Source organism: Triturus cristatus, chromosome 4_1 (assembly GCF_964204655.1).
Source record: "Triturus cristatus chromosome 4_1, aTriCri1.1, whole genome shotgun sequence".
NCBI classification, from domain to species: Eukaryota; Metazoa; Chordata; class Amphibia; order Caudata; family Salamandridae; genus Triturus; species Triturus cristatus.
The window spans coordinates 969,977,582-970,049,670 of record NC_140585.1 but is presented as its reverse complement, the minus strand read 5'-3'; positions in this window follow the sequence as shown (position 1 = coordinate 970,049,670).

The window sequence follows — 72,089 nt, the reverse complement described above, 5'->3', positions numbered from 1 at the left end:
AGGTTCACCCCTGAACTTTTTGCTTTTTATTGGTGACTTGGTGTGGTGATTCTTGGTTTCTGCGCACTTTCCCTGTGTCCCAGAGGAAAGTGCGTGCGCATTCTGAGTGCATGTGGTGAGATAGGCCTGCCCTCCCATAGGAATGCATGGGGAATGTATGTGTCCCTAGTAGTTCCTGATGCGTGGGGTGTGCATGCCCGAGTTTGATATGTGCGGACTCGGGTGATCGAATGCTGCGCGATGATGTGTGTGGCGTGCATGTACCTAGTGTGGAAGTGCCACTTCTAGAAGTGGGCACTTCGGTGTGCAGTATGAAATGTGTGGCTTGTCTGGCGATTGGCTGGTGGAGGTCATGTGACGGGCTAGGGATTCCCCAGAGTAAGGAGGAGTCACCCAGTGGTGAATGGGGAGTTTAGCATACTGATGGCTGGGGAGGAGTACACCTGGGTCCTGAATAGGACAGGGCTTTCCCCACACAATGCTGGCTCCGGCCCCTGTGGTGCGTCTGATGACCCTGGCCTGTCCAGTGAATAGGGAGAGGGGCTGAGCAAAACGAAAGTGCTCAGGAACCTGTTGTAACTGGTTCGCCCCTTCCCGGCACCTTCGGACAAAGAGTTTTACTGTAGAAAAAGGGGCTGTGTCCCCTTACAATTTGTTCTCTTCCAGGATCCTAGCTGAGGGGGGCTGCTGCTGCTGCTGGAGGCCAGGAGGAACTGCCACTTGGGACTGCCTTCCTGCCCTGGAGGGCCCAGTGAGCTGGCCCCTGGCCCAGCCTTGCCCCCTGCCTACCTTCCTAGAGACTTTGCTGGACTTTGTACTTGTTCTCCTCTAAGCGCTGGGAGCGCTTTGTTTGTGTCCCTAAAGCGCCTGGAAGCGCTTTTCTTTCATTTATAGCGCTAGGAGCGCTTTGGTTGTGGCCAGCAGCGCGGAGCTGCGATTATTAGCGAGGGAACCCCGACGTAGGGATTCCCTGCTATTTTGCCGTGCTTGCGGGTGCCTACCCCGCTTATTTGTTTATTTTACGGCGGGAGGCCACCCCGCCGTACATCTGCTATCACGAGGGAGCCTACCCCTCTTATTGCCGAGATTTAGAAATTACCGTAGCGGCCCGGTTCTCAAACCGGAAGTCAGGCAACGTCTCGTAGGACGTGGGCGGAGCCTCGGCCTGCAACGGAAGTCCAGGCGGGAGCCCACTCTGCACTGGACGACTTCCTGAAGGAGCGCAAGAAGAGGCCGCCGGGGAAGAGAGAGAGAGACCCCGAGGAGCGGGAGCTCTCTAGTACCGGCCGCCCTGACTCCGACACGTCCTGTGAGCCTGGAGCCTCGGAGTCTCCACGAGAAGCGTCGCCTTCTTCCCGGTGAGTGGGGCTCTGGCCGGTAGGGTATACAAAGCAGCCTAGGTGGTTGCTGAGCGCGGGTGCGCTCCGAGGGCCCACCTGTTACGAAGAGCCGGCGAGGCTCCAACGCGCCCCCCCCAGCTATTTCAGAGCCTGCAAGGCTCAGGGGGGGCCTCAGCGCCCGTAAAGATTCCCCAGAGTCCAGAGGGACTCTGACGACGGGGACAGTGGTTCCGAGCCCACGAGGCTCCAACGAGGCCAGCAGTGGTTGCGCAGAGCGCTCAGAGCGCTCCAACGTCGGGGGCATTTCTTTGGCACTCAGAGCGGCCCCGGAAGGCAGCGGGCCGCTCCCACGCATACGGGGGCATTTCTTTTGTGATTGAGTGGCCCCAGATGGCAGCGGGCCACTCCCACCTTGCCCCACAGAGTTGTTTAGAGCCTGCGAGGCTCAGGGGGCCACAAGTGTGACATATTTAGAATCCAGGAGAGGCTCCAACCCCTGCCATATTTGTTTAGGAAGGCACAGTGGTGCCCCAGCATTTCACCAGTTGCCCAGCACTTAGTGGGCAACTGCTACGTGTAGGTTGTGCTTTGTGCGCCCTGGTTTGCGCAGCCTGCGCAGGCGCGCCCTGACTTTGCTGGACACAGGGCCTCCTTGCCCCTTCAAGGCCAGTTGGCCTAGGGACTGCCACAGGTTGTGGCTAATGTGAGTTTGGCGCTATTCTTGTCCTGCACCCCTGACTGTATTTTATGCATCATGTGTTTTCCTTTCCTACACCTCTGAATGTGATGCATCATGTGTAATGTGCGTTTACCCCTACAGGTATTGTGATACTTAGGTGGTTGTTTTCTCCCTAGTACAGGTGGTGCTAGTGAGGTCCTGATTCCCTGCGCAATATTTTCCTAAGGTGGTTAGAGTTGCGTAGGTGGTACTTACCTGATACCAGTAGTTACTGGTTGTGTGCTACATTTGCTATTTTGTACTACAGTATTATTCCTATGTTCTAAGAGTGCTAATTCCTGACAGTGGTCCATGTGGCCCTGTCCCCTGTATATATAATCCCTTGTAAATTCTGCCCGTGCCTGTTGGCACATTGTAAAGTGTGTGTGTTTTTATCTAATGTGTTTTGATATATAACAAAGGTTATTTTTATATAATACCTTGTGTGGAGTTTCCTTTGTGGTGGGCCTTGGGTGTTGTTGCTGGGTGCGCGCGCAAACGCTTTACACATTGCCTCAGAGATAAGCCTGACTGCTCGTGCCAAGCTACCAACGGGGTGAGCAGGGGTTATCTTTGGCGTGTACCTTCCTTGCCCTGACTAGAGTGGTGGTTTCTGCCTGGCTTTGGCGCAAGCCCTAGCCAACCAGAAATCCCATTTCTAACACCAGTTGTAACAGCTAGTGCAGCGTTGTCGCGGGAGAATTCCTGTTACCCATTTGAGATACCTATGTCCCTGCCAAGGTGTTTTCTCTGTTCTCGAGAGAATGGGAGTCAAGATAGTGTTGCAGCGGTGCCCATATGTCCTTTGGGTGTGCTTGTGCAGGCATAAACTCCCAATAATCAGACAGCTGATTGTGGCAAAACGCTGCATCTCTGAGCCATTCAATTACTCTCGGGCTGCACTTGCGGCCCCAACAAATCTTCACTCTTCGCTTTGCGAGCAAGAGCAGCATTGCCACCATCTTCCTGTGTTCTACAGACACTCTGCGTACATATCCTAAGAGGGCCACCAAAGGTGAGCGCTCAAGTCTACAGTCAGTCATTGCATCCAACGCATCAAAGGTGCCTTCCCAAAACCTCGCTACCTCCGGACACTCCCAGGCAAGGTGGGAGAAGGAGGCCTCTGGCGCTCTGCAACGCCCACACCATGCATCCTCACATAACCCAATTCTTCTCATCCACGCCGAGGGTTCTATACAACAGATGGAGAAAAAATTATTGGGGGGTCCAGGGAGGCCCCCCAGCCCCGGGGACAGCTACCCCCGGGGCTAGAAAATAAATAGGGTGGGGGGGCTGAACGGCCCCCCCCAAGCCCTGGGGACCAACACCCCCGGGGCTTTATTTATTGAGGGAGGGGGGCTGCGTGGCCCCCCTCCTGGAGCCCTCGTGGGTCCTGGGGACCGCCAATCCCCAGGGCCAGCTCCTACAGTGTCCTGGGGTGCCCACCCCCAGGACACTGTTGTTCGCTATGAGAGGGCAGGAGTCTCCCACCCTCCCATAGCAAACTTCGTTTGGATTTTGAAAGAGAGAGCAGGGAAACCTGCTCTCTCTTTCAAAATCCAAACCATATTGCTTTTCCACACGGGGAGCTGCATGTCAGCAGCTTCCCAAGTGGAAAAGCAATGGCGGCTCCCGAAGGACGTGGGGAGCCGGCTGGGACCGTGGGGGCGTTGGGGCTATTAGTCATAGGGGCTATTTTTTTTTACGGTAAAATCCTAACGCGGTGCACGATTTCTCCCGCATAGGGTGCGCGGTTCCTATCGCGTTGGGTGCGCGACTCCAAGCAATAGTTGAAAAAAATAATAATAACAATGTATTAAAAATATAGTTTAAAAAATATTTTAAAAAATAATAAAAATATAGAGGTAAAAAAAGTTTACAAATATTTTTTAAAAAAATTCCATTAAAAACATGTAATATTTATTACTTTTTAAAGAAATGTGTCAAAAAAATAACCCCGTTATAGTTAGTTCAGCTAACTATAACTCGCGCCCCCGCAATGCACTGCTGATGACGTCACATATTACATCACTCATGACATGGTCAGTGACATCACTGATGACATCACTGATGACATCTCAAATGACATCACTGATGACCTCATCCATGTGATAATTTGATGCATCTTCTCACAACCTAATATAACCTTTGATACACCCACTCTAAATTACATGCTGCCATTCTCAAAACCATAGACACTCCAACACCAATAAGTACATACGCACTCACTGATTCTTAGGTCTACACACCCATCCACTCACTCACCCGTACAGTCACTCATACTTATGGTCACTCAGTACAGGACTATCATATGCACTCATACACTTATATAGACACTCACACACCGTCACTCATCCATAGAGGTACTCACACACCTACTCAGTCATGCAAATAATTAATCACACTGCCATTTACTCACCTATACAGTTATGAACACACTAGCTCAATTACTCATACAAATACTAGCACAATCTTACGCTCTTATACAATCAATGATACCAGCACACACTCATCCATACAGCCACTCTCACAATCACACACTCTCACGTATAGCCATTTCTGTACTCCAACACACATATATACTGCCGTTCACATATGTGCTAAATCACACATGTACTAATGAAATATAGATTCACTCACTAACACAACCATACACACACTCAGCCACCCATACAGTCCATCACAGATCTAGTCTTGAAGCCATGTGAATCACCCACTCACATATCTATGCACAGAGTCAAACACACACCACCCACACAAACACTCAGGCACCCATACAGATACTCAGGCAACCCATCTATAACCCATATAGACAATCATGTAGCAATTTGCAAACCCATACAGCAACTTACACACCAGCAGACAGACGGATACAGACATTCACACAGTTTAGTCACTAACCCATGCATTCAGTAAGATATGTTTAATCACTCACTTACACAGTCAGTCACGCACCTACAAAATCATCCATTCACACACTTATACACCCACTCATTCTTCAATATGCCTTTCCCTATGTATAATAAACATATTTAAACTTTATAGAAACACACAGACACTGGATGATGCCATCAGTGATGTCATCAGTGATGTCACTGACCATATCATGAGTGATGTAAGATGTGACGTCATCAGCAGTGCATTGCGGGGGCGCGAGTTATAGTTAGCTGAACTAACTATAACGTAGGAATTTCAATGGTTTTGTACGAGGGAAATGTCCAGCTAACTATAACGCCCCTGAAACCTATGTTTTTTCAGTGAATATATATATATATATATATGTATAGATATATATACATTATTATTTTTTTTCAGTGAAAAACCAAAGGTTAAAGTAATGTTATAGTTCTTCTGGGACTGAAACTCATGGTGACCCCTTTGAGCTTGCAGGGGAAGCAGTTTTTACACCTGAATTGGCCTTTGCTCCCGTGGCACTGTCTTTGCTATCTCTGTTTTAAAGGATGATGAAGTAGCGGCAGAATCAGAAAGTAAACAGAACTCTAGGAATTTAATGTCTATGATTTCCACTGCTTGCCCTTCCAATAGCCCCTCAATAGCAAATAGTTCCTTGAGGGGCTAAAGTTGGGATGAAGGGGCAACCATCTGCTGTCATTGGTGGTAAACATGCGCGCTATGTACTTCATTACGTACTTCAAGTGGTACTTTTATAAATCAATGAACATACCAAGCTGTATAATACCCCCCTTTACTCTTGGAGCCCCGACTCTTTACGACTACAGTTAATTTTTAAAACCTTTTGTTTCAGTGGGTTAAATGGCCTCATGTCTGTTGTTTCACCTGCTCACAATTTACTGGCATGAAGAAGAGAATTTTTTGCTAAGTTTTGCAAGTTACTAATGTTACAAACAGAAATAAAATAGAAAAAGAGCATCAGCATTGAATTGCCTGTTTAGGCTTGATGAGTCCGGCTAAGGTTTAAAACATGTGTGCAGCAGAACGTATAATGCTGCCAGTGGTTTTCATATGCCCTGGTACCGTAATCACTCCCCCCATAGTTGCGAATTCTCGCTGTTTTCAGTTCATATCACATTTTTTATTTCTAAAACTCACTGGCACTTTTTCTATTTCATTTGTAAGTTAACAATTCTGCACCGGTGTGGTTCTTATCTGACTGGCAGCAGATGCCCTATTTCCTACTTCTCACATTTTCCTATCTCCGCTTGGATTAAAGGACTTTTTTAACTTTGCTCGTGTCACTACTTTTTTGTACTCCGGAATGACAATTTAACACTACATTTAACCTCATGGTTATATTATTCTTCGGCGCTGTTTGTGACAAATGCAGCTACAGGATCCGTGGAATGATGAAAGATGAGAGGCATTCATCCAAGGCTTTCAATAAATCAAGCATCACATCAAATCTAGCTAAACACTTCACAGGACAAAGCACAATACTAATGCAACCCAGATCCTAAAAGAATTCAGTGACAGAAAAATGTATCCGTTAACCCTTTTACTGCTGTTTGCGCACCTCTGTGCTGGAGCTTTTTCCCAAAATATCAGCAGAGTGTTGTTCAAACACGTATGGCTCTATGGACACTTGGTGCACCCATACAAACAATACGTTTTTGTCACATCCATGGCTATGTATTGTTGCAAGCCCTGATCCAATATCTTCTTGCAGCCTGAATATGTAATGAGAAATGTGGAGATATTTTCATTTTTTTTTTAATGGTTTCATCTATTGTTGCATTTCTCGAATGGAAAAAAAAGTCCTGAGACTCTAATGAAGAAAATGTACCCAAGAGTGTCTGAAGTCGGGCAACTAAATATGTGTAGATTTAGCTAGGAAATGTAGTCTGCACAATCAATTATGTAGTAGTAGAGCAGATTCTGAAATTGTTGCAAAATCACTGTTTAAGGTGCACTGTTTATTTGATGACAGTTATCGAAGTCAGGGCTACATAGTTGTTTTCTAACTATTAACTTCCTTGGGAAAGTATTGGTGCAATCCAGACCTCCTTTGCCCTGATAGGCTGGCCGGAAGAACATTCTGAACATGGTGTTTGTTCAACTTTTAGAGGTTTTTTCTAAAAATATGGTAGTCCTCTCCTGTCTCCCACATACAAAAACAGATCCCTTCCAAGTTACCCCCAGCTCTGTGTCTCCTTAGCTTGGGGGTACCAGACATATATGGGTTGTCCATGGCTTCAGACATCTTTCCTGCAAGGGGTAAACTGGATGCAGTGCATTTTAGAAATTTGGGAAGCAGGCGCAAGCAAAATGCCGGTTTAGGGTATCTTTAATTTGGTCACAGATATCCAATTTGTTGGGATTTATGGAAACATACCACAAACATATATGTTTAACATCTATACATCCCATTTTTTTTTAGCACTGAGTACCAGACCTTCCTTACCCTGACTGGCTGGCCGAGAGATTACACTGAACATGATGATTGTCAGATTTTTAGCACTATTTTCTAAACCATGGTAATTTCCCCCAATTTCTTTTTAGTAGGAACATATCAATGCAAATCTATGTTCCTACTATTACAAGTCTGGAGCGAGGGAGTACCATACGTATATGGGTGTTCTCTGGGTTCAGGGTGTCCACAAAGGCTAAACTGAATGTACTGCAATTTGGAAAGCAGCTACAAGTGAAATACTGGTTTAGGGTACCTGTCTTTTGGCCGCTGGTGGCTCACATGGACTTTATGGCAACATACAGCAACCTCATAATTTTGATATCTATTTATCATAAGGTTTTCACTGCTGGGTGCCATATTAGCCTTGCCCTGATTGGTTTGCCAGAACAATGCATGGTACAATATATTTCTCAGATCTTTAACATATTTTTCTAAGATCAAATTGTTTCTTCAAACTTAGTAGTTTCCTTCAGCCTTCCTCCCATAGGAACATATCCATCCTAAGGCGTGCCCCAAATCTATGTTCCCCTAGGTCTCCTGAGTGTGGATTTTCAGACATTGGTGTGATTTTTAATTGATTTGATCAGGGATCCCCACTCTAGACAGAAGGGAATGTTTTGATGGGGGAGATTCCGTTGAGGATATCTGCAGTATTTGGGTACAAATCAGCTGGCACCCATGGGAATCTACCAAGCCCAGGCATTTCTGAAAACTAGAGACACAGGTGAATCCATTGTGATGTGGCCTACATAAGTCTCAACATGTTTTATTATCCAGAATCTCAAGCAAGTTTCAAACTATGCTTAAAAAATCAAAATATCTTTCCTTTTCTGTGACCGAAAACTCTATAACTTCCAGCAATTGGGAAAAGCCCTATGATTCAATATTCCTACACTCTTGCCAATATAAAAATGGTACTACACATGTGTGGGTGGGCCTATTTCATAGGATAAGAATATGCTAAATTTCTCACCATCTGAAGACCAGATTGACACTACAATGACTTCACATGGTGACATATTTGTCCCGTTCCTGTCAATTAGGGTAAGCCTATCCACACGTCAAGTAGTGTTTTTGTTGGAGGACATGTGGGAACAATTGTTTTAGGCTAAGGAAAATCAAAATAGTGTTTGGCTTCTGACTGAGCCACATACATACAGCTTCTCCTTTTCCAATGGTATTTCTTGTACAGAGGAGTATTGTAAGATGAGACAGCATACTGCAGCTGAATCGGGAACCAAGGAGTAGAAAGAGAGGAACTAGGGACAATCCTTGTCCTCCTCTTCCAATCCCCATCTCCTAGCTTTTTCTTCTATTGGTGTTATGATATGTGTGTTAGATTATAAGGGGGAGGAGTTGGGCTCCAACACTCTACCTCAGCTTTCTCCCTTGCATGAAAAATGTGACTATAACTAGTGGGATGGCTAGAGAGGAGCTGAAGGCACTATTACATAACCTTAGCCCCTCCTATAGCCCGGTCCAACAACTCAATCCTTGGATGGACCTTGGTGTGGCTAAGGAATCTCTCCAAGGCCCTTCAGATATGTGTGTGACATCACTAGTGTTGTCACACACATATTATTGAGGGGCCCAAAAATGTGCACTTAGCAGCTTCTTTAGGGAGTTAACTGGTGCCTAGAAAGGATCGGGCATCAGCAGCTCCTTCGCCTAGGCCACGGAGGGAACAAAAACACTCTTAAAAAATGGCTTCTGTAGACAGGGTGAGGCTTTGGTATCCATTGGTATATAAATATGTATATATATGTTCACTGGGCTATATATATATATATATATAAATATATGCTCACTGGGCCTTCTCTCCTGGGGCACCCAAATGCCATAGGATGGGGGCTGCAGAGGGAACACCAGGGCCCCTGTGGCCCCAGTCACCTCCCCTCATGGTGCAGGAGCCAGCATTGCTCCCACCAGGAGGTAGCAGCTTCTATGTTTGCTCGCTCTCGGTGGGAGCATTATGGGGTTTGTTACCCTGCCCGCACAAGCAATTGCAAGGAAACAGAAAACAAGTCTTCTCCCAGCCGGCTGGAGCAGACAAAGGGGCCTATTACAAGTCTGGCAGTCCGAGGACCGCCAGACTTGTGGTGGCGTGGCGGTGGTGGTTTTGCGACTGCCCCATTATGACCCTAGTGGTCGTACTGCCTTGAAACCGCCAATTCCGCCAGGGAACTGCCATTCCCTGATGGTGGTGCAGCCATCCAGAGCCACCTACATGCTTGGTGGGACCGCTGCGGCCTTGCTAGGCATATTCCGACTTTCATCACTATCACTGTTTTCATGGAGGTCTTTCCTCCATGAAAAGAGTGGAAGTGAGGAAAGAAAGGGGGCCTTGCAGGGCCCCCTTGTGCCTTGCATCTGGTGATGCACAGAGGGGGCACAACATCTGTCCCCCTGTGTGCATTCACAGACGTTCCAGCATGGCATGGACTTTTCAGTCCATGCTGTGCTGGAACTTCCTTTGACGTTCCCATTGGGGAGCCTATTTTATAGGCACCACATGGGTATGCCAAAGGGAAAGCCATGCTTGGTGGGACCGCTGCGGCCTTGCTAGGCATATTCCGACTTTCATCACTATCACTGTTTTCATGGAGGTCTTTCCTCCATGAAAAGAGTGGAAGTGAGGAAAGAAAGGGGGCCTTGCAGGGCCCCCTTGTGCCTTGCATCTGGTGATGCACAGAGGGGGCACAACATCTGTCCCCCTGTGTGCATTCACAGACGTTCCAGCATGGCATGGACTTTTCAGTCCATGCTGTGCTGGAACTTCCTTTGACGTTCCCATTGGGGAGCCTATTTTATAGGCACCACATGGGTATGCCAAAGGAAAAGCCAGCCAATGACTTAAAAAGTCATAATAGGGCGGGCGGTCTCTACACAGGTTTGGTGGTGCGGCGGTGGGGCAGCCCTGCCGCTGCACTGTCAAACTCGTAATAGGGCCCTCAGGGTTTGCTCCCATTTGGCAGGAGATATAAAAATGCTCCTGCAAGGTGGGAGCAAACATGATTCCCTGCCCGTGTTAGTGAGGGCCGAGAAACTACTGTGCCCTGGAGGTGGGCTCCCCTGGACACAGCAAGTGAGCTGGCCATGGGGATAGGGTTCCTCAGGGGCCTTTAAGGGATCAGGGAGGGTGCCGTGTGGCCCATCTCCCTTTTCATTGAAGTGACAGCCCTCAGGAATGGGGTCCCTAGGGCCTTTTTAAGGCTCTGGGATGGGAGCCCTGCAGCCCCTGCCCTTTATTTGTGAATATGTTCCCAGGCCAAGGGTTTCATTGGGTCTCTATATAGTTGGGGAGGGGGGCTGTGCTCCCCCTCTCCTTGATTAATACATTTGGCCATAGGGGTGTGGCCCCATGGCCAAAAACGACTCAAGAAGGACGTCTTCATGCCTCCATCTTCTTCAATAATATATACAACCCTGGGGGATTGGGTTCCCAAAGGCCCAAAATGGACTCAGGGAAGGGGTCCCTACTCAGGCCCCCCTCTCCATATATTTAAAAAAAATGGCATCTGACTTTTTTGTTTTTTCCGTGATCCCACAGTAAAAACAGTGATTTTTTTTATTTTGGCCCCAAGGGTGGTCCTTCTTGGTCCTCCCCCGACAGGGCCTGCGGCATAAATTATCTCCCCTCAATCACCAATACAGCGACTCACACAGTCACACCCACACTGATACAGACAGTCACAGAGCCGCTCAGATGACATATATTTGAATCAGTATCACTCATTAGTGCAATACACTCACTGGATGATGTCATCAGTGATGTCACTGACCATGTCATGAGTGATGTAATATGTGAGGTCATAAGCAGTGCATGGTGGGGGTGTTAGTTATAGTTAGCTCATGTAACTATAACTGCCTATAACTGCTGAATTTCAATTGTTTTGTACGAGTGAAATCTGAGCCTAACATTAACGTTCCTGTAAACCTAGTTTTTTCAGTGAATTTCTAATTTAAAAAAAAATTCTATCTCATAACTATAAAATTCATCTGTGTTTTCAGCGAATTTCTAAAGTTTTTTAATGTTATTTCATAACTATAAATCCACTGTAACCTTTGTTTTGTTTTAGAGTTTTTTATATTTTATTTCCTAACAGTAACTTCAAACCTTTGAGAGGTCAGTGAGTGGGTGTGTGAGTGGCTGTATGGGTCTATAAGTCAGTGTGTGAATGGTTTTGTAGGTGTGTGAGTGGGTGTGTGAGTAGCTGTATGGGTCTGTGAGTGGGTGCACGAGTAGCTGTGTGGGTCTGTGGATGGTTTTGTGAGTGGCTGTTTGGGTGTGTGAGTGGGTGTGTGAGTGGTTATGTGGGTGTTTGAGTGGGTGTGTGAGTGGCTGTATGAGTCAGTGAGTGGGTGTTAGTGGTTTTGTGGGTGTGTGAGTGGGTGTATGAGTGGCTGTATGGGTACCTGAGTGGGTGTGTGAGTGGCTGTATGGGCCCGTGAGTGTATGTTTGAGTGGCTAAATGGGTGTGGGAGTGGGTGTCTGAGTGGCTGTGTGGATGTGTCAGTAGCTGTGTGAGTGACTGGGCCAGAACTGAACCCCAACTGCCCCTTTACCCATCTAGTGTCCACAGCTTTGCAGAAAAGGTCTGCTGAAGTTCAGTACTTTCTACAGGTTAATTAGTAAGTGCTGCCTCATTAGGTAATAACTAGTTATATTCTACATTACAGCTGCATAAAGGACCATGAGGTAATGTCTCCAGTGATTGTGTGTGCATGTAATTTCAGCAATGTGATTGTTCCCCAAGCATCTTCATCTACAAATCTGCGATAACAAGAATTCTTGTCAAGAGCAGACACAGAGACTACAAAAAGGTGACTCTCCATATTATCAACTAAATAGGGAGGGGGCGCAAGCCCCCCTCCATGGGCCAATTTCAGCCCCATTCCCCGGAACCCGGCCTCTTGATCCTGGGTGCCCTGGAGCCCACCCAAGGCACCCTGTTTGCAGCTTTAGGGACTGTGGGGAAAGCCTTAATACCCCAGCGGTCCCTTCAGTCTCCCTGCCTCCAGCGGGAGCCGGCATTGCTCCCGCACACAGGGAGCAGCCAATAAATCTGCTCCTTGCATGTTGGAGCAATCCATTCATCATTTTGTTTTCCTGACCGCTGTCAAGCGGGCATGAAAACAGATGAAAAGTCTGCTCCCAGCGAGCCGGAGGAGTTTTTCTGCTTCAGCCCTCTGGGAGCAGACTTACTGTTTGCTCTCGCTTGGCAGGAGCTGTGAAAGTTCCTGCCAAGTGAGAGCAAAGAGCTATGTCCCAGGGATTGGCACCCTGGGACATAGGGAGCCGGCCCTGGGATGTGACGGTCCACAGGGCGATTAATGGCCCCAGAAGGGGGCTGCACTGTGCGCTTCCTTTGCTATTACAGGGTCTGCCCAGAGGAAGTGGTGGTCTTCGGAGCCAGAAATGGCCTGGGATGGGTCCAGGTGGCCCCTTTTTGTATGATCAGTCTGGCTCCCAGGAAGCATTTACATGCTTGCGGCTTTGCCTCAGGCAGGTGGCAGTCCCAGGGGCCATACATTTCCTGAGGAGGGGGCCCCCACCTCCATTTTACTATATTGGCCATGCCCCAGGGATATAAGCTATGGAGAGAGGGGCCATGTGTGACACCTCTCCAAAATATATATTATAATATGCCCAGGGACTTGGTCCACCCGGGGGCTAAAATACAAACAAGTGAAGGAGACTGTGCTTGTTATTTTTTTTAAATCTGTGCAAATCCATCCTGATTTTTTCAGCCAGAAGAAAAAACACTTTTGGGCCAGGTGGGGTCCCTGGGTGACCCAAGCACCAGGCCCAGGGGATCAGGGTATTCCTACCCTGCCCTCTCTTCTTTTTTTAATGTTTTTGTTTGGGACTCAGCTGAGTCCAAGTCCCAAGGTGACTGCCAACACATCTTGATTGAAGTGTTGACGGGCTATCAGATCTTCGTACGAAATCAGAGGGTCTGCGCCTCTAGCTATACAAATATGGTTTTCCTTTAATATCTCAAAAAGTACTAAATGGATTCCCACCAAATAGCAAAAATGGCTCTTTCTGGACCAAGAGATAGCTTTCTGCCAAATTTGGTGTAATTCCATTCAGCGGTTTGGGCTGTAGTCATGTCTAAAATCTCTATGGAAATAAACATAGGAAATACACTTTTTACCCCCTCTTTGTCTCAGGCCCCACTTGACAGATCATCCTGAACTTTCCATGCACAACTAGAAAGAGGACAGCACGTTATTTTTTTAGAAAAGTTTGTGAAGATTCGTCCAAACTGTGGCAAAATTATAAGAAAGTCAAACAATGCTTACCCTATGGAAACTGGGTATGAACTATAACTACCTACCGGCGACCGCCAGTAGGCAAAAAGGAAAAAAAAAATGAAAAAAATATATATGTATATATATAAATATATATATGAAAGAACCAAAATCCTGGCTCCCCAAGTGCTCCGCGGAAAAAACAGGGGCGGACCACAGCGCATTCCTCAAGGTGAATTTAATGCAGATAAATTATATAGAAACAGCACCCAATATACCCAGACAAGTGTCCAGCCTGACGCGTTTCAACCACGTAGCAGCTGTCTTGCTCACGTGATGTCATCAGTGATGTCATTTGAGATGTCACCAGTTATGTCATGTGTGATGTAATATGAGACGTCTTCAGCAGTGCATTGCGGGGGTGCGAGTTATAGTTAGCTCTACCAACTATAACGGCCGGATTTCTCTGGAGTGAAATGTCCAACTAACTATAACGTCAATGAAACCTATGGTTTTTTTCAGGGAATTTCTAAGGTTTTTTACATGCTAATTTCTAACTATAATGTCCCTGAAACCTATGGCTCCTTTCATTTTTTGAAGAAACAAGCTCCGCGTGAGTTACGAGGCTAAAGTTATTTGTGATCTATTTCACGATTTCCACCGATGGTATATCCACGGCCAGCGACGCTGCTTTAAATTTATATTTCCAGAACGATCTTGATTAAGTGCCTTTCACTCCCACCGCTTGTGGAGCCTTGCAGCCCCATTGTCTTCGATGTCAAGCCAGTACCTAATAGGTTCCAATCTTTCTAAATGGTGCCCCTCTCCCCCACCGTCATCATTGTCCTGAAGAAGACCCCATCAGTAAGGACCTAATCAACCTACCTGGGTTAAGGGGTCGAAACGTCGACATATAACCTATACCAGTACCATCAATAGCGCATTTTGCACTGTGTTTGTTCTTACGTACATGGTTACTCAAACGACTGTATATCCAATGAATGTATTTCTGTTTGATTATGTGGCATAGAATAGTATGCCCAACAATTGAATTGTGATATTGTCAAAATTTGATGTCTCTTGCCCCCTTTTTTCTCACTCATATCACTTCCCCCCCCCCCTTTTTGGGCACCTTGTTTTGTTGTACTTTGCATAATTATTGTAGATTTATTCCTAAAAAGAAATTATACTTTTGCTAAGTGTGATTAAATAACACTTTGGCATCACTTTATTGCTCAATTTTTGATGTTGCTTTTTGATATTGCTTTATAAGTACATATGCTCTGGGACCTTCCCTCTATACTGTCCCACAACTTACATTGAAGCATGATTTATTAATTGCAGAGAGAATTGTACTCTATGTCCTCGGATTTTGTCAAGAGGAAGTGACAAAAAGTATTCCTCGATGTCTGTGCTGACTACTGCCTTCGATCTACACTGCGGACAGCAGGGCTCACAATTCAGATCAAGTTGCGATTGCAGATGACGCAGTCCAGTAGGCAACAGACATTGCTACCAGTGCAGAACTCCCGGACCATGAATCATCGCTGGCTGTGCACACACTGAATGCTTGTGATGCCCCTTTCTCAGTGCACCACAACTCATGGACCCTTTATGATAGAATCTTTTGTGTATTACTTCAGAGCTGCTGCTTCTACCTCGGTGCATCACAAGTCACGGACCCTTTACGATAGAATCTTTTGTGTATTATTTCACATCTGGTGCTCCTACCTTAGTGTAGCACAAGTCATAGACCCTTTATGATTGAATCTCTATGTGTGATCTGATAATTACTGTTGTACTTGTTGCCAGCACTAATCATTCCCTGAGGGCTGGCTTACACTCACCCCACTAGCATCCAGCACAGACGTCACTGGACATGTGACCCTGGTAATAATAAGGAGCCGAGCGCACGTGCCCGTACCCAGTTCCACTATCTATCTAACTGTGTACGTGTGTTCATTATGCATGCATGATTCTGCCCCTGGGCCCTGCCACATTACATTGTGCTGTGGCCAGCGCACACAACCATGTTACCTCTGGCAGTGGGGAAAACTTCAGTTATGTAACTTTGTCTCGGTCATTGTATAAGTACAAAGGTAGAGACTGGATCATTAGAGTACTGCAAGGAGAGTGTATAGTAAATTTATTAGTGCTTGGGGATTGGCGGACTGATTGGATAAGTACATATGTTGGTGGAGCCTAACCCACGAGCTTGGCTAATTGGGTGCCCTCCATGGGCCAAAAACTGAAATTTGGGCTTTGCAGGGCCCTGTATTGCTCCAGCTGCAAAACTGCACTGAATGTGCAATAAACATTCATATCCACACAGATATGTCATGTGCATGATCTTTCATGTGTGGAAGTATGGATGAATGTAGGGTCAGTGATTCCCCCTACCTTTCATGTTGTTGAGGAAATATGAATTTTTATGGTCAATTATGTCCCCTATCTTAGACCCCAACGGCTCCATGTACATGCTACAAGTACATGTATGTTCCCTCCACTTCAAGCTATGAAGACGCAAATACATATGTGTCCAACGTCAACATGTCCTCTTTCAGATCCGCAATGAATGGGTCGAATATTCCGTTCCTAAGTATGCCTTGCCACCGTCTTTATATGGTATACTTTTCACGTTTTCCAGCTCTGGCAAGGTAGGCCCTGAATTCTGCCATCGAGCTTTTCCTGTTTCTGCCTCTGAATGCTCCAGCCTGGACCTGTATCTGTATCCATGACCTTTGTCTTACTTCCTGCGCGGCTAACGGTGCCCGGCCCGGCCTGTTGCCTGCCAAGACTGTATTCAGCCTTCAAGTTATCTGCTCCGCTCCTCGAGAAATGCATTCCTGTCTAGTAGTTTAGGTAAACATCCTTCCAGCTACAGAGCAAAGGGCCCGGCCTTACTGTCTCCGTGCAAGTAATTCATGGCTTCTGTTGCCATGGTAGGCCCATGCCCCTCGCATCTCATGTAGACACGTAGACGCTTATACACGCACTAGTAGTCAGTATAGGATAGCCTCTGCCTGAGAGACCTTTCCTTCCAGATAATACAGTTCCTTAAACACAAGATATTAGATACGATTTGGGATTAGGTTGTTCTGACATCCCAGACTTCTGTCTCCTCATGTAGGGCTAAATGTCAAGTCCCCTTCACCCTCCAGTTACACGTCAATCACACGTCATGCTACTGTGCGCGCATATTTGGCAAGTATTTCTGCTGACTTTGCAGGATTCTCTTATGAATCCACCCACTTGTGTCATCATCATAATGACGTTTCTAGTACATGCCCTCATGCACGCCTATTGTAACGCCTTTTCATTACGTATGTGTATTCTTATCTCTCTTTCTCAGCTGTCACGCCTTCTGCATATGTCTTCACTGTAATGCATTTACTATATATATGACAACCTGTCAATAAAGTATTGCTTCTATCCCTTCCCGAACCTTAGTGGTGACGGAACCCGATTGCCTGGTTCGAACCAATTCCTTTGTAAGGAATAAACCCATTTTAAAAAACCTCAAATGCCACGGATTCCTCCTCTTATTTTTACTGAGTTATTCTTATAGAATTTTACCGCATAAATTAAGTCTAGGTAATTAAATTTACCTCATAATTGGCGCCCGAACAGGGACACCTCTCACACCCCACGCGCCGGAGGTGCGTTGCAGACCCGGTCTCCTGCCACAGCCGGACGGACAACTACGCGTACCCGCAGGATTTCCTGTATCTCCCTCAGGCCAACGGGGGCGACTGAGGCTGCGATCAACACCCAGACGAGGCGGTGAGGAGTGCGGAGAATCCCGACCAGAGCCTAGCTGAGAGAGCAAGATCCGAGGTATACAGAGGCCCACCAGATTCCGAAGTTCCGAAGTATCTAAGTCACGAGTCGAGTCCAGTCCAGTTTGGTCTAGTCCAGTCCAGACTTCCGAGGCCTTCTGTTCCGTTCCGTGCTTCCCGGTGAGTACCGTTGCTGGGGACGCATCTAGACGTGCACATTGGTTTGTGCCGGTCAAGACGGGTTTGGGTACACAGACCTGGTCTGCACTGTTTCAGCAGTGTATCTGTGCTGTTTAGCAGTACATCTAGCATTATGCAGTTAACTAGTTTTATTCTAATTATTATTGTTCGTTCTAAAATGTTTTGATATGTTTTAAATGTCGTGGTATGAGTGATTGTTCGATCTTCATTACTGTGTTTATTGTATTAATTGTGTTCAAGTCCGAGTAAGAACCAAGTAGCAAGGTTCAAGATGCCGTTATTCTCGAAATTAAGACAGATAAAAACTAGAAAAGGGATACTCGAGGAAGCTGTTCCCATTCCACTTAGGGACACTCCAGGGTACTGTATGTATCATAAGCATGGTCTAGATGCCGTATTATATCTCGAATTGTGGGTAGACTACACCAAGGATTTAGCAGAGAATCAGAGATGGCCCACTACTGGGACATGGGATGCAGATTGCATCATGAGAGTAGAAGAAGCATTATGGAAAAAGAAAGCCAGACAATCACAGAAAGATGCCATTGAATTATGGCGTAAAGAATCGCATAGACGCACAGAGAAAGCGCTCAGAAAAGAAGAGAAAAGTTGGGAGGATTCAGACAAAGCCCGAAAAAATATATTAATTGAGGAAGGTATCCGAGTAAAAGCAGAACAAGTAGACAGACAATGAAACACTCTTATGAATGGTATGTATCCTCTTCTGGCCGAGGGCTTACCTAAGGCCACCCTGGAAGTACCGAAAGATCTGCCACCTCCATTGCTTCCGACTAAAGTGCACCCCAAGACTGCAAAGGACATTTTCCTTTCTTCCTATTTAGACGATGTAGCCCCCGAATATGTTAATGCTCCGCCGCCACGTACACCACCTGCAAATGGTGCTCGACCCCGAGAAAATCTGTCCCCGCTTCTGCAGCAACATACTCCTCCGTCCGTCCAAAACCTTCCGCCCGTTCCTCCACTTCTTCCTGCATCTATTCTTCCTACCTTACACCCAACGAATCCTTTTGGACCTAGCACCTCAGGAGGTGCGACAGGAAGTTTTCATACGCCGCCATCAGTGCATCGATTGACTTATAGGGATCTAGCAGACCAACGTACACCTCAAACAGCGAACTATGACATACTTAAAGAACCTCTTACAGATTGTAGATATGATCCAGTACCAGGTAAAGACGACAGAATGATGCTGTCATCAGTGCGTCTACGACGAGTTGCGAACTATTTAATGATATTACCAGGAATGATTGAACATCTAGACAAAATATATCGCTTTGTCCAAACAGGGCAAGGTCCTGAAAGTATTGGCGAGGCCATGGCCTACCAGAAAGTGGACACGCAGAAATTGTTGTTACGCTTCTTTATAAACTGCCTGATAAGACACAGAGATAGGCCAGGTGTAGACGTGGAAGAAATGAGAGCCCTTAACAAATGGGGCCAGAATATAGCAGACGGAAAACATGATAAACAGAATAGTATAGAAAGTATGTACCGAAGGATCAGGAAAAAAGTAGAACAAATATGTGAAAAAGAACAGCCTGAAAGAGAAACAGATGCAGATAAAACCGAGTCCTCAGGGGATGAGGAACAACTAGAAATGACAACAGGACAATTACAATTACCAGCTAGAGAAACGATAGCTTATGTAGGAAAAGGAAGATCCTTCAATAATCCAATACGTCCGAAACGTCCAGAAAGTAAGAGAATCTTTCAAGCAGCTATGTCAAACCCAAGGACCCCTGAACATTTGTTTCAGGCTACTGATAAAATACTTCAAGAACGAATGGGGTACCATGTACTCGATTCTATGGATGAACAAGAATTGGCCAGGTCAGCAGTACAATGGGCTGACAGCTCTGATAAATATAGTGATGACGCGCTAGTACATACGTTTTTGAATCTCTCACCAGACGAACAGCGCTTAGCTGGTATATACATGATACAACATCTCCTTATATTATATAAAGGCCAACACTCCGATCCTGGTCCCCTACCTGATATACTGATAGAACTACTCATGAATAAATGGAGAGGTCTAGGTACCGATCTAATTAAAGTAATTCTAGAATATCGACACAGATATAGTGCCTTTTTGTGTCCAGAACATGATCCAGCTCCCTCCATGGAAAGAAAAACGTATTACATAGACAGACAGAATCCCTTACGCGAAGTACACCCAGTTAGAAATGATGATAATACTTTTAGACGCGTGTTTGTGTACACGCCTATAACTAAAATAGAACTATTGGAAATGAAAAAATTAGTGCCCAGCCATGACAGAGATCCAGCAGGTTTTCACCGTGAAATAAAAGACATGTTACTCATGGGTGATTATACCTATCCGGACATTATGAAAATATTGAAAGTATTATTGCCTGCCGGTATTTACGAGAAACTCAAAGAAAAAGAGTGGGAGGTGGGAGAACAAAAGATTGATTGGACAGCATTAGAAAACGAAGAAAATGCCCGAACTGCAGGCGTAGGGCTTGGAGACAAAACTAAAGCATTACCAGGATTATTAGTACAAGTATTGCCACGTTTATTAACTACGAAAAAGGAAGACTGGGGAGCAATCTCAGCTTGCAAACAGAAACCCGATGAAGACACTAGTGATTTTTATTCCCGATTTGAAAAATGTTTTGGTATTATTAGCGGCCTGAAAGCAAGTAGTGATTCATATCCACATCTTTTTGTAACGAAACTAGTCGAAAATTCCTTGCCTCAGGTTAAGAACAGAGTATTGAAAGTAGAGAGCTCTTGGCAAGCTAATACCCCGTCACACATGTTACAGTACCACCAGAATAGAATTAGAGAAGAACAAGAACACGAACAAAGACGTATGAAAGACACGAAAATGAAAATGCTCGTCGCCCAGTCAGTTCCGGCTGACAGTCATAAAAAGGGTGCGACACAGTCCAGTAATTCAGCGGTTCCCGTTAAAGGGACATGCAACTATTGTAAACAGCCAGGTCATTATATAAACGATTGTGCAGTTCTGAAACATAATATCTCTACGGGTAAAACCAAGGAGAGACCACGTCCGCCTAGACAGGATCAGATCCAACAACAAGTACCTCAGAATGTACAGCCTATGCAAGCTGCACAACAGATCGTAGCGGTACCACAGTCACAGCCTATTGCCGCAACACAAAACACGACACAACAGATGTACCAGTATGCACAAAATGACTATCCAGATTATCAGCGATACACATGAAATAGCCTAGAGAGGGAAGTTGGCTTACCCCTTATTGAGGTTCCCGTAGATCAAGAGGGTCCTTATGTACATAGTCAAGTATTAGGGAAAGACAGAAAGTTTTTAATTGATACAGGGGCAAGCAGAACAACTATAAGTCACGACGAGGTTCCAGGGGCACCCCTCTCAGGCTCACAAAATGTTTCCCTTGGATTTTCAGGACAACCTATTGTTAATGAAGTATCTCAACCTCTGCCTCTTGCAGTTGGTCCGTTGACACGGACTACAGATCTATTGCTTACAAAATCATGCCCAGAAAACTTGTTAGGTATAAAGACACTGAAAGCTCTAGGAGCTGTAATATGTTGTTCCCCGGAGGGGGTACGACTATTTTTGCGTGACTTCAAAGGTCACTATGTATTTAGAGACATGGATCACCGGTTACAGAATGTCCCTGCACATTTATGGGCACAAGGCCCTACTGATGTAGGTTGTATGCACATTACACCATATCGAGTCACACTCAAAGCAGGAGTGGTATTACCACAAATTCGACAATACAAGTTACCTCCAGATGCTGTAGTGGCTTTGCTGCAAATCATTGACGAGCTCATTGCACAAGGAGTGGTTGTGGAAACCGACTCTAATGTGTGTAATTCTCCTATAATTCCGGTTCTTAAACGAACTGATCCAAAAGCACCCCCAGTTTATCGATTAATTATTGATCTGCGCGAATTGAATAAATGCATTGTACCACAATATCCCGTGGTTCCAGATATCTCTTCATTATTGACAGCTATTGATTCAGAAGCAACGTTCTTTACTGTAATTGACCTCAAGAACGCCTTCTTTAGCGTCCCAATCGATCCGGAAAGCCAATATTTGTTCGGATTTAGTTTAAATGGACGAAGCTTCAAATTTGCACGCGCACCTCAAGGATTTACAGAAAGCCCCAGCATCTACAGCCAAGCACTGAAAAGACAACTTGACAGTATCCACATGCCTGTTAACACTGCACTGCTTCAGTATGTCGATGATCTGCTGATCACCGCCCGAAGCGAACCCGAATGTGAAAAAGCATCACTGACGGTTTTACATTTTCTGGCTGACAAGGGGCACAAGGTGTCCCCTTCGAAGCTGCAATTCTGTGTCCAGCAAGTTGTGTACCTTGGGCACCTGCTGTCCAAGGGGGGAAGACAGCTCACACCTGACCGCATCCAGTTAATTGTAAACATGCCACCACCCAAGACACAAAAGGAGGTGCGGGCCTTCATAGGTCTCACTTCGTACTGTAGACAATGGATTCCCCAGTATGCATTTTTAGTAAAGCCACTCATTCAGTTGACAACCCAGGAGGCAGCGACTTCGACTGTCCTCCCTTGGACTCAGGCACATACACAAGCTTTTGAAGACTTAAAGAAAGCCTTATGTCAAGCACCTGTTTTAGCGACACCATGTTACAGTAAGCCTTTTACACTCTTCGTTACAGAACGCGAAGGTACTGCCTTGTCAGTACTCACTCAGGAACAAGCAGGTTCACACAAGCCGTGTACTTACTTTTCCAGCACATTAGATCCAGTAGCTCAGGCTCTGCCTACATGCCTGAAATCAGTCGCAGCGACAGCTTTAGCAATCAGACAAAGCGATTCCATAGTATTAGGACATCAATTGACAGTGCAAGTTCCACACTCCGTGGAAGTTCTTTTAAACCGAACTCAGACTCAGCACTTGACTATAGCACGACTGACAGGTTACGAATTAACATTGTTTCAGCCACACATAGAAATCAGACGCTGCAGTACATTAAATCCTGCCACACTTTTGCCATTAAGTGGAACAGACCCACTGGCACATGATTGTATTGAAGTCATTACTATTACGACAAAACCCAGACAAGACTTGACAGATGTTCCATTATCGGATCCAGACCTGACACTTTATGTGGATGGTTCATGCATGAGAACAAGTACAGGAGAATTAGTGGCCGCTTACGCAGTCACGACAGACACCGAAGTTATTGAAACGAACTGTATTGATACATTATCAGCTCAAGCAGCAGAGCTCATCGCTCTGACACAAGCCTGTATTCAAGCCAAAAATAAGAGAGTTAACATATACACAGATTCACGTTATGCATTCGGAGTTGTACACGACTTCGGAGTCCTTTGGCGAGAGAGAGGTTATTTGACTTCTCACGGTGCCAACATTCAACACGGTCCCCTCATTCAAGCTCTGTTAGATGCAATACATCTGCCTACTTCGATATCTATCATGAAGTGCAAGGCCCATACAAAAGTCACCGATATCATTTCCCAGGGTAACGACCTAGCAGACCGAACAGCTAAGCAAACAGTACAGAATAGAACTCATGCAACTGACTTGACAAAGACAATAGTTCCGACACCGACACACTGCATGACAGTTAGGGATCCCGCCCTTGATGTAATTGACATACAGACACATGCTACACCAGAGGAAACCAAGAAATGGACTGAACTAGGAGGGATCCAAACAGATCAGGGATGGATGACGAAGGGAAAATCTACATGGTTTCTCCCCGACTCAATGGTTCAAGTTATCATTAACACAATACATAGTCCAGCACATCTAGGAGAGAAAGCTATGTTAGACAGTATTCAAAACATTTGGTTTAATAAACACTTACGAGCTGCAGCCAAACAGAAAGTCCGTACTTGTATGATTTGTTGTCAGTTCAACCCAGGTAAAGGCGTACCTGTAGAGCAAGGTGGATTTCAACCTCCTGATCACCCTTTTGAAGTCCTCCAGATGGATTATATCCAGATGGAACGATGTCGAGGATTCAAATATGTCCTCGTAGTTGTATGCGCTCTTTCCCGTTGGACAGAAGCATATCCCGTCTCAGATTACACTGCCCCGACCACTGCCAAGCAGCTGGTTCGTGAATTCTTCCCACGGTATGGTTTGCCCCGTATCGTGTACTCAGATAATGGCCAACCGTTCTCATCCGAGCTGATGAAACACATTTCACTCCTGTTAGGTTATCAATGGAAATTTCACTGTGTCCGGCATCCCGAGGCAGCAGGTCTCGTGGAACGTCATAACCAGACTCTGAAAATTCGACTTTCTAAAATCTGTAGAGAGAAAGGCGTCGACTGGATAGTAGCCTTACCAGTTGCACTCTTTTACATGAGAATGATAGCACATTCTCGAACAGGGCTATCCCCGTACGAGGTGGTCTTCGGTAGGCCACCAAATATGTGGGGGACGCCTATACCTCGTAAAATCACTGATGTTGATTGTAATATGCTGACAGATTACCTTGCTTCCTTGATGTCTGCACTACAATCTTGCCGTTCACAGGTAGCTGCAGCCTTTCCCGACAACACCGAGGTGAAGCCCCATGAAGTGGTTCCCGGAGATTTTGTTTTCATAAGAAATTTCGACAGGAGGAGCCCGTTGGAGCCTCGCTGGCAAACGCCGAAATTAGTACTCCTGACCACGAGGACAGCAGTGAAGGTCGAGGGTCGCAAGGGTTGGCTACACTCGAGCCATATCAAGAAATTTCATGGACTACCTTCTGATTTGAACTCTCAGCCTTGCCCCCCTCCACAGACTGATTCAAAACTCCCCCTGGTCGAGAACACTGCTTCCCAAGACTATAAACTGAAACTAAGGTCTAGCAAGTCAGACAATTTGATTGTTTAAGTCCTCTTCTAGGTGAATCGGTTGAATTAGTCTCTGACATGTATCCTCTAGACCGAAATCGAGAGAGAGATAGACAGAAACAGCTCAAGAAACGTGCATATTGTAAATCACTTCATAGTCACTGTATAGTGACATTGTTGATTATGTTTTTCCTAAATCTTCTGATTATTGCTGCAAGTATACTGTTGCACATATACTATCCTATTTTCAAGCGTGCTCATTCTGCTTACAATGATACTGCCGAACATTCTTTTAGCGAATTACCTTCACATGAGTTGCCCTATAGACTTGCGCTGCGCAACAACACATTCATTAGTATGTTACATCACTCCCATCAGGCCAGCAATGCTACAAATTGTTGGATATGTGGCCGACTCCCTCCCTATCAGAAATACAAGGGAGTTCTGCCCCTCTTTCCGTATCCATTCACACATAATGGTTCCTGTGGCGCATGGTTTAGTTTGATTAATTCTTTAGATTCAAATACTGTAGTTTACCAGAGCAACTGGGTATGGGGAAACCTGAACTTAGTTTTGCTTAAAGCCTGTTACCCTAACAAGGAGGGACTTCCCAAAAGGACAGGAACTGACCTAGAAAATGAAGTATATGGATTAGGTAATTTTACACTCAACCTCATGATTCTGAATGTTGAATCTGAAACTACACCAGTCTTGCCTGCTATGTCCGTATTACCAGTCAAAGGTGAATTATGTGTAAGAAAGAATGGTTCAGTACACCTGGGTCATAGTAAATGTACTACTGTGATCGAATTCAGTGATAAAGGCAAGTCTACATTTAGAGCTTCCCGTCATTCCTACTTCATTTGTGGTCATACCGCATATATACGCTTACCTCTAGATTGGGATGGTACCTGTTACATTGCATTCCTTCTGCCACCTGTTTTCCTAGCCCCTCCTGACTACCACAGAAATACCCATCTAGTACACAATAGACCTCAGAGAGATCTCCCGATTGTCGACTACACTGAAACAGCATGGGAACAATATACAGACTTCAATAAAGGTCTCTTTCCCTACATAGGTGTTGTCTCTAATAGTAAACTGATACGTAGATTAACCAGAACCCTTGAAGCAGTAGTGAATGAAACTACCTCTGCCCTAGGCAACTTAACAGAGGAGCAGTCTGCGATGCGGATTGTTGTTCTCCAAAATCGTCTTGTCCTTGACGTCATCCTGGCCGATAGGGGCGGAGCCTGTAGAGTCATCGGATCAAGTTGTTGTGTTTTCATTCCAGAAAACGCGCCATCCGTATATAAAGCCATAACTCGTCTTCATAAGATTGCAAGCCAGATACATCAGAATCCAGGCACCTGGACATGGTCCGGTTGGTTCTGGAGCGTGTTGTCAGCCTGGGGATGGAAAGTCCTATCCTTCCTAGGTATTGGCCTTCTCATAGTATTCAGTTGCTGCCTGTGTCTACAATGTGGACCAGCGATTTGCGGCCTGTGTGCCACGTCATGTATTCCACGTTCGAGTTCTAGTTCAAAATCCCGGAAGAAGAAAGAAGAGCAAATGATGTTACATGAACAAATTGATGGATTCCTGAGGATCGATATCTCATGAAGGGTCCGTAGGGGACAAGGAGGGAATGAGGAAATATGAATTTTTATGGTCAATTATGTCCCCTATCTTAGACCCCAACGGCTCCATGTACATGCTACAAGTACATGTATGTTCCCTCCACTTCAAGCTATGAAGACGCAAATACATATGTGTCCAACGTCAACATGTCCTCTTTCAGATCCGCCATGAATGGGTCGAATATTCCGTTCCTAAGTATGCCTTGCCACCGTCTTTATATGGTATACTTTTCACGTTTTCCAGCTCTGGCAAGGTAGGCCCTGAATTCTGCCATCGAGCTTTTCCTGTTTCTGCCTCTGAATGCTCCAGCCTGGACCTGTATCTGTATCCATGACCTTTGTCTTACTTCCTGCGCGGCTAACGGTGCCCGGCCCGGCCTGTTGCCTGCCAAGACTGTATTCAGCCTTCAAGTTATCTGCTCCGCTCCTCGAGAAATGCATTCCTGTCTAGTAGTTTAGGTAAACATCCTTCCAGCTACAGAGCAAAGGGCCCGGCCTTACTGTCTCCGTGCAAGTAATTCATGGCTTCTGTTGCCATGGTAGGCCCATGCCCCTCGCATCTCATGTAGACACGTAGACGCTTATACACGCACTAGTAGTCAGTATAGGATAGCCTCTGCCTGAGAGACCTTTCCTTCCAGATAATACAGTTCCTTAAACACAAGATATTAGATACGATTTGGGATTAGGTTGTTCTGACATCCCAGACTTCTGTCTCCTCATGTAGGGCTAAATGTCAAGTCCCCTTCACCCTCCAGTTACACGTCAATCACACGTCATGCTACTGTGCGCGCATATTTGGCAAGTATTTCTGCTGACTTTGCAGGATTCTCTTATGAATCCACCCACTTGTGTCATCATCATAATGACGTTTCTAGTACATGCCCTCATGCACGCCTATTGTAACGCCTTTTCATTACGTATGTGTATTCTTATCTCTCTTTCTCAGCTGTCACGCCTTCTGCATATGTCTTCACTGTAATGCATTTACTATATATATGACAACCTGTCAATAAAGTATTGCTTCTATCCCTTCCCGAACCTTAGTGGTGACGGAACCCGATTGCCTGGTTCGAACCAATTCCTTTGTAAGGAATAAACCCATTTTAAAAAACCTCAAATGCCACGGATTCTGCCTCTTATTTTTACTGAGTTATTCTTATTGAATTTTACCGCATAAATTAAGTCTAGGTAATTAAATTTACCTGTGTTGGCCATGTTGTGGGACTTGGGTCACAAGGTGACACATTGGTGCTTGCAGCCCGCGTGGCGGCAGCACTATAACAGGAAAACCCGCATCAGTTGATTCCTCATACAGCCCAGGACGGAACCACACCCATAGCTACGGATTCATTGTTCACAGCCTCACGCAGGACTGGCATACACCAGGACAGACCACTCCGCTTACAGGAACGGATGACAATGCTACATGGCCCAGGTTTTCATTGTACTAATCTGCTGGTCACAGGTCTAGTTCTCAATATGCCACAGCCAGTCCCTCACGGCTGCTTTACACCCACACCACACCCATCAAGCACAGGCGTCACTGGACACGTGACCCTGACAATAAAAAGGGCCGGGTGCACGTGCTGGAGGCCATTTCCATTCTCTCCCATCAATTGAAGTACACAGAGTTGGTAGCAGCGAAGGCACTTTGCCCGACACGGCCCTCACGCAACATGGCGATAACTTGAGTTCCACTGAGTTTGTGCCACCAGAGCTGAGCGGGTGTGCAGCCTGCGACGATGCGTGGCCTGGATACACCATCCTGGCAATCAAGACCCGATTTGAATTGTGAGCTCAGCTGGACCGCGTGTACGCCAAAGGCAGCTGGATGTACAGACATGACTGCTCGGTGAGGTGCAGCGGCATGCGCTGGGGGCCTGTGCCACGGAATCCAGCTACAGATGAGGAGGTTGCTTCGGCATGTGGTGAGCCCTCTTACACACACGCCGGTGGCGGAAGGTGAGTGGACAGGCTTGTTTGCGCGGCGGCGGGCAGTTATCTCTGGGCAGTGGGAGTGGATGGTGTGCAGCAGCCTGGGTGCGCAGGGGGCAGACACCTCTGGGTGGTGGGAGTGGATGGTGTGCAGTAGCCTGGGTGCGCAGGGGCAGGCAGACATCTCTGGGTGGCGGGAGTGGATATGGTGCAGCAGCCTTGGTGTGCAGGGGCTGGACAGCGATGAAGGCGTGTGCAGTTGTATGTACTCTACCATTACTAATTCTATGCTATGTTTCAGATGAGTGAGCTTGAGGGCTGCAGTATGTCCTGGCACGTGGTTGGAGACACACCGGTGGCGGAAAGGTGAGTTGTGAGGGTTTTGTCTGGAGTGTCGGCACTCACTTTCCCTCTCTATCTCTTCCTTTCTCTCTCACTCTTTCTTTTTTTCTCTCGCTCTTCCTTTCTCTCACACTGTTTCTCTCTTTCTCTCTCTCTTTCTTCCTTTCTCTCTCACTCTTTCTTTTTTTCTCTCGCTCTTCCTCTCTCTCACACTTTTTCTCTTCCTCTCTGTCTTCCTCTCTCACTCTTTCTTTCTCCCTCTCTCTCTTCCTCCCTCTCACTCTTTCTCTCTCTCCTTTGATGGGTGCATGATGCACAATCTTATCTTGCTTTTTGTCTTGCAGGCTGTGATTCACAGATTGTCGACCCCCCCCGACACGGGCCTTCCATGTGGTGATGACTTGAGTTCCACTGAGTTAGTGCCACCAGAGCTGAGTGGGCATGCAGCCTGACATGATGCGTGGCCTCGACACACCATCCTGGCAATCAAGACCCGATTTGAATTGTGAGCTCGGCTGGACCGCGTGTATGCCACACACTCCTCGGCATGGTGCATTGATATGTTCTCGGCTATTGCGATATCAAGACCCAGAATCAAATGTGCGACCTTCATGTCATGGGCTCCCTTGGACACACGCAGGTGGCGGAAGGTGAGCAGAGACGCTTGTTTGCGCAGCGGCGGGCAGTCACCTCTGGGCGGTGGGTTTGGATGGTGTGCAGCAGCCTGGGTGTGAAGGGCGGGCAGACACCTCTGGCCTTTGGGAGTGCATGGTGTGCAGCAGCTTGGGTGCGCAGGGGCAAGCAGACACCTCTGGACGGCGGGAGTGGATGGGATGCAGCAACCTGGGTGCGCAGGGGCGGCACAGCGATGAAGACATCTGCAGTTGTATGTATTCTGCCAGTACTGATTCTATACTATGTTTCAAATGAGTGAGCTTGAGGGCTAAAGTATGTCCTGGCACGTGCTTAGAGACACACGATGGCAGAAAGGTGAGCTGTGAGGATTTTGTCTGCAGTGTCGGCACTCCCTCTCCCTCTCCATCTCTTCCTTTCTCTCTCTCACACGCTTTCTCTTTTTTCTCTCTCTTCCTCTCTCTCTCACTCTTTCTCTCTCTCTTCCTCTCTCACTCTTTCTCTCTTTCGCTCTCTCTAACTCTCTCTCTCACCCTTTCTCTCTCTCTCTCTCTCTCTCTCTCTCCTTTGATGGGCGAATGACGCACAATCTTTTCTTGCTTTTTGTCTTGCAGGCTGTAATTCACAGATTATTGAGGGATGACATGTCATGGCTGTACCTCCTTTTATTTTGTTATTTTTGTTTAAATAAAATGTTTATATGTAAATCCATAGATGACTGATTCTCATTTGTCCAACCTCACATGCATCCAGTGCGGCCCGCCCAGAGCACGCATCATCGCAGGCTGCTCAAACGCTCACTGCTTCATGTGCCACTAACTCAGTGTACCACAAGTCATCGCCACGTAGCCTTATTATTAAGGCAGAATTCATTAGACAAAAAACATTGCTACCAGTGCGGCCCGCCCGAACCATGCATCATCGCAGGCTGCGCACAAGCTGAGTGTTTCAGGTAACACTAACTGTGCAGTTCAAGTCAACGCCACGTGGCTGTGGGCCCTTCCTGACTGCTGCCTCTGACCTACACTGCGGTCAGCAAAGCTCACCATTCAAATTCAATCTTGATTCATTAATTTCACAGTCCTGTAGGCAACTAACTATAACGCAATCCATGTACAAAAGAGAAGGTGCACAAAAATAAAAGTCAATGTCCTCTAAGTGTATCCAAACAATATCCTTTTAGTATCCTTGCTTCAAGAACTGGTTTTATATTAGTTATAGCTTTAGTACAATGACCAAATTCATCTTGCAAGTCCAAAGGAACACTGAATGGCAGTCTACACTGCAGACACCATAGCTCACAGTTCGAATTCGGATTTGATTTATTAATTGCATCGTGAACTGTACTCTGTGTCCTCTGATTTTGTCAAGAGGAAGTGACAAAAAGCATTCCTCGATGTCTCCGCTGACTGCTGCCTTCCATCTACACTGCGGACAGCAGAACTCACAATTCAGATCGAGTCACGATTGCAGATGACGCAGTCCAGTAGGCAAGACACATTGCTCCCAGTGTGGCCTGCCCTCACCACGCATCATCGCTGCCTGCGCACACGCTGAATGCTTCTGATGCTCCTACCTCAGTGCATCACAACTCATAGACCCTTTATGATAGAATCTTTTGTGTATGATTTCAGATCTGCTGCCCCACCTCAGTGCACCACAAGTCAAGGACCCTTTAGGATAGAATCTTTTATGTGTTATTTCACATCTGGTGCCCCTACCTTAGTGCAGCACAAGTCATGGACCCTTTATGATAGAATCTCTGTGTGTGGTTCAATGATTACTGTTGTACTTGTTGCCAGCACCAACCATTCCCTGAGGGCGGGCTTACACTCTCCCCACACGCATCCAGCACAGGCGTCACTGGACATGTGACCCTGGTAATAAAAAAGGGCCGAGTGTGCCCGTACCCAGTTCCACAATCTATCTAACTGTGTCCATGTGTTCATTATGTACCACCAGTATGTAATATATATATGACCAAGACCGCGGACGTGGTCGAGACGTGTCGTCCTTGTCTGACAAATTGAAAAATAAACTGCTGCACTGATCAAGTGGGCTTGTGTGGATCCTTTCTTTCCCATGGATTTGCATCTTGTGAAATATATGTATATATATATATATATATATGAGGCAGCTCGTAATTCTTTTCCTATTAGGAAATCACGGGCGCAGACCACTTGTTATACCAACAGTTTATGTTTATTTCCCTTTCATGATGTCAAGACGCGTTTCGGCCGTCCAAGCGGCCTTGATCACCTGACCACGCGCTATAGCAGACCCAGTATTTAAAGTGCAAGTGCTAATTTGGAATTTCAATAGACATGGAAAACATACTAGAAGGCAATCAAATGCAGTGATCTTACAATGTACATCATTTGCATTGATTCATATTCATTTTAGCTAATGCTCGAACAGAATCGGATTGGGATTGTATATACATTTGAATATAGAGGCTTCAATGAACATATCTATACAATTAGTATTTCTAAAATTTCTCCATACTAGTCATTTTAAATAAAAGTTAACAATTCATTCCACATCTTTAAAATATTCCATTTTGTGCTCACCTACCCGTGCTAAAAAAAAAAGCGGGAATTTTTGTGAAAAAAAAGATAATTAGTTTAATTATCTACACCCCACCAAGAGTCCAACACTATACTATGAATAATTACTCTATTAAAGTGCATAAATGCAACAGTACAAAGTGGACATAAAGTGACTGATGCTTAAAAGTGCAAATGAGACAATCATAAAAAGCTGAGGCATAAGACAACAATAGTCGAGGTAGGCAGCTGATGAATTAGACAGTACTGACCAGATTAATTACTTGATATAATACTACTCAAATTCCGACTAGAAATGCATATGTAAACTGAATACGCCAGGATTTTAAAATGCAGCAAAATACCTTCAAAGATAAAACACAATAAACGACATAAAACTTGTGACATATTTAAAATGATCAATAGAAAGACACTAGGTATATAAAAAATATATAAAATATATACTACCCTACAGTATCCTTAAAACCAATCATTAAAAGTCATAGTAAGCTGTCCCAAGTTAAAATATAATCGTCTTTTGATCTTAGAGAGGAATAGACCTGAAAACAGATCATAGAAAGGTGTAAAGATCCTCTGTGGCGTTTAGACCCACTGGCCATTTGGAATCAAATTCCAAAATATACTGTGTTTCCAAATGGCGTAATGTGGCCTCTCTATTCCCCCCTCTTTGTTTTTGGGGAACTGATTCAATAGCAAAATATCTAAGGCATTTGGGGTTACTGTTGTGTACTTTTTCGAAATGTCTGGCTACAGGGTAGTTCTGATATTTGTTGTTAATAGCTTTTATGTGCTGCAGAATACGCTTGTGCACTGCCAGCTTGGTTCTTCCAATGTATTTTAAAGGACAGTCACATTCCAAGACATACACGCAGTGATCCATTTTGCACGTTAGATGTTGGTTGATTTCCCTTTGTCTATCTGAGAATGCTGTGCAGTCTGTCTTAGTATTTGTACCAAACTGGCAGGCCTTGCAGGTTGAGCATTTAAAAAAACCCTTTCTTGTTGGTAAACATGTTTGCTTTTTAAAACTCTCTTGGCTGTTGTCAGTTAACATATTACCTATACTTCTTGATTTGCGAAAGGTGATGGTTGGATTTGAGGGCATAAGGCCACCTATCACTGGATCTTCCCGTATAAAGTGCCAGTTTCTTCTCATAATGCTCCTCAATTCCCTTTCTTGTTTGGAAAAAGTTAAAATAAGACGTACAGGTTCACTATTGGAATCTAGGACTTTTTTCTTTCTATATTCCAAAATTTCCTCCCTAGGTTTTAACTGGGACTTCCACTACTTCATAACTATACCCTCTGGCTAGAAACCTCATCATGCTTTCCTTTTGTTTTTGTTCCGCATCCTCAGGGTTAATACAAATGCGCCGAATGCGGAGCATTTCACCATAGGGTATACTCCTTATTAGATGCGGGGGATGCAAACTGGTGGCATGGAGTAGTGTGTTACCTGCCGTGGGTTTTCTAAAAAGGGTAGTTGTTAAAATGTTATTGAATACTGAAACCTGTACATCTAAAAATGTCACTGAATCCTCACTAATATTAGAAGTAAAAGAAAGATTAAGATCATTACAATTAATTTCATCAACAAAATTCAACACACTTTCTTTTGATCCCTGCCAAATGATAAAAAGGTCGTCGATATAGCGGAACCAAGAGACCACATTCTGGTTAAAGGCACATGCATACTGTCGCCTGACTACCAGCTCCTCCCACCAGCCCATAAATAAACAGGCATAGCTGGGGGAGAAGCTGGCACCCATCGCTACTCCTCGAATCTGTTGATAAAACTGACCATTAAACAAAAAGAAGTTATTATCCAGACAGAAGGATAGCATATTCAAAAGCATTCTTGTGTGGTCTGCATATTCCAATTGTCTAGTACTCAGGTAAAATTCAACTGCTCTAAGTCCATCTTGGTGTTTTATGCAGGTATATAGAGAACAAAGTTACTAGCAGGAAATCCTCACTCCAGGTTAGGTTATCAATCTTTTTGAGGAAATCTCCTGTATCCTGGATGTAAGAATTTAACTTTTTCATATGTTCCTGCAAAAAAAAGTCAATATACCGCGACATGTTCTCAAGAGGACCATCACAGGCTGCAATTATTAGTCGGCCTGGAGGGGCAGTCAAATTTTTATGGACTTTAGGGATAAAGTATATATAAGGAACCAATGGATGTTCTTTATTTATAAATTTAAATTCTTCCAAACTTAAGTCCCAAGCTTTTCCATGCCAATAATTTATTGAATAATGGCTCTTGTGCATGTTTGTATCTTAAGGGCGTGCTTTTACTATAGCAAACTGCATCATCTAGTTGCCTGTAGGCCTCTTTGAGGTACTCTGCTGTGGGCCAAAGAACAATGTTCCCTCCTTTATCCGAGTTACGGATTATTAGGTCCGCTTTTTGTAATTTTGAGATCAGCTGTTTGAATTTCTCTTGTTGATTAAAATATCTTTTCTTTTTTACTGCATTGCTGGCATATGTTAGTTTCTTCAGTTGGGCTACCACATGTTCACTGAAAGTATCTAGGCCGTCATGAGAGGAGATGGGGATGAATTTGGATTTGGGTTTAAAGGGCGTTTCGGGTTTTTTCTGATTAGACAATGTGGTCAAATCCACATTATCACCTCCTGATTCCAATTGGTACAAATCATTATACAGTGCCAAGTCAGATACTAGCAGACCGGTTGGATTAGTTATGCCTTCCAACCTATTATCCTTTTCCATTGTTGGTTTAGTTGTGCCTTCCAACCTATTATCCTTTTCCATTGTTGGTTTTTGCATGTGAAGTTTTTTGAGTTTCAATTTCCTAATAAATACGTACACATCAGCTCTTGTTCGTGTATATTGAAAGTTCGATTCGGGGCAATAACTGAGACCCAGGCTTAATAGTTGATTCTCTGCTTTTGTCAACTGTGTTTGCCCTAGATTGATAATAGATTTGACCTCCTGGGCTTTATATTTATTAATCTCCGTTCCTAATATCTCCGGGAGCGCCCTCGACCTCTTTTCCTTGGCTCGCCGCTGTTTGTTCGCCCGGCGTCTTGCCCATCTCCTTTGGCATTTTGTTGTGTCATTGTACTTTGTGGTCTTGGCCTCGGTGTTTCCCTTCTTTCTTGCTTTAAAACATCCAACTCTTCCCCCACCGTCAGCTTAATTCCCATGGCATTTCTTGCACCTTTATTGTCTGATTCGCTCTCCAGCGCCGAGCTAGACAGTGAGGAAAGTTCAACTCGTTCTCTCTGAGTCCCTTTTTCCCCATCATGTCTTTTATTGACAGTTGCTACTCTCAGAGAGTCATAGCGACGCAAGAAAGTAAAAATCTGGCCATCCGCATAATCATCACGGTCTCTTTTGAACTTCCATATTTTTCTTGCCTTTATTTTTTCTTCCTCTTTGTCAAGCCTACTGTTCATTTCTTGCCTCAATTTGGTTTCCTGTTGAGGGACATTTCCTTGCTGCTTAATGTATGCTTCATGGGCATCTATTTTTACTTGTAGGTCTTACCCATCTATTTCTGCATACTTTACAAGAATCTGGACCAGGCGCCTGGAGGATTCCAAGTTGCATTCACCCCATTCGGCCATCATCAAGGGATTGGGTGCCTTATTGCTCGGGGCTAGCATAATGCGTAGCCCCCTTGGAAACCTGCCTACGTCCAGGTATCATTTTAAGGAACGGACCTCCCACCATTTGGCTGTTTCTTGTCTTTTCAACTTCTCCAATAATTTGAATTGTTCCTTTAGGCTAGTAGGCTCCTTACTAGTCTCCTTCTGTGCCTCCGCTCGTTTGGTTGCCTCACTTTCAAGAGCATCAGTGAATATTTTGTCGGCAGCAAGCTCACGGGCTCTGCGCACGTCAGTCGACATCTTTAATAACGAGATTAAATTACCAAACTGTTAAATACACACTGGGGACCTTGTCATGCATGCGGAAAAAGCCTTTCCCGCATCTGCTTCTGCTTCCCTCAGTGTGGGTATACCTCCTACTCGATAACCCAAATACCAATAGATAGCATTGATCTTACCGGCGTGTGGAGGCTGACTTCTTATTCTCCTCTCCCCGCTGCGTGCCTGCTCAGCCGAGCGGCCCCACCGAACAGCAAGGGAGCACTTTGTTACGCCTCTCACTTCACCCGGTTAATCTTGTACTGACTCCTCGATTTGGTTCCGAGGGGCTAAGCCTGTTTCCTTCTCCGGACTCCAAAAGATGCCCCGGGGGTCCCCGCCATCACTCACCACAAGCCTGTCGCAGTATCCGCTCGGCGACCTCGTAGGCAGTCAGCTGCTTTGCGGCGAAGCCTCTTTCCAGGAGGACGTGGTTGAAACGTGTCGTCCTTGTCTGCCAAATTGAAAAATAAACTGCTGCACTGATCAAGTGGGCTCATGTGGATCCTTTCTTTCCCGTGGATTTGCATCTTGTGAATATATATATATATATATATATATATATATATATATATATATATATATATATTCACTGAAAAAAACATAGGTTTCACACATGTTATAGTTAGCTGTACATTTCACTCGTAAAAAACCAATGAAATTCCCCCGTTATAGTTAGTGCAGGCAACTATAACTCACGCGACCGCAATCCTCTGCTGATGCTAATACTGTATTTAGACACTTATTTGCCCATGTCTTCTTCCATTAAATTTTAGCTATACATATATTACAAATATTTTTTTTTCATAAAGACACATATGTCATCAGCAGAAGATTGCGGTCGCGTGAGTTATAGTTGCCTGCACTAACTATAACGGGGGAATTTCATTGGTTTTTTACGAGTGAAATGTACAGCTAACTATAACATGTGTGAAACCTATGGTTTTTTCAGTGAATTTGCAAGGTTTTTTAAATGCTAATTCCTAACTATAACGTGTGTGAAACCTATGGTTTTTTCAGTGAATTTGTACGTTTTTTTAAATGCTAAGTTACTTTACGCCATTCGTGGCGTGCGCGCCCAGTTAACGCAGTTCGTTCCGTGCGCGCACGGTGCGCTTCGCGCACCGCGCGCCCACTTTACGCAGTTAGTGCCGTGCACGCACGGTGGTCACTCGGTGCGCTGCGCGCACCGCGTACCCACGTTATGCGGGATGGGCCATGTACACACGATGCGCTTCGCGCACCGTGCGCACATGGGGGACATATTATGCGCATCTTTGTGAAATTTATTCTTTGTTTATTTCTTACCAGTAATAAGCCATGCACAAATGGTGCCCTTCAGGCACCATTTGCACACGGGGTGGGGAGGGTGTGGATATATATTTTTTTTTTACATTTTTACCGTACGCGTACGGTAAGCGTAATCGGCGATTTTCCGAAAAAAAATTTTTTTTTTATTTGGGCTTGGGGGTTGTTTGGGGACCCCTATATCAATGCTGGGTGGTTAGGATCTCAAGAAACTACCTCTTTAGACATTTTTTGGCATCGTTTTTGCTGCCCAACTCAGAGAGTGAGAGAGAAAATGGCGTCCGCCGCTTCCTGGTTTCGACCGATTCGAATGTTTACTAAGATCTAACAGCCAATCAAAATCGGTTTTCATTGTGGAGAGAAGTTTGTTCACCACCTGATTAAGCCTCCATATTTTTGTTTTTTGGATATACCATTAACATTGCAAGATAAAATTGGCATTTTAAACCCCAACACTTTTAGAGGGATTTTTTCCATAAGATGCTGCATTATCTCTCTTGATTCTTCTCTGCATTCTGTTGTTACCTATTACTCTGCTTATTGTTTTACTGCAGATGCACCCCAACAGCCCCCAAAGCCTATCCTTGACCCCCATAGACCCCCTACCCCGAATTTCCACAACCCCATTCGAGAGAGGAATAGGCCACTATACCCCTCTCATGGTGATATCCATCCCTTTTAGGTGCCATGATATAGCACCCGGTAAACTGCCCACCGCCCATCCCAGTCATCAATAAGAAAATAACCCTATACCAACATCTATTGTAGCCATCCATCTCCGTCCCAATTCCATTAGTTTGATATGCTTTGTAACATCTCCTGGGCTTCGTCCAAACTAGAAAACATATGAACTTTTCCTTTTACCAGAACTCCTAATTTAGACTGTTGTGCAATTGCTGCCTGTGCACCCTGGGCCTTAAAAGAGCTGTAAGAACTTTACTAATTCCTTTCTGGGATGTGCTGCTGCTGCTGACATTCCTGAAAAGATGTAGCAGCAAGGTATTTCCTGCGTGGTGAACTGCTCTCTCTGAATAGCTCTTGTTAAAATCCGTTCCTTTACATGAAAATCTACAATATTTATCAAGATTGTCCAAGGCAGCTTTGAATTTGGAAATGGTTGGGCCGGAACTCGATGTGCACGGGTAGTTGTGAGATCCCCTGAGTACTCTTGCAGTACAGTTTTCTTTATGAATGACTCCACCGATTGAAGAATTTGCGACCCCTCACACCCTTCCGGAACTCCTACCGAGCGTAGATTTGAGCATCGTGAATGATTTTCCAATTCATTAAAATTCATTAATTTTAACTTCAAGTGATGATTTTTCTTTTCATGCTACGGTAACATGTTGCTGCATGGTATTCATCTGGTCCTTGAGATATGATATCCTTGACTCTGCAACCACTGATACAGAGATGCTATTTCGCTAGCTTGCATAGTCTTTAATTCTCTAATTTCTTCCAGAATGAGGTTCAGCATAGTTTTTATATCCCACTGGACAGTGATTATTTCCCCTTGCTGTTTCACCAACGGCGTCTCATGGGGATCCGCTTGTTCTACAAGGATCTGTTCTTGCTGGCTCTGTGTATCCATGATTATAGTAGGAGACTGCTCCTAAAGCTGGATTGCTGTTGGGATTTTGCACTGTTCAGTGCAGGATATCTGAAAACCTTCATCTGACTGTGCTATATGTTTTGAATTTATCAAGGGGACCTGGGTTTTTGCAAAAGGTGTTAGTTCACAAGTTAGAGGATTTCCCTGTGAGGCTTTTGTAGGTGTTTTCACTTTTACAAAAAGTGGATAATATTTTGGGCTGTCTGGGGATGCTTTAATAGTTGTTTCCTGAGCATCCAGGTGAAGATTTTCTCCCCCCTCGCTGATTTGATTACTTTCCTGATCCACGGCATTGACACTGGGGTCTCACATCCCTAATCTTACCGCTATCAGTAATATTTGAGAGTCTGGGGCCGCCTCCACTACATCATCGTCGACACTGTCATCTGGGGAATCTTCCTCAGAGCTTAAGGACATTTTTGCAGAACACTAGTGTACTCTTTGACTCAACTCTGCCCTTACCGCAGCTGCATTTTTAATTTGTGCTGGTTCGGCTTTGGTTTTATGAGTAGTGTCCATATTGCCCATCATGTTCGTCATTTTTAAGTGCTTCCCCATTTTTTTTTGCCCCCAATTCTCTTGTTCTATTTTTGGTTTTATTTCGGATAAGAGCTCTTAGAGGGGAGACCAGCCAGCAACCCACCCTCAGTCAGCCTTTCAAATGAGCTTTCACATTGGTACTCACCAACTGGCGTGAAACCTGGTGGTCTCCCCTTTCTGCCGCTTTGACGTCCTTTTTTTATTTCTTATTTTCCTTTTGCTGGGCCAAGAAAAACAGAAAAACAAGATGTTCACCGCTGGCCTTCTCCTCGACTATACTTGCTTCCGCTCTGCCTCAGTCGGGAATTGACTGGTCTTACCACCGGTTTAATGCTGCCAAAAGCAAAAGGCGGAAGAGAGCGGAATGAGGGAGCCTCTGCTGCTTCTATAAGTCTCTGTCCTGGAGGCGAGAGGTGCAGCCCCTCCGAAAAAAAACAAAGCCACGCAGGCCTCTGTGCAGCCTGCCTCACTGCATCTCCTCAGGTCAGCGTGAAAACGAGGACGAGAGCCGGTCGATGACGTGCATTATGGGATAGGGGGACATCGGGAAAGCCTCCTAACAGCAGCACATGTGGGATTGCCTGCTGTCAAATCCACCTACCCCTCTTTGTCAGAGGGACCCTTCCACCCTGGAGCCCAAAATATTAATTAATTTTTTTTGTGATGCCGGTTCAACTGTAGTACCGCTGGCTCCAGGAAGCCTTCATGTGTGGTCTTATTAGACTTATACGGGGCGCTGCAGGGACTTTCCGAGGTTCCATGGGAGTACACCAAGATCCAAAAAGAAGGCCAAAAAAGAGAAAATGTGAGGTGGGTTTCCATGTGGGTTGGCTGCCGGTGGGGCTAGCCAGGCCCTGCGGACAAACTACTGCCGCAAACAGCAGAAGGCCGAGTACGACTGTCCACGAAGATTGTTCATAGGGTCTGGCTGCAAACAAGGCCCTGCACCCAACGTCATGCCATGTGTGGCTGGTGGTCATGCAAGACCGGTGTGGTTGGCTCCCATGTGTGTCGGACACAGTGAATGGCCGCAGGTGAGCTTGGTTCATCCAAGGAGACTTGCATATCTGAAGAATAATTTATGCTGTACATGATTTTGCGCCATTTAGTACTTACTTTCATATCTGAAATACTGTACTGGCTTATAGAGCAATTTGAACAGCAGCAGGTTGGATGATGTTGTTAGTAAGGTGATCAACGATGTTATGTTAGATCTCATTAGTAATGTCATCAATGATGTTATTGAGGAGATCATGATGATGCAATATGTAAGTCATAAGCAGTGCATTGGAGGGATGCAAGTAACATATTTTGTTATATTATTACCATAAAAGAATAATGCCATTTTAACTTTAGTTTTTTTCAGTAAATGTCTGTTTTTTTTTTTAACAAAAAGTGAGATTTGATTGCGCCTGCCCCCAACCCCCTGTGGGGAGTTGAAGGCAGCACCTGGGTGCAGGCCAGGTTCTGTGCCCAACACCACGCTGTGCATGCCCACAGGGGTTGAGTGCAGGCTTTGGCCACACCCAAACCCTGCCACGCACAGCCAAAGTCTGTACAACCGGGGGCCAAGTGCAGGTCCTATGCCCAAACCATGCGGCTCCTGACAACCCTGCTATGCAAGGTCAAAGGCCATGCACACAGGGGGAGTGGTCACCCCCAGGGGGTTGGGTGTAGGGCCTAGCCACAGATGGTAATTGCTCTTTACTCTTATTATGCCCCTTCACCTTTGCCTATAAAGTATTATTGCAGTGTGGGCAATTAACAGGTTTGGACACCCTTAGCAGACGGCCATTAAAATCAGTTAGCTCATTCTTTAGAATATTGAAATTCGACCAGGTTCCCGAGAATGTAATAAACAAGTTCCAGTAGAGGCCTTCTTTTCAAGCTTTCTCAGAAAAGTCAAATACGTAAGGTTGGTGTGAGTTAAAAGAGGTGGGTAACAGAGCTGGGACCTCCATACACTCTAACATTATTAGTAAACACATCCAATTCTTGCCTCATTTATAAGCACTAATCCATTCCTGGGTCCTCAATAACTTGAGAGCAAATATTAATTAAACACTATTTACTTGTTTCGTCATCACTAAGGCTACAATGTGTATTGACATTTAGACGCTGCCCACCATACAATGCATGCCCTCCAACTGCTTTGAATTCATTGGACACAAAAAGAGTGTGCAATTATGTCAGCCTTTTCAATACAATAACCCTCAATATAATTGGCATGTTGAATGGGCTGGAGTTTCCCACCACTGGGAGTTATTGACACTAGGGTACCGGAAATTCCGGGAGTGGGGAAAATCTAGAGCAATAATGAGTCGTGCTCTGAGGGTCCTCAAGGAAATGAGGAATTACTGCGGAACTGGCATTCTGGGTCTGATTTCCCTGGTAATTCCTTATTTTTCCTCGTACTTTCTCAAATAGATTGCCGTTCTTTTCAGCAGCTGAAATCTCAGCGTGAAAATAAAAAACTTGTTACTGACGCCATCGGTATTAAAACGTCACTCGTAATGAGGCCCAAAAGGGCTCAATTTACTAATGATTTGTCCTGGCAATTGGGTGGCACAAAGGGATTCAAAGCATTTCATCGATTTACTTACTATTATAAAAGCCTGTGGGCGCTACAGGAAATTGCACAGCACTTGCAGGCTCTCGCTAAACCCTTAGAAAATGACCCCCTAAATGTGTGTTTAAAAGGGTTGCCCAGTGTGTGTATTGTGTTTAAAATTGTCCTTAGCCTCCTTTATTGCTTGATAATGTTAGCCCTTTCAGTTTTGAAATGACTGAGCAGAGAGCACGAGGGAATGCTTCTCTTGTTGTACACACAAAATAATTTGCTATAATAAAAAGGTTAATTACAATCTGAATCATCTTTGCTGTTTCAGAAGAAGAGGAACTGGTTCCAAATAAAGATATAGAGCAATAAAAAGTGTAAATGCTGCCCAGTCATAACATTCAATTTCCACCTGCGATATAGTCAAGTGATTCATGGAGGCTCACTATTTTGGACCTATTTATGCGAACTAGCTCCAAATTACCAGCCGAGTCTGTTTTCTGCTTGGCATAATTGTGGAGATGTGCTGCAGCTCGGGAATTAATTGACAGAATGTGCAGCGTGGTTAGCTATTTGTAGCACAGCACTAGCTGCTGCTTAAAGTATTTAATTATCTCCAACTATGACGGTGATTTTAACACTCGAAGTTCTACGTGAATATAATGATTAACACTCGTCATAGTCTTGAGGAATTAAATTGCGAAACAACTTCATACTGGGAGCAAAGGCGATGTAAAGGGATGAAATCTGGGGCATTATCAAAAAAGGCTGAGCCTTGACACACCAGAAAAAAACAGTCTGATTTCTGCTCAAGCTGCACTTCTGTGAGGCAGATTGCACCACCATAAGGATGCAGTAGAATTACTTTTACATGTCAGATGAGGGTGACAGCATTCTTACTGATGAAAGGGATCACGCCCAGTCAATCACCAACGGGTACCCAATTTATTAAAAGAGGGATGGTGTACAGTTGCAGAGACACAGCCTTGTAATCCGAGGACAACAATTTGAGTGGCAAAACAGAACAAAGAGACAGCCAAAGACGTAAACACCAAGTCTCAAACATTATACCTGGCACACGCTTCCGTTGCCTTCACCAAACCAGGAAGTTTGTCCTTTACAAAAGTGGAGCTTCAATTGGGGCACCTACTATGTGCATATTTGTTATTGCTTTCAATTGAGGTTTAATTTCTGTGAAATGAGCATCAGGGTCAGAACAGAAACGCACCTGGCAATTTACATCTTTAAAAGGGAGAGGGGGGCTGCGCTGCCTTCCTCCCCAGGCCAATTCGGTCGCAGGGACTGTATCCCCCGGGGCCCAGTGAAAAATCAGTTGGGCATGCCCAGGTACACACCTAGTGATCACTGTTGGGGACAACAAGGGGAACCCCAATGCCCCTGCAGTCCCTGCCAGCTCCCCATCTACCGTGGCAGCCTGCATCGCTCCTGCACATGTGTAGAAGCCAAAAATGGTGCTCCGTGCTTTCCTACCCCCTTGATAGCGGCAAGGAAGACAGAAAAAAACTCTTCTCCTAGGGAGCGGAAGGAGTTTGACAGCTCCTGCTTGCTGGGAGTGGAGTTCCTGTTTGCTCTCACTTGGCGAGAGCAGTCACAGCTCTCGCCAAGTGAAAGAAAACTGCTATCTCCCGAGGGTAGGCACCTCGGGAGATAGCAGGAGCTGGCACTAGTGGGTGGCAGTCCCCAGGGCCATAAATGGCTCCAGGACGAGGGCACATGGTCCCCCTCTTTTGTTTTGCATGGGTCAGGTGGTGGTCCCCGGGGCTGTATATGGCTCAGGAGGAGGGTGGCGTGTTTTCATTTTGGATTTGGCCCCGGGAAGGTGGTGATCCCCTTGACCGGGGGTCTGCATGAATCGGGTCAGCCGAATCCCAAAATGGCTGCCAACACTTCCTGGGTGAAGTGTGGTAGCCAATCAGAACTCTGCAGATATTTGCACAAGCGTGTTATTATCCGCAAAGGAGTATGCAACCCTAGATATACAACTCCGGATTTCCTTTATTATCTCAAAAACTACAGAATTGATTTCCCCTAAATAAAAAGAATGCATTCTAGACCAAAATGGACTGTTTGTTTCCAAATTTAGTTCAATTCTGTCCAGCGGTTTGGGCTGTGAGTGTGTAAATCTCTATAGGAATTAACATGGGAAATGCACTTTTTTTGACCCACTCTTTTTCTCAGCACCCACTTGATGGATCACTCTGAAATTTTGCATGCACACCAGGACCCAACTTAACAACTCTTTTTTGAAAATCTCATGAAGATTCATTAAACAGCACTAAAAATATAGCCAAGTCAAAAAATGCTTTTACATCACTGATGACATCTCAAATGACATCACTAATGAAATCATCCAGTGACTGTGTTTCTGTAAAGTTTAAATATGTATATATATATATATATATTCACTGAAAAAACCATAGGTTTCACACATGTTATAGTTAGCGGAAATTTTACTGATAAAAAACCAGTGAAATTCCCCCGTTATAGTTAGTGCAGGCAACTATAACTCACGCGACCGCAATCCTCTGCTGATGCTAATACTGTATTTAGACACTTATTTGCCCATGTCTTCTTCCATACATTTTTAGCTATACATATATTTCAAATATTTTTTTTTTCATAAAGTCACATATGTCATCAGCAGAAGATTGCGGTCGCGTGAGTTATAGTTGCCTGCACTAACTATAACGGGGGAATTTCACTGGTTTTTTATCAGTAAAATTTCCGCTAACTATAACATGTGTGAAACCTATGGTTTTTTCAGTGAATTTGCAAGGTTTTTTAAATGCTAATTCCTAACTATAACGTGTGTGAAACCTATGGTTTTTTCAGTGAATTTGTACGGTTTTTTAAATGCTAAGTTACTTTACGCCATTCGTGGCGTGCGCGCCCACTTAACGCAGTTCGTTCCGTGCGCGCACGGTGCGCTTCGCGCACCGTGCGCGCACAGTAAGCACGCGGTGCGCTTCGCGCACCGCGCGCCCACTTTACGCAGGATGGGCCATGTACGCACGATGCGCTTCGCGCACCGTGCGCACATGGAGGACATATGATGCACTTCGTTTTGAAAGGTAATATTTTAATTTTTCGTAATTTTTATAAGCCATGCACAAATGGTGCCCTTCGGGCACCATTTGCACACGGGGTGGAGAGAGTGTTGTTAATTTTTTCTTTTATTATTTTTGTTTAAAATATTGTGGTTTTTCACAATTTTAATGAGCCCTGTACATTTGGTGGCCTTTGGCCACCAAAAACACAGGGGGTGGGGAGAGTGTGGATAGTGTTTTTTTTTAACATTTTTTACCGTACGCGTACGGTAAGCGTAATCGGCGAAATTAGCGAAAAAAAAAAAATTGCATTTTTGGCCACTGTTTCTGCTTTCCTCCGTGACTATGGTATGGGTGCCATTTACCACAACAACTTGCGTTATGACATGCAAGACATTTATAGAGGAGATGGTGTGCACTTCAATGATGAAGGGAACAGAGTCTTCCTTTTGAACCTTAGACTCTGCATCGGTACTTACTTGTAGGTACCACTAAAAAAATGACTTCATAAACACAACAGCTCTTTTTAGAGCTCCCTAATATCTAAACTCTTAAATCTGCTTTTCATTTATTTTTTTTTATTTTTTTTACCGTACGCTTACCGTAAGCTTACCGTACGCGTACCCCGTGATTTTTTTAAAAATCAATAAATGTTTTTTTTGTACTTTTCTGTCCTTCTTTGACCCCCTTACAAATGTTAGGGGGTCTGTAACCCTCCTCATTGCCCCCTTTTCTTGTTTTCACTCTTTTTTTTCAGAGTGAAATACACAAAATGGCGGCCGCCGCTTCCTGGTTTCGGACGATTCGAATGTTTACTAAGATCTAAGAGCCAATCAGAATCGCGCTCGCGCACGCCACCGTACGCTTACGGTAAGCGTACGGTAAGCGTACCGTAAGCGGGCTCAGATATATATATTGATTTAAAGGCTATTTTCTCAGAATCTACTGAACAGATTTACACCAAACCTACAAAAGGCACTTCCTTGACCTAGGGACTACCTCTCTGCCAAATTTCGAGTAATTCTGTTCAGCCGTTCGGGCTGTAGCTCGTTCTAAAGGTCCTATGGAAAAATGCATGGGAAAAACGCGTTTTGGGACCCCCCTTTTATCTCAGCCCCCGCTTGACGGATCCCCCCGAGACTTTCAGGGTAGGAGCGGAGCGTAGCGCCCCACCTATTTTGAGAAATTCGCGAGGATTCATCGACCGGCGCCAAAGTTATTCAAAATAGAATGTTGAGGTTTTCCTATGGAAAAGGGGTCCTAACTATAACTACCTACTGGCGACCGCCAGTAGGTAATATATATGTGTATATATATATATATATATATATATATATATATATATATAGATGCGCTAAGGTTTATTTAAGAATGAGTGGGTATATGAGGGTCTGAATGGATGATTTAGTAGCTGCGTGACTGACTGTATAAATGAGTGATTAAACGTGTCTTACTGAATGCATGGGTTAGTGACTAAACTATGTGAAGGTCAGTATCAGTCTGTCAGTTGGTGTGTAAGTGACTGCATGGGCTGGTGAGTAGCCACATGAGTGTTTATATGGGTTATTGATTGGTTATCTGAGTATCTATATAGGTGCCTGAGTGTCTGTGTGGGTGGGTGGGGGGTGTGACTCTCTGCATAGATATGTGAGTGGGTGATTCACTGGGTGTATGGGTTCAAGAGTGCATCTGTGAAGGGCTGAATGGGTGGCTGAGTTTGTGTATGGGTGTGTTGATTAGTGAATGGATTTCTCAGTGGTACATGTGTGAGTAACTACATATGTAAAAGTCAGTATATTTGAGTATATAAATGACTATATGTGAGAGCGAGTGATAGTGAGAGTAGCTGCATGAATGAGTGTGTGCTTGTATCAGTGATTGTATAAGAGAGTAAGTATGTGTTAGTATCTGTATGAATAAGTGAGGTGGTGTGTGGATAACTATAGGTGAGTAAATGGGAGTGCGATTGATTCTTTGCATGACTGACTATGTGTGTGAGTAACTCTATGGATGAGTGACGGTATGTGAGTGTCTGTATAGGTGTATGAGTGCATATGATAGTGCTGTATTGATGAGTGACTGCATGTATGAGTGACTGTATGGGTGAATGAGTGGATGTGTGTGGAGACCTAGGAATCAGTGAATGGGTATGTAGTAACTGGTATTGGTGTGTCTAAGGTTTAGAAAATGGTCGTCTGTATTTTAGAGTGGGTGTATCAAAGGTTATATTAGGGTATGAGGAGGTGCATCAGATTATCACATGGATAATGTAATCAGTGATGTCATTTGAGATGTCATCAGTGATGTCACTGACCATGTCATGAATGATGTAATATGTGACATCATCAGCAGTGCATTCCGGGGGCGCGAGTTATAGTTAGCTAGTTAGCTCAACTAACTATAACGGCCGAATTTCTCTGGTTTTGTTCGAGTGAAATGTCCAACTAACTATAACATCCCTGAAACCTGTGGTTTTTTCAGTGAATTTCAAAGGTTTTTTAAATGCTAATTTCTAACTTTAACGTCCCTGAAACCTATGGTTTTTTCAGTGAATTTCAAAGGTTTTTCAAATGAAAATTTCTAACTATGCCTACCGAGGTAGGACATGTGCAGAAACAGGAAGAAAGGCACAGTAAGAAGCAAGAGAAATGCAGAAAGAGGCAACAGAAGTCCAGAAAGACACAGAAAGTGGCAGAAAGAAGCAAGAGATATGCAGAAAGAATCAACAGGGATGCAGAAAGAGGCCTTGTTGCAAAGTCATCCTGTGCCCCCACCTTTTTGCTGACTGGTACTGGTGGTAACTGACTCTGACTAACCAGGCCCGGAGCCAGTGCTATGCTGAAAGACACTTAGAATACAGTGAAAACACCTACATACACTAGGGTACACTATGGGTTGGGGATAACCCTGTGATTGGCATGACCTCCACTGTAAGGCCCTAGTACATAATAGGGCAGGGGGATTAAAACTATGTCTAAGTCACCAGCATATAATAGGGCATGGCAGTTTAGAGGCCAGCAGCCCTTTGACCAGAGCTCAGGAATTCCGCTGCTTAGGACTGACAGGAGGTACCAGGAGGGCTTCTTGGCACCCAAACTCCCTCAGGAGTAAAGTGGACTTCATCCCCCAACCAGTACTGTGCCAGGAGGTGCGTTTGCAGAGTGGTAGAGAAAGGGGGCGTGGCCTCTGAAGACCTCTTAGCAATCCCACAGTGTGGGACTTAGTGGAGGTAATAGGAGAGGTAGTTGGCTCTCAAGGACAACTTAGCGGACCAACTACCCCTCCTATTACATCCAGTAAGTCCCACACATTGGGATTTCTAAATTGTCATAGCAGACCATGCCCCCTTTCCCCAGTACTCAGCGAACGCACTCCCTGGCGTGCTCTTGGATGGTGATTAGAGTCCCCTTCGCTGCTGGGGGTCCTTAGTGGCCAACTAGCCTACCTGATACCTCCAGTATGCTCCAGATAGTGGGATTGCTGATAGTTGGACACAGGCCATGCCTCCCTTGTGCACCACTCTGCAAACATGCCTCCTGGTGCGCTCTTGGTTGGGGGATGAAGTCCCCTTGCCTCCTGAGAGTCCCTGGGGGCCAACTAGCCCACCAGGTACCTCCAGTAAGCCCCCACACAGCAGGCTTGCTGAGAGTGGTCCGAGGCCACTCCCCCTTTTTACACCACTTTGCAAACGCGCTTCCTGGCACAATGCTGCTCGGGTGATGAAGTCCACTTGTGTCCTGAGATCCTCAGGACACAAGAGGATCTCCTTGTCCCACCAGCAGTGCGCCAAGAGGCGCATTTGCAGAGTGATGTAAAAAGGGGTATGGCCTCGGACCACCTCTCAGCAATCCTACTGGAGGTTATTGGTGGCTAGTTGGCCCCCAGGGACCCTCACTAGCAACGGGGACTTAATCCCCCAACGCAGAGCGCTCCAGGAGGCGTGCTTGCAGAGCCATGCAGGGAGGGGGCGGGACCTCCTGTGAGTTGCCAGTTTCCTTTTTTTCCCTTTTTTTATTTTATGGGATGGGGCAGCATGGTCCCCTTCTCTAGCTACTTCTGGCCACGGAGACCCCATCCCCAGGGGCCTGGCCAGCCTTTCCATTTTTTAAAAAAAACTTTGGAGGAGGCCATGAGGCCCCCCTCTTGAGACAAATTATGGCCCCAGGTACCCCATTCCCCGGGCCTGGCCAGCCTTGTTGTTTAGAAAAAAGAATTGGAGTGGGGGCTGCGTGGCAGACCTTCAGAGGTCAATTATGGCTCTGGGGACCCCATCCCCATTTCCGTATTACCACAGAAAAAAAAAATTAAAGGGGAGGGGGGCTGAGTGCCCCCCCCTCCCAGACAACTTCTAGCCCCAAGGACCCCATTCCCAGGGCCAGCCCTCAAGTTGGGGACTGTGGGGAGAGTCCCAATGCCCCCATGGTCCCAGCCGGCTCCACACCTCCTGCAGGAGCCGGCATTGCTTTTGGGAAAGGGGAGCTGCTAACTAGGGGTGGGTGGAATTTACGTAGTTGCGCTACGCAAAGCTCCACGAAAAGGTAAAAAATCTCCACGAACATGCAAAAGTTCCGAGAACACGTAGAATTGCTTGTTCCGCCCGTTCACGATGCGTGCTCGGGGAGAAATATCTCGCGAACACACATTTTGAAAGCGTGAACAAGCAAAAAATTCCACGGATCGCGGAATTTTTGGCAATTCCGCGTTCTCCGTGGAACGCAAAATTACCCAAATTTCGCAAATTCCGGAAATGGAATTTGCCACCCAAGCCTATGGCTATCATGAAGCTCCCCTTGCCCAAAAGCAATTCTGCTTTGCTTTTTGGAAGAAACCTGCTCCTGCTTCCAAAAAGCAAAGCAGTGTTTGGTATGGCAGGGCGTGAGCCGTCATGGCTCCCGCCCTGCCATAGCAAACGGCAATGTCCCGGGTGGCAGGGCACCCCAGGACATTGCAGGAGCTGGCCCTGGGGGGTGGTCCCCAGGGCCATCGAGGGCTCCAGGAGGGGGGCCGCATGGCCCCCCTCCCAACTGTTTAAATCCCCGGGGAGGTGGTGGCACCCGGGGCCCGGGGGTCCGCAATGGACCCACGTATTTAATACGCCCCAGGAAGGTGGTGGTTCCCATGGCAGCGTGTGGGAGGCAGGAGCCCCCCCACGCCTTGAACATATAAAAAAAGCCCCGGGAAGCTGGAGGTACCCAGGGCTGCATGGGGCAAGAGCCCCCCACGATTGTTTTATTAATAAAGCCCTGGGGAGGTGGCAGTCCCTGAGGCTGCGGGGGCCGTGAGCCCCCCGCAGTTAAATAAGGATCTTCCCGGGGAAGTGGCAGTCCCTGGGGCTGAGGGGGCTCAACAGTCCCCCGCACCATTATTATATATTGCCCCCGGGACGTCGCATACCCAGGGGCTTTTAGAAAACATACCCAGTGTGATTCTGGACAATCCTTTTTTTCAAAAATGCTTTTTTGGGGCCTGGGCGTCCCTGTGGGACCCCCTGAGCAAGCCTAGGGGTTCAGGGTGTTTCCACCCTACCCCCTTTTCTTCATTTTTAACTTTATTCCCATTTTTTGGGACTCAGTTACCGAGTCCCAAAATGGCTGCCAACGCATTCTACTTTGGAGTGTTGGCAGCCAATCAGAATGAAGCTTGTGCTCGGGAGGGTGCGCGGCTCCTCCTAGGTGCTCAGATATATACATTTTAATTTTTGAAATTCTCAGCAACTGCTTAACAGATTTACACCATTTAAAAAAAAAGTTGCTTTCTGGACCAAGAGCTACCTTTTTGTCAAATTCAGTGTAATTTCGTTCAGCAGTTCGGGTTGTAGCCGTGTCTAAAGTTTCTATGGAAATTAACATGGGGAAAACAAGTTTTGGGTCCCCCCTTTTTTCTCTGCCCCTGCTTGACCCCAAAGCTTTCAAGACAGGAGCTGACCTGATAGAACCATTAGTTTTGAAAATTTCGTGAAGATTCATCAAATGGCACTAAAGATATTGGCAAAAGAAAAAATGCTTTTCGAATAGAAACAAGGTCCTAACTATGACTACCTGCTGGCGACTGCCAGTAGTTAATATCTATATATATATCGATAAATATATTCACTAAGAAAACAAAAGGTTATAGTTGAGATACTCCATATTATTCAATTAATCCCTGGGGGGAGGTGGTGGTACCTATAACTTCTAAAAGCCTTAGAAGGGGGGGTCTGTGCAGCCCCCTACTTTTTTAATAAAGCCACAGAGATGTGGTGGGGCCTGGGGCCGGGGGTGTCCACACAGCCCACCTATTTATAATATATATCTAGCCCCGGGGAGGTGGTGGTCCCCGGGGTTTCTTAAAGCCATAAGAAGGGGGGGTCTGTGCACCCCCCTCCATTATTTAAAAACAGATGAGACTACAAGAGGAGATTCTTCACCAAACTAGGGTGCGTCCTCCTAACAATATGAACTAAGTGCTTCTTTGTTTGGTGGAGATGTCCTCAGAATTCCTCTACATCAAGAATGCATCACTAAAATTGGCAGGAAACGAGCTGGGAGGCCTTTTGGTAAGCTGCCCATCAATGTGGGAAAAGGTAGAAAGACCTTTGCATACTACTAAGGTAAATAGGGTGGGCCTAGCGGGTTGATCTTGCAGATGATTTTTGGCATTTGTATACTCAGGGTAATAAAAAGGTAGGACCATGGACTTTGCTCTTAAGACAATAAAGAAACCACTCATCACAGTCACTACAGATCAGATTGCTCTCCAATGGATCTATGATGCATTCACCACCATTAAAGATTTCAGATTGATTTTCAGTGTGGAATACAATAGGGAACACTTGCTTTGCCATCACCAACCCAAGAAGTAAGGATCATTTGTGCTTTACAAAAGTGGAGCTTGAACTCGGACACCTGCTGTGTTTCTGTTTGTGAGGGCTTCCTGTTGATATTTAATTTCTGTGAAATGAGCATCAGGGCAATAACGGAACCTCATTTTTTCCAAGAAGAGTCAATAGTACTTTCAACTGTGGGGGGTTGAATGCAGCACCTGGCTTCAGGCCAGATCCTGTGCCCAACACCATGCTGTGCATGCCAATGGGGGATTGGGTGCAGGCTTTTTCTCACACCAAACCCTTGCCACGCACAGCCAAAGACTGCATAGCCGGGGGCCAAGTGCAGGTCCTATGCCTAAACCATGCTGTTGCTAATTCCCTGCTATGCATGGTCAAAGGCCATGCACACAGGGGGAACAGCCATCTACAGGTGGTCTTGTGCAGGGCCTAGCCACAGGTGGTAGTTGCACTTTTCTCTTATTATGCCCCCTTCACCTTTGCCTATAAAGTATTATTGCAATGTGGGCAATTAACAGGTTCGGACACCCTTAGCAGACGGCCATTAAAATCGGTTAGATCATTCTTTAAAATATTGAAAGTCAATCAGGTTCCTGAGAATGTAATAAAAAAGTACCAGTAGAGGCCTTCATTTATAGGTTGGTAAGGTTGGTGTGAGTGACATTAGGTGGGTAACAGAGCTGGAACCTCCATACACTCTAACATTATTAGTAATACACAGCCAGCTCTTGCCTCATATATGAGCATTAATCCATTCTTGGGCCATCAATAACTTTGAGAGCAAATATTGAACACTATTTACTTGTTTCCTCATCACTAACGCTACAATGTGCATTGTGCCCTAGTGTAGACACTAGGGTACCGGGAATTCTGGGAGTGGGGAAAATCCAGCGCATTATGAGTGGTACTCTGAGGGTCCTCTGGGAAATGAGGAATTACTGCGGAACTGGTTTCCCTGGAAATTCCTTATTTTTCCTCAGACGTTCCCAAAGAGATTTCAGTAGTTTTCAGCAGCTGAAATCTCAGCGTGAAAGTAAAAACGTGCTACTGATACCATCCGTATTAAGACATCACTTGTATGAGGCCCAAAGGGGATACATTTACTGATGATTTGTCCTAGCAATTGGGTGGCACACAGGGATTCAAAGCATTTAATCGATTTACTTACCATTATAAAAGCCTGTGGACACTGCAGAAAATTGTACAGCACTTGCAGGCTCTCGCTTAACCCTTAGAATATTACCCCTAATTGTGTATGTAAAAGGGTTGCCCAGTGTGTGTATTGTATTTAAAACTGTCCTTAGCCTCTTTTATTGCTTGATAATCTTAGCCCTTTCAGTTTTCAATCGACTGAGCAGAGAGCACGCGCGAAGCCTTTTCTTGTTGTACACACAAAATAATTTGCTAATAAAAAGGTTAATTACAATCTGAATTATTTTTGCTGTTTCAGAAGAAGAGGAACTGGTTCGAAATAAAGATATAGAGCAATAAAAGTGTAAATGCTGCCCAGTCATAACATTCAATTTCCACCTGCGATAGAGTCAAGTGATTCATGGAGTCTCACTATTTCGGACCTATTTATGCGAACTAGCTCCAAATTACCAGCCGAGTCTGTTTTCTGCTTGGCATAATTGTGGAGATGTGCTGCAGCTCGGGAATTAATTGACAGAATGTGCAGCGTGGTTAGCTATTTGTAGCACAGCACTAGCTGCTGCTTAAAGTATTTTATTATCTCCAACTATGAAGGTGATGTTAAGACTCGAAGTTCTACGTGAATATAATGATTAACACTCGTCATAGTCTTGAGGAATGAAATTGCGAAACAACTTCATTCTGGGAGCAAAGGCGATGTAAAGGGATGAAATCTGGGGCATTATCAAAAAATGGTTTAGCAGTGACTCATCAGAAAAAAACGGCCTAATTTCTGCTCAAGCTGCACTTCTGTGAGGCAGATTGCACCACCATGAGGATGCAGTAGAATTACTTTACATGTCAGATGAGGGTGACAGCATTCTTACTGATGAAAGGGATCACGCCCAATCAATCACCAACGGGTACCCAATTTATTGAAAGACGAATGGTGTACAGTTGCAGAGACAGAGTCTTGTAATCCGATGACAACAATTTAAGTGGCGAAACAGAACAAACAGGCAACCAAAGACCGAAACCCGAGTCACAAACATTATACCTGGCACATGCTTGCTTTGCCTTCACCAAACCCAGGAAGTTTGTCCTTTACAAAAGTGGAGCTTCAACTGGGGCATCTACTATGTGTATATTTGTAATTGCTTCCCATTGAGGTTTAATTTCTGTGAAATGAGCATCAGGGCCAGAACAGACACGCACCTGGTCATTTATTTAGCTTTTTTAAAGGGAGAGGGGGGGGGGGCATGGTCCTCCTCCCCAGGCCGATTTCATCCCAGGGACAATATCCCCCAGGTCCTGTGAAAAATCAGGGGGAGAGAGGGATAATGTGACTACCCTTCCCATGCCTATTTTGGCCTTGGGGACCCCATCCCGCGGGGCTAGCCATACTAGGGTGGGTGCCCTGGTACACACCCAGTGATCACTGTTGGGGACGACAAGGGGAGCCCCAATGCCCTTGCGTCCCCTGCCAGCTCCCCGTCTACTGTGGGAGCCTGCATTGCTCCTGCACATAGGGAGCAGCCAAAAATGCTGCTCCCTGCTTTCCTGCCTGCTTGCGGGCAGGAAAACAGATGAAAACTCTTTGACAGCTCCTGCTTGCTGGGAGTGGAGTTAGTGTTTGCTCTCATTTGACGAGAGTTGTCACATCTCCCGCCAAGTGAAAGCAAACTGCTATCTCCCGAGGGTGGGCACCTCTGGAGATAGCAGGAGCTGACACTGGCAGTCCCCAGGGCCATGAATGGCTCCAGGATGAGGACGCATGGCCCCCCTCTTTTGTTTTGCACCGGTCAGCCCTGGGAAGGTGGTGGTCCACGGGGCTGTTTATGACCCAGGAGGAGGCACGCGTGTCCCCTCTCCATGTTTACATTTTAAATGTGGCCCTGGGTAGGTGGTGGTCTCCAGGACCTGGGGTCTGCATGAATCAGGTCAGCCAAATCCCAAAATGGCTGCCAAGACTTCCTGGTTCAAGTGTTGGCAGCCAATCAGAGCTCTGCAGAAATCCAAATCCAAATGAGCTTGCCATTATCTGCAAAGCTTTGCAACCCTAGATATACAAATTTGGATTTCGTTTATTATCTCGAAAACTACTGAATGGATTTACACCAAATAAAATGCATGCATTCTAGACCAAAATCTACCTTTTTTCCAAATTTAGTGCAATTTGGTCCAGAGATTTGGTCTGTGGGTTGGAAAATCTCTGTAGGAATTAACATGGGAAATGCACTTTTTTGACCCACTCTTTTTCTCAGCCCCGACGTAATGGTTTACTATGAAATTTTGCATGCAAAACAAGACCCAACTTGTCACTTTTTTGGGGGACAATTTCATGAAGATTCATCAAATGTCGCTAAAGATATAGCCAAGCTAAAGATATAGCCAAGTCAACAAAAATCTTTTCTATGGAAACTAGGTCCTAACTATAACCACCGACTGGCAACTGCCATTAGGAAATATATCTATCTATATATATAAATATATATAGATATATATATATTCACTAAAAGAACAAAAGTTTATAGTTGGGTTACTCCATATTGTTCAATTAATCCCCAGGGGGAGGTGGTGGTTCCTAGAGCTTCTAAAAGCCCTAGAATGGAGGTCTGGTGGCCCCCTACTTTTTTAATAAAGCCACGGGGATGTGGTGGTCCCTGGGGCTGGAGGGGCCCTTGTGGCCTACCTATTGATAATATGTATATATAGCCCCAAGGAGGTGGTGGTCCCCTGGGCTTCTTAAAGCCATAAGAGGGGGGTCTGTGCACCCCCGGCCATTATTTTAAAAAAGAGGATGAGACTACAAGAGGAGATTCTTCACCAAACTAGGTACTTCCTCCTAACTATATGAACTCAGGGCCCGATTCACAGAACTAACTTAAGACAAAATCCTAAACTTACTACTTTTTGTATTCACAGAAGGCATTTAGTAGTAGTAAAGCTAGGATTTTGTCTTAAGTTTGACTTAAGACAAACTTAAGACAGACTTAAATTAGGATTTTGTCTTAAGTTTGTCTTAAGTTTGTCTTAAGTCTTTCTTAAGTCTGTCTTAAGTTTGTCTTAAGTCAAACTTAAGACAAAATCCTAACTTTACTAGTACTAAATGCCTTCTGTGAATACCAAAATTAGTTAGTTTAGGTTTTTGTCTTTAGTTAGTTCTGTGAATCGGCCCCTCAGTGCTTCTTTGTTTGGTGGCGATGTCCTCAGAATTGCTCTACATCAAGAATGCATCACTAGGGGGCGTGGTCTGGTCACAAAGGAAAATGGCCGCCTGAAGACGGAGCTCCGCAGTGCAACGGACCTCGAGCAGAACTGAAGGTTTTAAGACTGCATACGATACCGGTACAGCTGGCTCGAATTCCAATTAAAAATGAGCCCCTTTTCAACTAATTCTGAGGTAACAAAGTTCTGAGGCATCCGACACTTCACAGGCCCGAGAGATACCGGAAGCCTCGGACCTTGCGTACGACTGTCGCCCAGTAGCAGCTCGCCAATACCAGCGCACGACGGGCTCCATGCATGTTCACTGCAACACGAAGGAACTTATTCATGATACCAATATAAAGTAAGGCAAGCTCTCTTCACCTCTTCATGCTTCCGATATTTTTTTAAGTCTGGAGATGTTCCAAACTGAGGTAGCCGATGTAGGCAGCACTGGTGAGGCTCCGGAGGCCACTATTTTATTAAAACAGCCTGCCTCTATACCTATGTAGTGGTGTAGTGGTTGTATTTACTGCAGCTCCACAAATAAAACGTCATTTCTCATAATCAGGGCTCTATGTGAGGTGCGTTTGTACGCGTATTGTTGTTGAGGTATATTTTATGCATTTCATTTACTCTTGAGGAACAGAGGTTAACCAAAGATTAAAAACGTTTCTCATAATCAGCGCTTCAGCAAAATATTAGTCAAAGTACACATTGTTCTGGAGGCGCTTTTTCACGTCTATTTTCTCCTCTCGTAGAGCCGAGGCTCACAGATGTGTTGTGCCTTTCTTCAGTCACATTTCTTTAAATCTTTGTGGAGCACTGAATTTTCATGATGTCACATTACTAACAGTATTTATACTGTCACTGGGTGGTCTCTTCTTTCCTGAGTTGCATTGACTACTCACTGGTTACAATTCTTTACACGCAGTGTTCCACATACTTATTACAATCACCTCGACTAACTGCTTCTGTACATAATCTACAGATAGAGCTGCTGCCAACACATCTTTCCAGGTGAAATAAATACTTAAAAACAGCAAATGCGCAGAATGGCTGATAGTGTCTCATCACTGAAACGAAGGTCAGAATACAAGTTCTTCTTGCATAACGGTGTAACCAAAAAGCAGCAGAATTATAATAACGTTCTAACTTGAGACTTACTTTACAACTATTAATACAATATCAAAGCAATTTAAATTATAATTGTTTGTCTAAAAATAAACATGAATTCCTCACACTATATTTAAATATATAAGTCGTTATACGAATGCCTAACAACAAGCACGAGAACAAATCTTCTCAGCAATTACACTTTGCAGACGTTCTTAAACAATCAAGCAGTATGTCTACGAAAGGTTCACCTATACCATCGCCTAATCCACCTCAGACTACTTCAACTGCAATATCAGGGGAAACCATGGATCGCATTTTACAAGAAATATCGACAATCAGCTGTCGTTTGACAGACATGGGCACTAACATCTCTTCTTTAGCTACAGAGGCCAAGTCAATTTGAGCAGACATTGTACAATTTCCTAATAAAACTAAAGGGCTGGATCATCGATTAACAATAGTAAAAACCAGACTTGACTCAGTACAAAACAGAGATCAAGAACTATTACTTCTTCACAGCACGTTAGTTGATCTGCAAGATCGTAAAAGAAGAGATAATATTTGTTTTTTCGGCTTTCCAGAGAAAATTGAAGGTCAGAATGCCAGAGCATTCTTGTTTGATATTCTTCCTAAATTGGTTGGTATCCACTTTGATCCCATGCTTGAAATTCAACGGCCCCACCGTATCGGCCCTCTACACAAAGAATTGGATGCTCGTTCAAGACCCCTCATTGCCTGTTTCTTGAGACATGAACAAGTGAAACATTTATTAATGGCTGCGGCACGCAAGGCTCATACATCTATGATGGTCATGAAATCCATCTGGCCGCTGACTTCTCAAAAGAAACTAACGAAATAAGAAAAGCTTTCCTATCCATGAGGCCTCAATTGCGTAAAATGGACATCAAATATGGCTTGTTAGACCCAGCTTGTTTCCGCATTACCAAAAACAGTGATTCAAAAGACTTTTACAACCCTGAGGATTTGCAGCATTTTATGGCCGATATAATTATGCAGGATATGGATATACAACATACTTCACCATGCCAAACTTTCCAAGGACCTAAATCTTCTCAACAATTGACAGATAATAGACGACATAATGTCAATGAGGCTCGCCATCGTAGTAGAGATATTAAACAATCCATTCGTACACATGAAGACAAATCCTCTTCCTTACAAAAAACCTCTACTCTTACTCAAGATCAACATAGAGACAAATCTTGTTCTCCTTTAAAGTCTGCATCAGAGGGAGAATAGACCTTAATGATATATTCCTTCTATTTGTGATATAGCTTTAGCTTATGTCCTCCATATTGCCATCCTGAGAGCTCCTCACATCGGAAATTTACTAGCCTATTTTCTCCATGTTTTAAAGAACCTTGGCATCTGCATAGATAATGGATGAGTATTACTCACATTATTTATTTATTATAACTATTATTTTCTAAATGATAGACTTATTAATCTATTTACATACATGTTACTGAAAATATTTTATGCCATGAAATATGCTCAAGATGCATAGGATGTTTATATATTTATGTTCAATTTTTACAATCTTGATTCATGAGACTTCAAAATTAAATTGCATCGATTATATTTGAAATAGAATATCTTAATTCATTGAAGGTATTGAACTATTCTTATTCTCCTATAGTTGAAAAGTAGGTTCTTGCAAAAATATGTGTACTTTAATATGATTATACTTATATGTATATATGTATTCATTGTATTTAGAGTATCTATAGAAATATATATATCATATATTATCTATACTTATGAACTTTTAGGGGCATATTCTCAAGAACGTGTGAAAACGACTGCAAAATTAGCTTAACACAACTCTTCACATCTCAGTCTATTGCAGGAAAATAACGTTGTGTTAACGTGGTATTCCCAACACGGCGGTACCATGCGATAGTCTCACGATAACGCGTCAAATGAACGTGTTAAAATCAACACGACACCGCAAAAAAATGAAACACATATGTGAAAATAGTAGCGATGACGCCAATCGCGATACAAAAATCTGCAAAAAACCAGCCACAGGCCTCCAATTCCTACGCATCTTGGGGGAAAATGCACTATAAAAGTAGAGAAAAAACATACAAAGAAAGCCAAACAACAGCGAAGCATAATGGAGGTAGCCGGAGCAAGTACAGAGGACAACCAGAACCCCACATGCCCCCCGGAGGACCAGCCTAAGACCTCAGGGTCAGGGAAGGGCAAGGACAAGAAGAGTAGGAAGAAGCGGTTCAGTCCGCATGAAAACAGGATCCTGATAACGGAGGTGGTAGAACACCATCAACTACTGTTTGTCACCTCCACTGTGTCACTGGCAACTAAAAATGGAATATGCAGACCATCATGGACAAGGTAAATGCAGTCGGATTGCTGAAGAGGACAATGGAAGAGGTGAAGAGGCGCTGGAATGATGTGAAGCGTAAAACCAAGCAGAAACTCGCAAACAACCGAAAGGCAGCAATGCAGACTGGAGGTGGGAGTCCAGCGCCACAGGAGGAGCTGGACGAGATGGATGAAATGGTGTCCAAAGTCATCAGTGGGGAAACGGTGGCAGGAGTTGGGGGCCCGGACACTGCTCAACATGACCGGACAACACATCAACAGGAACGACCAGGCACTGGGGGGATGGGGGGAGATGGGCACAATGTCACACATGCACAATTCAGCATAGCACATCTATGGACAAACCATGCCACAGACCCCCAACTCCCACCAAGAGACCAATGCACCCAAGTATGCAACATCTCAGCACTGCATAAGCACAGAAGCCAGAGGCACACCGCATGTAAGGATAAGGGGCAGCTAAATAAGAGCTGCAGGGGCGACTCCCCCAAAATGCGGCACACACACATTACATGCAGAGCGCATGAACATTGACAACGATGTGGTACAAAGCGCAACACGTCCACAACAGAACAGAGGACACAACTGGTGCCGCATGTGCGTAGAAACTGGCCAATCACTTTTGGCATTGCAGGGAAAAGTGAGTTGACAATGTACAAGTACAAACACACATCTGTGATGTTGTTGGAATGTCCACTGTCCCACATCAAATAGGCAGCTCCCCCCAAACAGTCACAATGTACACTGTCATGCAGTCTGTATGTAAACATGTACATTGCGTCAACATATATGTGAACACATTGTTAAACTGCATCTCCCCTTCACATTGCAGGGGGAAATCCAACACCTCCTGCAGAGCAGGCCGAACCTCTCTTCTCTGATGACGAAGAGGAGCACCACACCTTTGACTCCGAAGCCCTCCAACACCTCGTGGAGAGCCTCCGCAGCCCACTTCCAGGAGCAGGGCAGCCCAGCTGCTACGAGGAGAACCCACCCCCTGCAGAGAATACACAGCAGGCAGTGCCCAACACCACGGCTGCCTCCCAGAACCTCCACGATGAACACATGGCTTTCCAACGCCGTGTGTTGGGGTGTCTGGAGAAGCTGGCTGAACAGGTGCAGTTGGGGTTTGACCGCATGGCTGCCAAACTAGACGCCATACGTGGGTGTCTAAGTCCCATCAGGGACCACTCACAGTCCCTAACGGACACCCACAGTCTGCTCAATGCTCTCCAATGAACCATGTCTGACATCGCTAGAGTCCTGACTCTGCAACAAGAACGACTGTCTAGTCAGAGTGCCTCCAGCGATCTCGCCCGGGAGTGGGGACACATGCGGAGGATCATGGAGAACATGGAGCAGACGCAGGCGGAAAGAGTGGCTGCCACGGCTGCACACCAGCGAGAGGTAGCTGGGTCCCTCAATGCCCTAACGACCCTCCTCATGGCATTGCTGCCACAAGGCCTGGCGCTGATGCATGCTGCTATCACCACCCCATCCACATCTCCGGCCCCTGATGTGTCAGTGCCACACAGTGCGGCAGACATTTCACCTCCAGCCCCTGAGGCATCACTGCCACACAGTGCTGGAGACAGAACACCACCACCCACATGTGAGGCACATTCAACAGCAGAGGACGAAGATGCAGATGAATCTGCCTTCATGGTTAGAAGGACGCAGTAGCATTCATCTCCGCCATGTGGCCTGTTTCTGCTTGGTTCTGCCCTCTGCATCATCACCTTCCACTGTCTCCCTATGCACTCTGTGACACTCACCTTGGACCTCGACATGGACTGCCATACTCTGTTTGGTCACCAATGACACAGCTATCAGACTGCGGACTGAACTCCTCCCCTTCTGATGTACTTGTAATTCCCTGAAGGACTCTGGCTGGCCCTCCACGGGCCAACAATGTAAAGTGGGGTTTGCATGGCCCTGTACTGCTCCAGCTGCAACACTCCACTGAATGTGCAATAAACATTCATATTCACACAGATGTGTCATGTCTATGATCTTTCAAGTGTGGAAGTATGGATGAATGTAGGGTCAGTGACTCCCCCTTACGTCCATATTGCTCATGTTGTGGGACTTGGGTCACAGGGTGACACATTGCCGATTGCAGTCCGGGTGGCGCCGACACTACAACAGAGACACATCCATTAGTTACTTTCTTGTCCAGCCCAGGACCGAACCATGCCCAGAGCCCCGGGGTCATTGTTCACACCCTTACGCTGGACTGGCATACGCCAGGAGAGCCCACTCCGCTTACGCTCACAGGGAGGGAAGACAATGCTACATGTCCCAGGTCTTCCCTGTAGGGATCTGCTGCTCACAGATCTAGTTGTCAGCATGCCACAGCCACTCCCTCACTGCTGGTTTACACCCACACCACATCCATTCAGCACAGGTATCACAGGACATGTGACACTGCCAATAAAAAGGGCCTGGCGCACATTCTGGACGCCATTTCCACCCTCTAACTGGGTGTGTCTGTGTGGTTATCATTTATGCATGAGGGCCTAGGGCCCTGCCACCTCACATTGCCCAGTGCCGGGGTTGACATGATGGCGTCCGCACCACGGGACTCAATCATAAAGGGTCCATGGCTAGCGGTGCACAGACTTGGTGGCACCGGATACACTGCAGCAGGCACAGGCACACTGCCACGGGACGGTGTCTTGCGATGCACCGAGGTAGGGGCACCTAAAGTGCTGAGCGGGTATGCAGCCTGCGATGATGCGCCGTCTTGGCGGTCTGGACTGGTAAGGATTAGTGTGAGCCCTCCTGGACCGCAGTGTAGACCTAAGCCAGCAGGCAGTGCGGGCCTCGCGCCACATGGCATTGCCTCACGGTTCACAGAGTTAGTGGGACCTCAAGAGCTCAGTGGGTGTGCAGCCTGCGATGATGCCACGTGCACTGATATGGTCTCTGCCATTGCAAAATCAAGACCCAGAATCAAGTGTGTGACCTGGTGACCCGCAGTGCGGGGCTGCATGATGTGGAGGGTGCCATGGTCATGGGCCCCGGGCTTGTAGCTCCCACAGGCACGTGGTGGGCCCTCTTGGAGATACGCAGGTGGCGGAAGGGGAGCAGTGAGGCCTGGTTGCGCAGGGGCGGGCAATCACCACTGGGTGTCGGGAGGGGCTGGGGTGCACCAGCATGTGTGTCTCCAGGTGCAGGCAAGTGATGATGGCGTGTGCAACTGTATGGACTCTGCCATTCATGTCTCTGGAAACTGTTTCAGATAGATAAGGGACCTGGGGGACTGCAGTGTATACCGTCACGTGGTTGGAGACACACCGGTGGCAGCAGGTGAGCAGTGAGGCCTGGGTCCGCAGTGTCGACACTCTCGCTCCCTCTCTTTCTCTCTCTTTCTCTCTCCCTCTCTCCCTCTCTTTCTCTCTCCTTCTCTCCCTCATTCTCTCTCTTTCTCTATCCCTCTCTCCCTCTCTTTCTCTCTCACTCTCTCTTTCTCTCTCTCTCTCTCTTTCTCTCTCTCTCTCTCCCTCTCATTCTCTCCTTATCTCTATCTCTCTCTCTCTTTTGCTCTCTCTCTGTACTTTGATGAGCGTATGACACACCTTCTCATCTAGACTTCTATCTTGCAGGCTGTGACTTACAGAATGTCCTGAGAAGATCCACCATGACTCTTCACAATTGTTGTTTTGGGTTTATTCTGTAATAAACGTACTATTCGGATATTATGAGATGGATGTATTATTTCCCTTTTTCTGACCACACATGTATGTTAGGTGTTGTGATTGTGCGACTTCAGGCGAATTGTTTGGTTCATGATTTTGTAGAGTTAGTTGATGTGCAATATCTTTGTCCAAAGGGTGGGGTTTCTCGGGGTAGGGCCCGGGGGGGTGGTGGCGGTGGGTGTTGTTGCCCTTTTGGGGCTCCGGGCTGCAAGATCAGTAGCTCCAGGTCATCTGTTGTTCTTCATGTGTGGCTATGGGCTGTGCTCCCTTGTCTGGTGCCGGTTGTCGTCTGACTTTACACCAGATAAGAGCAGGTGTTAAAATCCTGCTGCTAACGCGCCTTATCACATGTTTAGTGATCTTATCGTGATCTGGCTGGTCGTTGAGAATGTTGTGGAGTGGTGTTGTCGCGGCTTTTTGCACGGGAACGCCTACTCTGCATATCATTAGCGTTAGTTGCCGGGGTCACCTGTGGCGATGTTTTTTACGACTGCTATCACAGGTAAACTGGTGATATGGGCTGTTAGCACCAGCTTGTGAATGGGGCGATGAATTTATTGCGACTTTGGCTGCGATAAAGTGCCTGATAACTCGTCGATAGATCCTTGAGAATATGCCCTTATGTTTTTCTAAATTATAACTTTTCTATAATATCTGAAATGAAATGCTATAATTTATTGAACATATAGAATTGTTTAAATTCTTGATATACTATATAGTTACTTTCACTGCACTTTTCAAATTATTGATGTTTTAGTATTTATTTGTATGTCACTAGCCAGTATTGCATGTACTTGAATATTCTGTTCTTAAAACTCATTTAGTTAGTCCTGGTTAAGGTCATACTCTCCTGGCGGGGTTTCCACCCGTGGCGGTGCTTTAGTGAACCCAGACCCGCGGCTAAAGTTTAAAGTAGAATAACTTTGTAGTTATATTGAATCTAGTGTTTTCTTTTCCATTTGTTCCTCTTTTCACTGATTTTCTTTTCTCCAGAAATTAGATGTGGCTTTACTCCAAGAAACACATCTCGAGGCACTGGAATCTGAAAAGCTATGTAGAGAATAGGTAGAATATACATCAAATGCCATTTGTACATGGGCCCTTTAACCGCGCTTAACACGCGTTTGGATCCTCACTCTCCCCAAGCAGATCGTGCCGCCCAGCCACACCTAAACGCGACCTCAGGACAGCTGCTCCGAGGTCACGCACATGCTTACCGGTTTCCTCCGGCCACCCGCTCTGCTCTTTTCGCTCGCCGGGTCACTGCCTTGACACTCCCTCTTCCAGCCACTCCGCCGATGTTGACGCGACCGCCGCTGTGAAACGTGAAAAACGGCACCCACCAAAGGCGACAAACAGCTCCTCCAGGTCCGCTCCGGAACTCGGCTTCTCGGACACCGCCTCACACGAAACCTGTAATGAGAAGAGAAAATACATTACGGGCCGCTGGTGGCCCGGGTGCTGTGCCTGTGGGGAGAGCAGAACAAGAGACTGTTCTGCTCCCCACACCCCCTTTTAAAGGGGGGGGCACGGGCCAGGCCGGTCTAAACCGGCCTGACCCCTACGCTGGATGGCCGCGTGAACCAGAAGCACTAAAGTGCTTCCGGTTCATGCACCGTGGAAATGCCACCTATTGGTCACATAATGGGGGAGGTGGGAGTGCTCCCACCTTCCCCTTTCCCCCGGGGACCGGTCCGACCGCCATATCAGCGGCGCACGCTAGTTAGCGCTCGGCCTTGCACATTTCCACCTGCGATATAGTCAAGTGATTCATGTAGGCTCACTATTTCGGACCTATTTATGCGAACTAGCTCAAAATTACCATTCAAGTCTGTTTTCTGCTTGGCATTATTGTGGAGATGTGCTGCAGCTCGGGAATTAATTGACAGAATGTGCAGCGTGGTTAGCTATTTGTAGCACAGCACTAGCTGCTGCTTTAATGTATTCAATTATCTCCAACTATGAAGGTGATTTTAACACTCGAAGTTCTACGTGAATATAAAGATTAACACTCATCAAAGTCTTGAGGAATTAAATTACTAAACAACTTCATTCTGGGAGCAAAGGCGATGTAAAGGGATGAAATCTATTGTATTATCAAACAAGCATTTGAAAGGTAATAGGTCTCGCATTAACGTGAGTTTGAGCTATTGGCATTGCAAATGAAAATGCCTTTTATTTATGTTTTGGGTTTTAAAACATAAGTAAAAGGCAATGTTATTTACAATACTAATAGCTTTGACTCTCGCAAACACGATACCTATTGCATTTCAATAAAGGGCCCTCTCGACTGCTTGTTAGATTGTAAATATCAGAGGAAGAGACCAGCCTGCAACATCTTCAAAGTATTAATGAATAGTGCAGGGAAGAATTTGTGTAAGTGTTGTAAATTACACAGACACAAAATGTGAAGTGAGAGTTACATATGATCTGACCTATAAACACTAAAAGCGCTCCAGCACATTTTGCTCTGTGATTACACTATCGAGGCTCAGAAGGAAGAGCAAGAGGGTGGATATTTCCTGCCCTCTCTGTGATTTGAGTGTGCAGTGTGGCATTGCGTAATGTCATTGCTATATCTGGCCTAATAAAAACAATCAAGCTGTAGTAGGGCCCTGGCTTCACCTCCTGGTGCAGGGCCGGCTGTGCTTCATGGCAGGGATGGAGGGAGGGATGATCTCGGCTGCAACTCTGGTCTCGTAATGTGCCCCTGCTATTACTAGTGAACGAGAGGCACTAAGGTGGTGGGATTGGTGGTGGTGGTATTAGTATTGGTGGTATTGGTGATGGTGGTTGTGGTGGTATTGGTACTGGTGGTATTGGTGGCAGTGGTATTTTTGGTGCTGGTATTGGTGGCATTGGTGGTGGTGGCATTGGTGGTGGTGGTATTGGTGGAGGTGGTGGTATTGGTGGTGGTGGTACTAGTATTGGTGGTGGTACTGGTATTAGTGGTGGGGGTATGTTTGGTGGCGATATTGGTATTGGTGGTGGTGGTATTGGTGGTGGTACTGGTATTGGTGGTTGTGGTATTGGTGGTGGTATGGGTATTGGTGGTGGTAGTGGTGGTGGTGGTGGTATTGGTAGTGCTAGTATTGGTGGTATTGGTGGTGGCTGCATTGCTGGTATTGCTGGTGGTGGTATTGGTGGAGGTGATATTGGTGGATGTGGTGGTATTGGTGGTGGTGGTACTGGTTTGGTGGTGGTACTGGTATTGGTGGTGGTGTTATTGGTGGTGGCGGTACTGGTGGTGGTAGTATTAATATTGGTGGTGGCATTAGTGGTGGTGGTGGTAAGACTGGTATTGGTGGTGGAATTGGTAATGATAGTGGTGGTATTGGTGGTGGTGGTGGTATTAGTTGTGGTATTGGTGGTGGTATTAGTGGTATTGATGGTGGTGGTGGTATTGGTATTGGTGGTGATGGTGGTATTTGTGGTGATGGTATTTGTGGTGGTGGTGGTATTGGTGGTGGTTGTATTGGTGGTGGCAGTATTGGTGGTATTAGTGGTTTTGGTGGTATTGGTGGTTATGATATTGGTGGTGGTGGTATTCGTGGTGGTGGTACTGGTGGTGGTAATATTGGTGGTGATATTGGTGGTTGTTGAGATGGTGGTATTGGTGGTGGTATTGGTGGCAGTAGTGGTACTAGTGGTGGTATTGGTGGTGGTGGTATTGGTGGTGGTATTAGTGGTGGTATTGGTGGTGGTATTGGTAGTGGTATTGGTGGTGGCATTAGTGGTGGGGGTGGTATTGGAGGTGGTGGTGGTATTGGTGGTAATATTGGTGGTGGTGGTATTGGTGGTGGTGGAATTGGTGGTAGTAGTGGTATTGGTGGTGGTGGCAGTATTGGTGGTGATGGTATTGGTGGTGGTGGTACTGGTGGTGGTGATATTGGTGGTCAAATTGATGGTGGTTTTGGTGGGTGGAGACGGTGGTATTGGTGGTGGTATTGGTGGTGGTGGTAATGGTGGTGGTGGTATTGGTGGTGGTATTGGTGGTGGTATTGGTAGTGGTGGTATTGGTGGTGGTATCAGTGGTGGTATTGGTGGTGGTATCAGTGGTGGTATTGGGGGTGATGATGGTATTGGTGGGAGTGGTACTATTGGTGGTGGTATTGGTGGTGGTATTGGTGGTATTGGTGGTGGTGGTATTGGTGATAGTGGTGGAGCTATTGGTGGTGGTGGTATTGGTGGTGGTATTGGTGGTGGCACTGGTGGCGGTGGTATTGGTGGTGGTATTAGTGGTGGTATTGGTGGTGGTATTGGTGGTGGTGGTATTGGTGGTGGTATTGGTGGTGATGGCTGTATTGGTGGTGGTATTGGTGGTATTGGTAGTCGTGTTATTGGTGGTGGTGGTATTGGTGGTGATAATGGTGGTAGTAGTGGTGGTGGTATTGGTGGTGGTGCTATTGGTGGTATTGGTAGTGGTATTGGTGGTGGTGGTATTGTGGTGGTGGTATTGGTGGTGGTGGTGTTATTGGTGGTGGTGATATTGGTGGTGGTGGTATTGGAGGTATTGGTGGTGGTGGTGTTGGTGGTGGTATTAGTAGTGATATTGGTGGTATTGGTGGTGGTGTTGATGGTGGTGGTATTGGTGGTGGAAGTGTTGGTGATATTGGTGGTTTTGGTGGTATTGGTGGTATTGGTGATGGTGGTATTGGTGGTGGTATTGGTGGTGGTGGAGACAGTGGTATTGGTGGTGGTACTAGTGGTGGTGGTATTGGTGGTGGTGGTATTAGTGTTGGTGGTATTAATGGTGGTGGTATTGGTGGTGATGGTGGTATTGGTGGTGGTATCGGGGTTGGTGGTATCGGGGTGGTGGTATTGGTGGTGGTGGTATTGGTGGTGGTGGTATTGGTGGTGGTATCAGGGTTGGTAGTATTGGGGTGGTGGTATTGGTGGTGGTGGTATTGGTGGTGGTGGCATTGGGGTTGGTGGTATCGGGGTGGTGGTATTGGTATCGTTGGTGGTGGTATTGGTGGTGGTGGTGGTATTGGTGGTGGTGATATTGGTTGTGGTGGTGGTGATATTAGTGGTGGTGGTATTGGTGGTGATATTTGTGGTGGTATTGGTGGTGGTGGTGGCACTGGTGGTGGTGGTATTGGTGATGATGGTATTGGTGGTGGTAGTATTTTTGGTGCTATTGGTGGTGGGTGTATTGGTAGTGTTATTGGTGGTGATGGTGGTGTTGGTGGTGGGGGTTGTGGTATTGGTGGTGGTGTTGGTGATGGTGGTGGTATCGGTGGTGGTGGTATTAGTATTGGTGGTATTGGTGATGGTGGTTGTGGTGGTATTGGTACTGGTGGAATTGGTGGCTGTGGTATTGGTGGTGCTGGTATTGGTGGCATTGGTGGTGCTGGCATTGGTGGTGGTGGTATTGGTGGAGGTGGTGGTATTGGTGGTGGTGGTACTAGTATTGGTGGTGGTACTGGTATTAGTGGTGGGGGTATTTTTGGTGGCGATATTGGTATTGGTGATGTTGGTATTGGTGGTGGTACTGGTGTTGGTGGTTGTGGTATTGGTGGTGGTATGGGTATTGGTGGTGGTAGTGGTGGTGGTGGTATTGGTAGTGCTAGTATTGGTGGTATTGGTGGTGGCTGCATTGGTGGTATTGCTGGTGGTGGTATTGGTGGAGATGATATTGGTGGATGTGGTGGTATTGGTGGTGGTGGTACTGGTTTGGTGGTGGTACTGGTATTGGTGGTGGTGTTATTGGTGGTGGCAGTACTGGTGGTGGTAGTATTAATATTGGTGGTGGTATTAGTGGTGGCGGTGGTGGTAAGACTGGCATTGGTGGTGGAATTGGTAATGATATTGGTGGTATTGGTGGTGGTGGTGGTATTAGTGGTGGTATTGGTGGTGGTATTAGTGGTATTGATGGTGGTGGTGGTATTGCTATTGGTGGTGATGGTGGTATTTGTGGTGATGGTATTGGTGGTGGTGGTGGTATTGGTGGTGGTGGTATTGGTGTTAGTGATGGAGCTATTGGTGGTGGTGGTATTGGTGCTGGTATTGGTGGTGGCACTGGTGGTGGTGGTATTGGTGGTGGTATTAGTGGTGGTATTGGTGGTGGTGGTGTTGGTGGTGGTATTAGTTGTGATATTGGTGGTATTGGTGGTGGTATTGATGGTGGTGGTATTGGTGGTGGAAGTGTTGGTGATATTGGTGGTGTTGGTGGTATTGGTGATGGTGGTATTGGTGGTGGTATTGGTGGTGGTGGAGACAGTGGTATTGGTGGTGGTACTAGTGGTGGTGGTATTGGTGGTGGTGGTATTAGTGGTGGTGGTATTAATGGTGGTGATATTGGTGGTGATGGTGGTATTGGTGGTGGTGGTATTGGTGGTGGTATCGGGGTTGGTGGTATCGGGGTGGTGGTATTGGTGGTGGTGGTATTGGTGGTGGTGGTATTGGTGGTGGAATCAGGGTTGGTAGTATTGGGGTGGTGGTATTGGTGGTGGTGGTATTGGTGGTGGTGGTATTGGTGGTGGTGGTATCGGGGTTGGTGGTATCGGGGTGGTGGTATTGGTATCGTTGGTGGTGGTATTGGTGGTGGTGGTGGTGGTGATATTGGTTGTGGTGGTGGTGATATTAGTGGGGGTGGTATTGGTGGTGATATTTGTGTTTGTATTGGTGGTGGTGGTGGCACTGGTGGTGGTGGTATTGGTGAATATGGTATTGGTGGTGGTAGTATTTGTGGTGCTATTGGTGGTGGGTGTATTTGTGGTGTTATTGGTGGTGATGGTGGTGTTGGTGGTGGGGGTTGTGGTATTGGTGGTGGTGTTGGTGATGGTGGTGGTATCGGTGGTGGTGGTATTAGTATTGGTGGTATTGGTGATGGTGGTTGTGGTGGTATTGGTACTGGTGGAATTGGTGGCAGTGGTATTGGTGGTGCTGGTATTGGTGGCATTGGTGGTGCTGGCATTGGTGGTGGTGGTACTAGTATTGGTGGAGGTACTGGTATTAGTGGTGGGTGTATTTTTGGTGGCGATATTGGTATTGGTGGTGTTGGTATTGGTGGTGGTACTGGTGTTGGTGGTTGTGGTATTGGTGGTGGTATGGGTATTGGTGGTGGTAGTGGTGGTATTGGTAGTGCTAGTATTGGTGGTATTGGTGGTGGCTGCATTGGTGGTATTGCTGGTGGTGGTATTGGTGGAGGTGATATTGGTGGATGTGGTGGTATTGGTGGTGGTGGTACTGGTTTGGTGGTGGTACTGGTATTGGTGGTGGTGTTATTGGTGGTGGCAGTACTGATGGTGGTAGTATTCATATTGGTGGTGGTATTAGTGGTGGTGGTGGTAAGACTGGTATTGGTGGTGGAATTGGTAATGATATTGGTGGTATTGGTGGTGGTGGTGGTATTAGTGGTGGTATTGGTGGTGGTATTAGTGGTATTGATGGTGGTGGTGGTATTGGTATTGGTGGTGATGGTGGTATTTGTGGTGATGGTATTGGTGGTGGTGGTGGTATTGGTGGTGGTTGTATTGGTGGTGGCAGTATTGGTGGTATTAGTGGTTTTGGTGGTATTGGTGGTTATGATATTGGTGGTGGTGGTATTCGTGGTGGTGGTACTGGTGGTGGTGATATTGGTGGTCATATTGGTGGTTGTGGAGATGGTGGTATTGGTGGTAGTATTGGTGGCAGTAGTGGTACTAGTGGTGGTATTGGTGGTGGTGGTATTGGTGGTGGTGGTATTGGTGGTGGTATTAGTGGTGGTATTGGTGGTGGTATTGGTAGTGATATTGGTGGTGGCATTGGTGGTGGTGGTGGTGGTATTTGAGGTGGTGGTGGTATTGGTGGTAATATTGGTGGTGGTGGTATTGGTGGTGGTGGAATTGGTGGTGGTAGTGGTATTGGTGGTGGTGGTGGCAGTATTGGTGGTGATGGTATTGGTGGTGGTGTACTAGTGGTGGTGATATTGGTGGTCAAATTGATGGTGGTTTTGGTGGGTGGAGACGGTGGTATTGGTGGTGGTATTGGTGGTGGTGGTAATGGTGGTGGTGGTATTGGTGGTAGTAATGGTGGTGGTATTGGTAGTGGTGGTATTGGTGGTGGTATTAGTGGTGTTGGTGTTGGTGGTGGTATCAGTGGTGGTATTGGTGGTGATGATGGTATTGGTGGTAGTCGTACTATTGGTGGTGGTATTGGTGGTGTTATTGGTGGTATTGGTGGTGGTGGTATTGGTGTTAGTGGTGGAGCTATTGGTGGTGGTGGTTTTGGTGGTGATATTGGTGGTGGTATTGGTGGTGGTGGATAAGGTGGTATTGGTGGTGGCACTGGTGGTGGTGGTATTGGTGGTGGTATTAGTGGTGGTGGTATTGGTGGTGGTGGTATTGGTGGTGGTATTGGTGGTGATGGTTGTATTGGTGGTGGTACTGGTGGTATTGGTAGTCGTGTTATTGGTGGTGGTGGTATTGGTGGTGATATTGGTGGTAGTAGTGGTGGTGGTATTGGTGGTGGTGCTATTGGTGGTATTGGTAGTGGTATTGGTGGTGGTGGTATTGTGGTGGTGATATTGGTGGCAATGATATTGGTGGTGGTGGTACTGGTGGTGGTGATATTGGTGGTCATATTGGTGGTTGTGGAGATGGTGGTATTGGTGGTAGTATTGGTGGCAGTAGTGGTACTAGTGGTGGTATTGGTGGTGGTGGTATTGGTGGTGGTATTAGTGGTGGTATTGGTGGTGGTATTGGTAGTGGTATTGGTGGTGGCATTGGTGGTGGTGGTGGTATTTGAGGTGGTGGTGGTATTGGTGGTAATATTGGTGGTGGTGGTATTGGTGGTGGTGGAATTGGTGGTGGTAGTGGTTTGGTGGTGGTGGTGGCAGTATTGGTGGTGATGGTATTGGTGGTGGTGTACTGGTGGTGGTGATATTGGTGGTCAAATTGATGGTGGTTTTGGTGGGTGGAGACGGTGGTATTGGTGGTGGTATTGGTGGTGGTGGTAATGGTGGAGGTGGTATTGGTGGTAGTAATGGTGGTGGTATTGGTAGTGGTGGTATTGGTGGTGGTATTAGTGGTGTTGGTGTTGGTGGTGGTATCAGTGGTGGTATTGGTGGTGATGATGGTATTGGTGGTAGTGGTACTATTGGTG